This window comes from Chelonoidis abingdonii, chromosome 16 (genome assembly GCF_003597395.2).
Source record: "Chelonoidis abingdonii isolate Lonesome George chromosome 16, CheloAbing_2.0, whole genome shotgun sequence".
NCBI lineage: Eukaryota > Metazoa > Chordata > Testudines > Testudinidae > Chelonoidis > Chelonoidis abingdonii.
In genome coordinates this window covers 5,242,251-5,303,198 of record NC_133784.1, presented here as the reverse complement: position 1 = coordinate 5,303,198, position 60,948 = coordinate 5,242,251, and the positions used below count along the sequence as shown (strand labels likewise).

The window sequence follows — 60,948 nt, the reverse complement described above, 5'->3', positions numbered from 1 at the left end:
CTCTCCAATTTGTCCACATCCCGTCTGTAGTGGGGGGAACCAAAACTGGATGTAATACTCCAGGTGTGGCCTCAACAGTGCCAAATAGAGGGGAATAATCACTTCCCTCGATCTGCTGGCAGCGTTCCTACTAATGCAGCCCAATATGCCGCTGGCCCTGGCAACAAGGGCACACTGCTGACTCATATCCAGCTTCTCATCCACTGTGACCCCCAGGTCCTTTTCTGCAGTACTGCTTCCTAGCCATTTGGTCCCTAGTCTGTAGCAGTGAATGGGATTCTTCCTTCCTAAAGTGTAGGACTCTGCACTTGTCCTCGTTGAACCACATCAGATTTCATTTGCCCAATCCTCCAATTTGTCTAGGTCACTCTGGACCCTATCCCTACCCTCCAGCTTATCTACCTCTCCCCCTAGCTTAGTGTCATCCAGAAACCTGCTAAGAGTGCAATTCATCCCATCATCCAGATCATTAAGGAAGATGTTGAACAAAACCAGCCCCAGGACTGACCCCTGGGGCATTCTGCTTGATAGCGGCTGCCAACTAGACATCGAGCCGTTGATCACTACCCGTGGAGACCAACAATCTAGCCAGCTTTCTATCCACCTTGTAGTCCATTCTTCCAATCCATACTTTTTTAACTTGCTGGCAAGAATACTGTGGGAGACCCTATCAAAAGCTTTGCTAATGTTAAGATATATCACAGCCATCACTTTCCCCATCTCCACAGAGCCAGTTATCTCATCATAGAAGACAATCAGGTTGGTCAGGCATGACTTGCCCTTGGTGAATCCATGTTGACTGTTCCTGATCACCGTCCTCGCCTCCAAGTGCTTAAAAATTGATTTCTTGAGGACCTGCTCCATGATTTTTCCAGGGACTGAGGTGAGACTGACTGGTCTGTAGTTTCCCGGATTCTCCTTCTTCCCTTTTTTTAAAGATGGGCACTATCTTTGCCTTTTCCCAATAGTCCGGGACCTCTTCCGGTCGACACGAGTTTTCAAAGATATTGGCCAATGGCTCTGCAATCACATCCGCCAAATCCCCCAGCACCCTTGGATGCGTTAGAGCTGGATCCATGGACTTGTGCATGTCCAGCTTTTCTGAATAGTCCTTAACTGTTCTTTCACCAGTGAGGGCTGCTCAGCTGCTCCCCATGCTGTGCTGCCCAGTGCAGCAGTCTGGGAGCTGACCTTGTTTGTGAAGACAGAGGCAAAAATAGCATTGAGTACATTAACTTTTTCCACATCCTCTGTCACTAGATTGCCTTCCCCATTCAGTAGGGGGCCCACACTTTCCCTGACCACCTTCTTGTTGCTAACATACCTGTAGAAACCGTTCTTGTTACCCTTCACATCTCTTGCTAGCTGCAATTCCAAGTGTGATTTGGCCTTCCTGATTTCACTCTTGCATGCCTGAGCAATATTTTTATACTCCTCCCTGGTCATTTGTCCAGTCTTCCACTTCTTGTAAGATTCTTTTTTGTGTTTAAGATCAGCAAGGATTTCACTGTTAAGCCAAGCTGGTCGCCTCCCATAGTTACTGTTCTTTCTACACGTCGGGATGTTTTTTTCCTGCGTCCTCAATAAGGATTCTTTAAAATACAGCCAGCTCTCCTGGGCTCCTTTCCCTCTCATGTTATTCTCCCAGGGGATCTTGCCCATCAGCTCCCTGAGGGAGTCAAAGTCTGCTTTTCTGAAGACCAGGGTCCATACCACTAGACAGTCAGACTTGTGCTGAAGGGCTCGGCCTTCTGACGGCAAGAGTCCGCCTGTGCTGTTAGGAGTTGATGGCTCTGGCAAGGTGATTTTTCTGGAGACTTGTAGTGCGAGCTCAGGTTTGCTCTTTGAGCGCGGTAGCTCGGAGCTTACTGGGAGCTTGCTGCGTTTCCCAGAATGAACTTCATTTCCAAAGACTAAAGCGCCGTCGTTGGATTCCATCAATTAACTTGCTAGAGCTGAACATGGCCCTGAGCGTGTTCGCGCCCCGGGCAGAGGGGAGCCCTGCTGGCGTGTGATTGCCCCCCAAGTTACAGGCTAATAACGTGTCCCTCCCCAATGCCACTGAGTCGATAAGACAAGGCAAGGCTGCCCCAACCCCTGAGCCAATGCCTGGGGAGCTGCTTTGCCAAATCTAACCTACGGGAACGTCACCAACTGTACGACGTACAATCCATCCCCCAGGAAATTCAGAAATGATCCAAACTATGCTGTTTGCAGCACAACTTCAATACCTCGCACAGATACAATGTCGTCACCGGGATTGCTTAGTGTAAACCTACTTATCTGGTGCTTGAACAATACCGAGCCTAAACAATGCTGATAACGTTACTATAGAGTCTAGACTAACTATTGAACAGTGAATGGGGGAACACCCCTCCTGCCCCCAAGGCCCTGCCAATATATCCTAGGGAGAAGTGTCTCCCCAGCTCCCAATCTGTTGATTATGTTAACCCTGGGACGGAGGCAAGAACCATGTATCGTCTAATCCTTTTTTTTACTCTGATGCTTAAGTAGCTGCCCAGTTAAATCCTAGAGTTGGGAGCGAGTTCAGAGAAGAGCACGGAAAATGAGCTGTCGGCTGAAGGGTCTGATTTGTGGGGAGAGGTTAAAAGGGCTGTTTTGGGTGGCGATGGCCCAAACCTTGTCCTAGCCCAGCCATAAACCTGCCCCAGGTCATGCTTGGCTAAGGGGGGAACATAACTTGTACATATTGGAAGGAGGCAATTTCCCAGGCGGGGGAGGAATTGATTTAATCATTGTTTGGAGGGTACACAGGGGACAGAGCTTTCCTGTGTGTTGGTACAGCACCTGGCGCAACGAGAGCCAGTGACTCTTGGGAGCAGGATGGAATTGAGAAAACAAAGGCTGGGCTTCAGGAACACCGCCGGGCAGTTTCATAATAGTTGCATAATAGTCAATAGTCTCATAAGAACGGTCAAACTGAGTCAGCCCAAACGTCCGTCTAGCCTAGTATCCCATCCTCCAACAGTGGCCAATGGCAGGTGCCCCAGAGGGAATGAACAGAACAGGGAATCATCAAGTGATCCAACCCCTGTCGCCCATTCCCAGCTTCTGGCAAACAGAGGCTAGGGACACCATCCCTGCCCACCCTGGCTAATAGCCATTGATGGACCTAACCTCTAGGAACTGATCTAGTTCTTTTTTGAACCCTGTTATGGTCCCAAGGGAGTCTACTGGCCTGGGGTAAAGCCCTAAAGGATAGACTGGGGAGCAAGCCAGGGAATGAGCTACCTGGGGCTACTGCACCGCAGGGATGTGGGAGCAGAGCAGGGGGCAGGCTGGGATCTCATGGCCTGATGGGCCCATTGTGTGTGGCATACATGACTTACGCATCGCTAGTAACTAGCAGGAGGAGCCGTGCCCCCCAGCCCAGAGCCGCCCTGTGTGCTTTGCCCCGGGGCCAGCTGTGTGCTGTGGGTAGAGAATACAAGGTCATTCCCATGTATCACACCGGTGGGGGGGTGTTTGTGTGTGTGTTAAAGGCATCCCTTACCTGTGTGCGGAGGAGTGTTAATGAAAAGCAGCAGGAACGCCCGGGGCGCTCAGCTCTGCTCAGCCATGGACAAGCTGCCGTTGACGCTGAAACGCACCATTAACGCCGGGGTCCCTTTGTACAGGCTCGGCAGGCTGGAGCGGGAGGATGGAGAGCAGGAATCTCTCTTGACTGAGGGGCTTGTAGGCTTTGGATGGCGATGGCCCAAACCTTGCCCTAGCCCAGCCAGAAACCTGCCCCAGGCCCCGATTTCCCTGCCCTTCACTTGTCTTTCGGGAGGCATCCTCAGGAGCATGTGTGAAGTTGGGGGAAGTGGGTAGAGACTGTCACTTAACGTGACACTGGCCACCCACTGCTCCCTAGCATCCAGGCTGGGGGTGTGGTGTCCAGGTCTCCGTGCCTGAAGGCTCCTGTCCTGTGTGCAACTGCCCAGTTCTGGCATTCCCTTGGGGCAGTCGGAAAGCATCCCAGTGCCCTCGGGTCGGAAGAGCTGCCGTCTCCATCTCGCCAAGGCACAGCGATTCTCTCTGCGGGAAAGGCCATTGCACAAGGAGCCACACCACGGAATCGGAAGGACCTTGGAGCCCGGGAGCTTTCGTTGTCCTGAGGGTGAGTGGCGTTTTAGCTATCACCTGTTGCAAGGCACCACTGCCCTCTCCTGGTACCGTGTGAGGCACCACTGCCCTCTCCTGGTTAGCATGAGAGCTGCTCAACTCTGTGTCATAGGCCCTATGTTGGTAACTGCTAGTGGAGAGTCTTCTTTAGCTCAAGTGGCAAAAGGGGCCCATCTGTGCCCTGGGGATGACAATGCGTCTTTTATCTGTTTGGATTGTGAACCCTTCAGAGCAGAGACTCTCTCTGACTATGAGCGTGTACAGCACCTTCCGCACGGTTAGGGTCTCTAAGCAAGGAGATCTCAACCTTTTCCACACTGAGACGCCCTTCCCGTGTGCACAGCAGGTAGGGAACCCCTGCTTTAGGCACTGCGCTATGTGGGAAGAGGTGGGAAAGCTGGTCAGAAAACAGAATTTCTGTTCATTGGGAAATTCCAACATTTGGCTTTTGTTTTTGTTCCGAACGGGAATGAAAATGCTGAAATTTCTCTTGGCTTGGAGGTTCCAAAAAAATACAACCCTGAAACATTGACTCGTTTTGTTTCAATCAGGTAAAACCGTTTCATTGCAATAACGTCAAAGAACGATTTAAGCCCCAATAAACTATTAAAATTATGATTTTAATGTAGTACAAACTTCTAAATGAAATGAATCAAAGTTCTCAAGTCAAAATGAAACGTCTTTGCCTCATTGAAGCAAAAGGGGAAAGTTCAAATGATTCATTGCCACATTGTTTTTGGGAAAAATGTCGTTGAAATCAACATGTTCCTGCAGAATGTTTTGTTTGATAGATTCAAAGTGACTGTTGTGATCACCTAGTCTCACCAGCTACGGAACCTGCGCCATTGGACAGCCCTGAATTCATTCTTGCTTGAACCAGAGCAGAGTGTTTAGAAGAACATCCCATCTTGATATAAAAGCTGCCAGCGATGGAGAATCCACCACAACCCTTGGTAAGTTGTTCCAATTACTGTCACTTAAAAATGTTTGCCTTATTTCTGGTCTGAATTTGTCTAGCTTCAGCTTTCAGTGGATCGCGTTAGACCTGCGGTTCTCAAACTGTGGGACCCCCTTTGAATGGAGTCGCCAGGCTGGCTTAGACTTGCTGAGGCTCGGAACTGAAGCCCGAGCCCCACTCTCAGGGCCGACACCAAAGCCCAAGGGGTTCAGCTTTGGCCTCCCTGCCCAGAGCAGTGGGGCTCGGGCTTGCCTCCCTCCCTCCCCACGGCAGTGAGACTTGGGTGGGCTCAGGCTTTGGTCCCCCCATCCTGAGATCATGAAGTCATGTTTGTTGTCAGAAGGGGCTTGCGGTGCAATGAGATCCCTCTGCTAGCAGAAATTTCCTCTCCATGCAGGGACTTGAGTTGGTCACAGTGTCCACCTCTAAACCTTCTCTTGGATACATCAAATACATTGAGCTTCTTGGGTCTCTCACTATGAGGCAGTTTTCTCAGTTCTCAGAATGTTCCTGTAGCTCTTTTCTGAACCTTCTCCAGGTTGTCAACGTCTTTTCTTGACGTGTGGCCATCAGAGCAGGACACGGTGTCCAGTAATGGGTTCACTAATGCCGGATACGAGGGTAATGCCGCCTCTCTGTCGCTGCTTGATATTTTTCTGCTTTCCACATCCCAGGATCGCATTGTTTTCTTAGCTACAGGGTCACACTGGGAGCTCATGTTCAGCTGGTTTCTACCATGACCCCTAAGTCATTTTCACTGTCCTTGCATTCCAGGATGCAGTCCCCATCCTGTAACTGTGGCCTACAGTCTTTGTTCCTAGATGTCTGACCTTGCATTTGGCTGTGTTAAAACTCATGTTCAGATGAGACCATCTTACCCAGAGGTCCCGGCTGGTCTGTATAACAGTCTCGTCATTCTTTACCATTCCGCCAATTTTTGTGTCATCTTCAAATTTTACCGTTTTCTTCCAGGTGATTGATAAAGATAGTGAGTAACATTGGGAATAAGAACAGATCCCCACTAGGGTCCCCCTAACCCCTCCCCCCTATTGGATAATGATGCCGACTTACAATTTGGTTTTGAGAGCTATCAGTTACCCAGTTTTTAATCTGTTTAATGTGGGCTGCAAAGACTTTGCATAGTGCTAATGTCCTGCCACACTAAGAAAAATGCCTCCCTGGCGTCTGTGTCAACACCGTATTAGAACATATGTTGTTCAAATGAGGCCACCTCATCTGAGGCCCATGGCCTTTCTGTAACTCCTCCAGTCGTTCCATCCTCCTGAAACATTGAGATCTCCCCATTTACCTAAAAGGTGGCTTACAAAGTGGGGGCAGAGAGCTTTCTGCTCAGGTTGGCTGTCTGAATTTAGGGTGTGAGATGGTCCAGGTCAAAGGCACCTGCTGGGCATGCTGAATGGACCGGGCAGGCTGCACCAGCTGAGGGTACCTCTCCACTCCTCCTCATGGTGATCAGTGGAGCAGTCACAGTAGAACCCTGCAGTGTGGCAGGATCCACCCGCGGATGGCCAGACACGAGTGTGGACTCCCCCTCTGTGTGTGCTACCTGGGCGTTGCTGCCGCTGAGACACTCGGCTCTGTCAGAAGCTGATCGAAGAGGTGAGCTGATAGCAGGAGTCACGCTGAGCTGATTTTGGCTGGGAATTGGTAGGAACATGGGTGGTTTGGATGGCAGTCGCCTGGGCCCTGCTGGGAATCGCCTCTCAGTGGCTGAGCTGGTAGGAGCGGCACTGGGCTGCTCTCGGCTGGAAGGAGCTTTGGGGGGCTGCTCTCCATGGGGTGCCTCCTTGGCTGAGCCTGTAGGGAGCGTGCTAGGCTGGTCCCGGCTGCGAGTGACTCTAGTCAGCACTCCCCCTCCTGCGGATCTTGCCAGGTGATTTGCTGTAGGATCCTTCCTGAGCAGCAATCTCTGCCCAAGTGTTTCCGGTTTCCACTTGTGGCCCTTCACGCAGGCCCTGCCAGCGCTCTCTGGCCTGGAAGCATTTCTGCGTAGGCTGCTAGCGCCTTTCCTCTGCCGCTCTGTCCTGTGGTTCCCCTTTGCAGGGAAACGCTGCAGCTCTCAACCTGGCCCCAGCTTTCCCTCTTGTCCTGGCACTGAGGCGTGAGGGGCACATGGCTGAGGTGCAGAGGGGCTGCAGGGCAGGACTGAGGGGCATGCAAAAGAGCTGGGAGGGAGCCTAGGGCTGGAATAGTGGGCCAGGAGGCTGCAGGCTGGGACTGAGGGGGGATCAACTCAGCTGTTTGCTTGCAGAGCACCTACTTGTGCTCGGCCGGATCCTGCTCCCAGATACTGCCTGCGGCTCCCTTGGACTCTGTTGCATCTGGGGAAAGAATTGACCCCATTGCTGATGCTTTCAGCTCCTCACTTCCACGAGGATCAGATTCCCTGGCTGCTGGAAGCGCATAGCGCCTGCACGGCTAATGGCCTGCACTCCCCCAAGGAAGGTGCCTGCCACAGGACTGCTAGGAGGAGGAATCGGTGCCTGGCATTTGATGCAGCGCACAGCAGCTCCCGGATCCTGCTGGGGCTGAGTCAGGAGCACTGGGAAGGGAAACGATCCCCATCTTGGGACCCCCACCCCACACCTGCACGTCCTTGGGACAAACAGCTAGCTACAGAGCTCTCTTGTGGGATTCTGCTCCATGCCTACCTAATATTACTGATGCCACCGTGTGGAGACAGGCAGAACTGGCTGGGGAAAATCATCTACCTCTTTGCCAAGAGGTTGCTTTTAGCATTTACTTTGAAGATGCTTTTTCCAGAAGGTCACCCTAATATTAAGGGGCGGTAAAGTGGAACTTCTTGATGATGTTTTGCCTGAAGGGGAAAAGTCCCTGACCTAGGATCTTCACTTGGGGAGTTTCTTTGGGTGTTTCATGAACCCCTTAGAACACAATTTAAAATTGTGTGTGTGTCTGTCTGTCATTCACTCGGAGCCCAAATCGCTTGTACCATCTTCAAAGTGCTGTACAGACATTACTATACGTGCAGGGGAGTTTTCTTGCACGCATAAGCTCAGATCGCCATGTGTGTGCACCCACATGGGAGATTCCGCACATGGAGGAGACTGTTATAAACCTGTACGTGTCTACACTGCTGTGCGTACATGGGCGATTCCCTGTTTCTATGCATAGATGGTGTTTCTGATGATAGTCTCAGGTTGTGGAAGGCCTGGCTTCACACACACACAGGTCACACACCTCTGCATGGCAGCTGCCCGCTGAGCAGAGCAGGGAATCCCTTTTGGGATCTAAATCTTGGCCTGCCACATCACTACCTCAGCAATTGCTGCTTGGTACGGCAAACACCTGGGGAGGGTGGAATTGGCACTGGCAGGAGATGAACTAAGAGTCTAACAGAGAAACAGTGGCTCCACGGGACACCAGACTAACGCCTCTGGCTGCTGGACAGCAGCTGTGGGGTCTTGGACACACAATGATGGTTGTGAGGGCTCACGATGACCCAGGAACCCTGAGCGTGACACTGGAGATGCTGCAGTCTCCTAGCTTGTCCAATATAGGCTGGGCTGCCGTCTTTGTGGGGCAGTGGCTCCTCGCTCCACTGGCACGTGTGTCTAGGTGGCTCGCGGCAGGCGGATACATTACACGCTTTGTGAAGCGGTTGGAGCTGGGGTGTTTCACTCTTGCCACGGGGGCCAGAAGAGTCAGGCCCAGAGACGCCAGAACCCAAGGGTGGGTCGAAGTCGGTGAGACCCACACTGGTCTGCAGATGCCCGTAGAAAAGAGAAGCCAAGGGCACAAGGGACTCCTGGGCTCAAAGGCTCCAGGAGCCCTTGGCCTGCAGATTCCAGGAGCTGAGGGCAGAAGGAGGCACCAACCCAAGGGCACTGGGACCTGAGGGTTCTCAGGTGTCTCCTGCTCTGGGGTACAGCCCCTGGCATGGCTAGGCTCTCAGCACTACTGCAACACTAGTGTGAATATGACAGCATGTGCCCGGGGTTGGCCGTGCCAGGGGGATCACAATGGGGGGGTCTATTGGCACAGGAGTGTGTCGACACCCTGTGTCTGGGTGTGTGCGTGCCCGCTCAGCAGATGAGTGCCAGCTGTGCGCGCCTGTCAGGGCCAGGAGGCCTGAGGTTAGCCAGCCCGGTTGGATTAGCCTTGCTGTGTGTAGGTCTTAAAAAGGGAGGAAGCTCAGCAGGTAGGAGCTGGCTAGGGAGGAGAGCAGACTCGCTGGGTTGTGGCTGGTGAGCAGAGCTATGAGGAGTAGAGCTAACTCTTGGGGTGGGCCCTGGAACAATGGGGCAGGCACTGGGCCAGGGCTGGGGCTGGGGCAGTCGTTCCGGGGGCCAGGTGCTAGTCCGTTCTGGGACCGGTGGGGAAGTCAGTCCTGGGGCCAGGCACCGGGGGGAAGTCGGTCCTGGGGCCAGGTGCCAGTCGGTTCTGGGACTGGTGGGGCGGTGGGGAAAGTTGGTCCTGGGGCCAGGTGCCAGTCAGTTCTGGGACCGGTGGGGAAGGTCAGTCCTGGGGCCAGGCACCGGGGGGAAGTCGGTCCTGGGGCCAGGTGCCGGTCGGTTCTGGGACCGATGGGGCGGAGGGAAGTAGGTCCTGGGACCAGGTGCTGGTCGGTTCTGGGACTGGTGGGGTGGTGGGGGGAGTTGGTCCTGGGACCAGATGCCAGTTGGTTCTGGGACCGATGGGGCAGGGGGGAAAGTTGGTCCTGGCGCCAGGTGCCGGTCGGTTCTGGGACTGGTGGGGCGGGGGGAAAGTCAGTCCTGGGGCCAGGTGCCAGTCGGTTCTGGGACTGGTGGGGTGGGGGGGGAAGTCGGTCCTGGGGCCAGATGCTGGTCAGTTCTGGGGCCAGGAGGGAAGATGGTCCTGGGGCCAGGTGCTGGTTGGTTCTGGGGTCGGGGGGAAGTTGGTCCTGGGGCCAGGCACTGGGGGGAAGGGCAGTCCTGGGGCACTGTTCCACAAGAGGAACGGGGAGTGGGCGCAGCTGGGAGTCCCTTGGCAAAGGCTGCCATAGTCCGCTCGGTGGGTAGGCAGTGGAAGCTGCTGGGGAAAAGGGCCTCCCGGAGGAAGCAGTAGGAGGCCGTGCTCAGTGAGTGGAGTGGGGCAGAGCCCTGCAGAAGGCCCTGAAGCAGGAAGATGTGAGACAGGGAGAACCCCTGGGGAGCCCGGCCCAGCCGGGGCCAGTGGGACTGGTTTGTGGCTCTGCCTTTTTGGAAAACAAAACTCCCTGGAGATTCTAGGTGCGGCCCTGGGGCCTTCGTGGACTGGGGACCAACCAGGGCCATGCACCCAGCCCGGGAATCTGCCAGGCATCTTGACCCAGCGGCCTCGCCTGCTGGCCCTTCCTCTCTCAGGGGACAGTGCTGTGAGCTCTGGGCTTTGTGCTGCCCTTTCCCTGTCCCCGGGATGGGGCAGGACTGGTTCATCCCTCCCTGCAGCGTGAATGCAGCACACAGAGCCATACCTGCTCGCTGTAATGAGCTACCACGGATGCCAGGAGCCGTGAATGTGTGGCAGCCCCGGAAGTCAGTGCAGGCTGAATGCACCCGCCCAGCTCCCTGGGTGTTCACTTGGGTCGCTAGCCAGACTGACATCCGTGCTGCTGCCATGGTCTCATTGCTAGGTCAAAGCCAGCTCAGGTGTCTCTACCCGTGCTACAGTCACACCTCCTACTGCAGTGTAGACATCCCCCAAAAGGGGGTACTATGGCTTGGGATGGGGGAATCCTTGATCCCCAGTTGTGCCCATCCAGCCCACAGCAGTTTTGGCACATGGGGCGGCTTTGATCTCTGCATCCCTGCCCATGAGGAAAGGCCCCCTGAGCCACGAGATCAGGAACCAGTCGGACAGCAAGAGGTGACCCGATTCTGGACTCGAAGTACCTACATGGGGAGGAGAATGCTGATTGCCCAGGGCTCTTTAACCTGGCAGAGGCAGAACAGGATCCAGGGGGTGGAAGATGAAAGGCCAGACTAGAAATAAGGCCCATGTTTTTCACAGGGGTGGGGAATTAACCCTGGAACAGCCCATTCCTAGGGAATCGCTGGGTTGAGCTCTGATCTGTGCTACGCAGAAGGTCGGACTAGTGGCCGCAATGGTCTATCCTGGTCTTAATATCTATAAAACTGAAGTTCCCAGCGGGTGCAATGAGGTCTTGGAGAGCGGAATTTTGCCCTTAGGCTGCGGGGGCATCAGCCCCTCGACCTCCGTGACGCCCCTTTTATACCAGCTGAGAAGCCATGAAACGAGCTGCGCTCCAGAGGCTGAGTGTTTTGACTCTCCTGGTTCGCTATCGGCGGCCTGCAGAGGAGCAGCAATAACTGGACTCGGACCTTTGCGGGTTTTTTTCAGGCGGACAAAGAAATCCCCAGTGGGTTGGTTTCTTGCTTTAGAAAAAGGCCAAGTTGTGCGTCTCCTGATTCCAAGGGGTGCCTGCAGGGATTGTTAATTGTGTTACTGCAGCAACTAGGAGACCCAGACCCAGATCAGGGCCCCAGCGCACTAGGTGCTGCACAAACACAGGACAAAAAGAGCTCACAAATGTGAGATGAGGTATGACAGATGGATACAGACGGGGTTGGGGGGGAGTCCAAAGAAACAATGAGACAATAAACCGACCAGTTCTCCAGCCACCCATAGAGCCTTTCAGGGGAGATGAGACCAAACTTCCTAATGTATGCAGGGGGAAGCCCTTTAAGAAACAATCAAACCTCTCAAGCTTCCATAGATCTCCAAATGAGCATAAGTATTAGTCCCATTTCACAGATGGGGAAACTGAGGCACAGAGGGGGAAAGTGACTTGCCCTGGTCACCCAGCAGGGTTAGGAAAAGAACCCAGGTGTCCTGGTACCTATTTGTACCCCCTAAACCACACTGCTCTCATCTTCTCAGTGATAAACGGCAGGCAAGAAGTGGTGGCAGTTTTCTGTGCCTATTAGTGACAGTGGAAGCTGGACCCTCCATGCGGGATAAATGCAGCTCCTGCGTCATGCTGAGTGGTTGGGAGAGTGTGACTGCCTCTGGCTTATTCCCCACTGAAACTATTTTACAGCTGTGAGTGGCACTTCAACCTGCATGTCAAGAGTGGGGGCACCCAGAGCTGGCTGACTCCTGCTATCCTAGCCTGTTAGCTCGCTGCTGACCCTGACCCCGCACCGCCTGTCATAAATCTCCCCTGGTCAGTGCAGCCTGCTCTCATTTCTCCGCTGCTGGCTGCGTGTCTGCCCTGGGATCTGATCTATGCATGGGGGGGGTTGGGTTCCAATGCTGCTGCGCTGGCTGTGCGCTGGGGAGTCTGCCAAGACGCAATGAAGGGGTGGGCAGAGTTTCCCATTCTCTTATAGCAGGATCTGAACACGGGGCCTGATTCGGCTTCTGTTCAAGGCAAAGGAAGTTTGGCCATTGACTTCAACGAGGGCAGGCTTGGGAGAAGGGAGATGGGGTTTGTACCTCTTGGTTGATTTTGGTTTTTGGAGGAGGGAGGGGCTTATTTTACTTCAGAAAGCAGGGAAATCTAATCTTGTCTTCCCTGGCTTTGCTGGAGGTCTCCTAGGGTGACCCAGAGAGATGGTCTGGGGAGCTTTCTTGGCCCGTAACCAAAGAATCAGCCCTGCTGACTCTGAACAGAGAAAGCTTTTCTCCCAAGTGTGTCTCCTAACTTTGAGTGATAGGTTTTAGCACAAGCAAAGCTTTTGCTAAGAGTGTGGGTAAAAATCGCTTCCCCACTCAGCAGATCAGATTTCACTGTCAGTCCTGACAGTTCTTCAGTTGTCCATAGAATCTTCTGGATAACAGAGGATTAGACAAGACCTGGATTCCTAATGTGACAAGCAAGCGGCGTTGGGGAGGACCCACTTTAAAAATAACTTCACTGATGTAACCACGTGTTTGCTCTCTCTAGCCCGCCTGCGCCGCTCCAGCGATGGGAGAGGGAGCTGGAGTCCATTCTGCCCGGCTACAGCCTCGTGAGCACCGCACTGCTGGGCTGTGACAGGGAAAAAGAACTTGTCCAGATTAGACCAGGTGGAGATTTGCAGATCCAGCCATTGGAAATGGCCTTTACCGACTGGTAAACTGAGCAAATACTGTACGACCTGGGCTGGTGGCCAGCTGCTGTGTCAGTTTCACAGCAAAGTGACCGGGGGCATGTGCACTTTGTGAGGAAGTTAACCAAGGATCCTTTAACCCTTCACATTCCTGCTCCCAGAGCTTTTTAGGGCAGCCTCTTCCGAGAGGTCACTTTGGCTGGGAAGATGGTTTCGGGGAAGCGTTGGCCTAGGAGCTAAATTCCACATGATTTCTAGTCCTGTTTTAGCAGGAGATTCCCCACAGGAAAAGAGTCAAGCAGAGAGACATTGTGGTATGAGAAGAAGGAGGGATATGCATTTGTGTTAGGGCAGGGAGAGGTGTGTGATGAATGTAGGTGTGTGTACGTAGAGGGGAGGGTGTGTGGGAGAGAGACTGGTGGAATTGTTGTGGGGCGTGTGGGGGTGGCCGATGTGTTGGGGTTGTGTTGTGTGTGGCAGAGAGAATGTGTGGTCTGGCGGGGTGGGGGTGTGTGGAGAAGCTCCTTCACTCTGTCACTCAGGCTTCAGGCTGACAGGAGCTGGCTTTCCAGTGCTGCCCGATAGCACTGATTGCTGATTTGAAGAAACAAAATAGCAATTGTAATTATGGGCTTTGATAAGATAAAGGAGGCAGAGGAGGAGACAGAGTAGGCGAGAAGGTGGGAGGGAGCGGGGCAGCCAGTTAATTAGCAGCTGTCACTCACTGCAGGGCAGGCGGGGAAGGAGCAGGCAGCAAGGGGATAAACATTTTTGTCCAGGTAATTTCTCTGCCTCATCATGCAGACCAGCAGCATTTGGGGCAGCGCGTCATTATCTGAGTCACAGTTCTCTCTCCCTCTCATGCCCTTTGTCCCTTACCCGACAAATGTGAAGAGCCCAGTGACCTCATCTGTGACGGGCAAAAGGACACACACCCAGTGAAGACAGCAGCGTGGCCTCACCTGTCTCTTCCTCCCCATCCTCTCCCTGCTCGGATGCGCTCACGACAGGTGAGCGGCCTTGAGTTTTTCAGTGTAACACAAAGGATCGATTTTGCCACCTGGGGTTTTCTTTAAACGCCCATTACATGGGTTCCCCGCACCGAACATGCCTCCTTTCCTGCAGCCTTCTCCTCCTGCTGGGTGGAATGCTCTCTGCTGCCTCCGATTATCTAGGGGATCTCGATGCTGGGGCAGTACCTGACGCTCACACAGACATAGGGTGACCAGATGTCCTGATTTTATAGGCACAGTCCTGATTTTTGGGTCTTTCTTATATATGCTTCTATTACCCTCCACCCCCTGTCCCAATTTTTCACACTTGCTATCTGGTCACCTTACACGGAGAGCTGCTCAGCTGGGACCCAAGTGTCCTAGAAAAGGCTCCCTGGGTATTACTCAAGGTTACCATGGAGCAGTGGTTCTCAACCCGCAGCCCGTGGGCCACTTGCAGCCCAATCAGCACACAGCTGCTGCCCATGTGACATCCTCTGGGCCTTACAGGTACTATTGAATGTGGCCCACAATGGTAAATACGTTGAGAACCACTGACCTGGGGCCTTGTCTACAGCCAAAGAGAATGATAGCGATTTGGGTCAGGGACATTATGATCTAGAGAAATAGGTTTGTCCCCCTGTCACTGGAGAAACATTTCTGTGTAATGAGTGACTCTGGGAAGCTGGGATTCTGGGATCAGGGCACATACAGCAGTACAGATTCAGAGGGGGCAAAGCCTGTTAGATTTACCGGAGAGAATCTATCCAATCCGTGCGAGGCGTGGGTTGGCCAAATCAGGCCACTCACTGTGTGTTGAGCTAACACCCTTTCCCCTCTTCAAATGGGATTCCCGTCTCTGCCTACACTGTCATTCCACAGCATGTCTGTTCCCTTCCCCACCCTTCTCTGGCTCTGTCCTGGTCTCCGGCTCCTAAGGGTGGCAGACTGGGTGTGTCATGCTGGGGTCTCTTTACTAGGAAACACACATGCCCTGGCGGGTTGGCCGAGTGGTGGTGGTGGTAGTTGTTAGGTGCTTGTTTTCGGTGGCTGGAGGGCAGGTTGGTTGGGTCTAGGATCCCAGGGGATGTCATTTGTAGGGACCCAATGCAGCTGTTATACAACCTTCCTCGGGTGCTACAGAGGGTTTGAGGACGCAGATTTCCTGATGGCTTTTCCATCTGACCTGCAACGTCGCAGCTCACCTGGCCTCTCCAACACACGAACACATCCTCGAACTGCCTGCTTTCAGGACTTCTTCCTTTGTTTTATTCTGGGTTTTTTCAGTGATTCTATTTTGCTTCATCCATGCACAGCCAGGCACATGGGCCCGCCTGCAGGATCAGGTAGGGAGAATCGTCTTCATGTGATGTGTGTGTGTTTGTGTATCTAAACAAGCATGCTGGGAGCTCAAGGGAGGAGAGGTAAAGTTTAAACAGTCCCACCTCCTTTTGCAATAGACAAGGAAAAGTTCTTCTTTAAAAAGATCACTGGCATCCTCCTCGGCTGGCTTTTAAACATGCACTGTAGCAGGTTGACTCAGCATGTTCAAATGGTAGAAACTGTAATTAACCTTGTAGGCTTCCTGGCTGAAAGCAAATGTTTTAGTTTGACTGCTCTTGGCTGGTTCAACACGAACTCCAGCATCCTCTGGCCAGTGACGAGCATTTGCAGTAGATTAGTTGGAAGTAATACAACATAAAGCAGTTAGAAGCAGCGTATCAGTGCAGGCTGGACTGTCCGATTAATCCACCCATCTCTCCAATCTTTTCATGTGATGTTACTGTTCCAGTGCCTTGCTGCTTCCACAGGTCTGTTCTATCCCACCGCTAGCGCCACTGTATCCGAGCGCCTACCTGTCGTGCATGAGGCACCCTGACTGACATCTGTCTCACGTGAGTCATTCTTGCCCCAGGGGGCGAGCTGTGTGTGGTGGAGTGTTTTGGTTTGGGTGACTTGAGATTTTTTTTTTTTTTGAAATGCCAATCCTGCTCTGCGTTTGGTTGGGTTTAACCTATCCCTCGTCTACTGGAAACTGAAAGGTAGGCAGGTCAGAGGTCATTATAAGAAAAAGTGCCCAGCGCTGCACTTTGCCAGTCAGCACCAGGTGGTATTTGAAGGTGAGTCATCACACACGTGCACACACACACACACGCACACTCTCTCTCTCTCTCTCTGCATGCTCTGGCAGTTTGTGGCGCTGCTGCACTGGCCTTATCAGTAGGCAGCAGGGATAGAATTACCCCAGAGCACAAGGTGTGCCGGTCTCTGAATTCTCCCAGTGCTGGGATCCCTTTCGACCCCCCTCTCTGTTTGTTGTGTTTGGGCTTGAGATAGCAGCAGAGGGTAAATAACATGTTGGGGAGGTGGCCAGGGGTCTCCAGGGACTTCATTTGCTGCTGCTGGCCCCAATCCCAAGACTGGCACCGCTTGTCGGGGGTTCGGGGTTGTTGGGCATCAGTGCTGCGTGTGTGTATTTGTGTGTGTTGGGGGATCATGACAAAGAATGTTCCATTAGGTGTGAAGGCCACTGCAGCTTATTTATTTGTTGACAGTTTTCTGCTCCCAAAACTCTTGTTCTCCACTGTAATCCTTTTAATGTCTCACACTTCGACCGGCAGCCTCCCACCGTCTGCCCCAATCCACAAAGACACAGCACACCCAGCTCTGGCGGCTCTATCTGCAGGCTGGACCCTTCTAACAATTGCTAGGGGAATGGACCAAACACTGTAGCTGGCACAGGCATGTTGCAGGTGCTGGGCTGCTGCTGCAGAACAGCATAACTACAAGCCCTGCAGGCCGCAGGTTGATGGGGATGATACAGATCTGTGTGTCTGTGCGAGCATTCGGAGACACGCTCAGTGTATGTATCTCTGGCCAAGCTGATAGGCCATCCCTGAGGAAACCAGCCCTCTTCAGGAAAGCACTTAAGCAGGTACTTAACTTTAAGCAGGTACTTTAAGTGCTTTGCTGGACAAGAGCCTTGGTTGGTAGCACTGCTGAATGGGGAAGGCGTTTGCAGCCAGGCTAGGATATGAGGGTAAGGGGTGAGGACAGGGCCGGGGTTACCTCTAGACTTTCAGCCCCTGGTCCCCAAAAGGCTTTCTTGGGTTTCGAAGAGGAAAGTTTCTGCTTCAGGAAGCTCAAAGCACAAAGAGAACCTGGCCCCCATCCCATGGACGAGAAGGGGGTGAGGCTGTGAGGAGCCTCATGTGATGGGCACAGGGGCATGTCTGGGCACGTCAGTAATGCCCTGGGTGTCTGGCCCTTTCTCTCTGTGTTAGAAATGAATGTTTTCTTCCTTCTGCAACATTTTGCTCTTCCAGGCTGTGGGGGTTGTTGCATTGCTTTCCTTCTCTTTGCCCCCGCTTCTTCACCCCCTCCCATCACCTCAGTCCTGACACATGGACCTGGGTCAGAGCCAAACTCAGCCCGGCTCTCCTTGGGCAGCGCCACTGCGGCCACGGGGGGTCCACAGGTGGCACCATGTGCAGCATATATTCAGCCCTTAGCCTTCCTTGATAACAGCAGCCCCCAGCTGGCTGCTCCTTTTGTTTCTGTCCAGGATTTCTCCCCATTTAGCTTGGAGTTCATTGTTTCAAAGGCCTTTTTTTTTAAACGGATCTTGGCATTTCTCTGCTGCAGTGTGTAGGTCGGTACTGTACCCGCTGCTGGAGTGTGTGGGTCTGTGCTTTCCCCTGTAGGGTTCTGTACCCGCTGCTGGAGTGTGTGGGTCTGTGCTTTGCCCTGTAGGGTTCTGTACCCCCCGCTGGAGTGTGTGGGTCTGTGCTTTCCCCTGTAGGGTTCTGTACCCCACTGGAGTGTGTGGCTCTGTGCTTTCCCCTGTAGGGTTCTCTACCCCCCACTGGAGTGTGTGGCTCTGTGCTTTCCCCTGTAGGGTTCTGTACCCCCACAATGGAGTGTTGCTCTTGCTTCCCCTGTGGGTTCTCACCCCCACCCGGAGTGTTGGGCTCTGTGCTTCCCCTGTTATGGGGGTTTCTGTACCCCCACTGGGAGTGGATGGCTCTGTGCTTCCCCTGTAGGGTTCTCTACCCCCACTGGAGTGTGTGGTCTGTGCTTTCCCCTGTAGGGTTCGTGTACCCCATGAGTGTGTGGGTCTTGGCTTTCCCCCTGAGGGTTCTGTACCCCCCACTGAGTTGTGGGGCTTCTGTGCTTTCCCTGTAGGTTCTCTACCCCCGGAGACACGATATGTGGGGTTTCTGTGCTTCCCTGTAGGGTCTGTAAACCCCCCAATGCGAGTGTGTGGCTCGTTGCGTTCCCTCTGCTAGGTCTCTTACCCACACTGGAGTTGTGTGGGTCCTGTGCTTTCCCCGTAGGTTTCCGACCCCCACTGGAGTGTTGTGGTCTGTGCTTCCCCTGTAGGGTTCTCTAGCCCCCACTGGAGTGTGTGTGCGTCTGTGCTTTCCCTGTAGGTCTGTACCCCACTGGAAGTGTGTGGCTTGTGCTTTCCCTGTAGGCGTTCTGTCCCCCCACTGAGTGTGTGGGTCCTTGGCTTTCGCCCTGAGGTTTCTCGTACCCCCCACCGAGTGTGTGGATCTGTGCTTCCCTGTAGGGTTCTCGTAACCCACTTGAGTGGTGTGGCTCTGTGCTTCCCCTGGTAGGGTTCTGTACGCCCACTGGAGTGTGTGGTCTGTGCTTCCCCTGTAGGGTTCTGTACCCCCCCACTGGAGTTGTGTGGCTCTGTGCTTTCCCTGTAGGGTTCTTACCCCCACCGGAGATGTGTGGTCTGTGCTTTCCCCTGTAGGGTTCTGTACCCCACTGGAGTGTGTGGCTCTGTGCTTTCCCCGTAGGGTTCTCTACCCCCACTGGAGTGTGTGCGTCTTGCTTCTCCCGTAGGGTTCTTTCTACCCCACTGCGAGGTGTGGTGGTCTCTGTGCTTCCCCTGTAGGGGTTCTGTACCCCCCATGGAGTGTGTGGCTCTGTGCTTTCCCTGTAGGCTCTTGTACCCCCCACTGGAGTGTGTGTCTGTGCTTCTCCCCTGTAGGTTCGTGCTACCCCCCACTGGAGTGTTGTGCTCTGTGCTTCCCCTGTAGGTTTCTACCCCACTGGAAGTGGTGTCTGTGCTTTCCCTGTAGGGTTCTGTACCCCCACTGGAGTGTGTGGCTCGTGCTTTCCCCTGTAGGTTCTCTACCCCCCACGGAGTGTGTGGCTTGTGCTTTCCCTGTGGTCTGTACCCCACTGGAGAGTGTGTGGGTTTGTGCTTTTCCTGTAGGGTTCTGTACCCCCACTGGAGTGTGTGGCTCTGTGCTTTCCCTGTAGGTTCTGTACCCCCACGGTAGTGTGTGCTCTGTGCTTTCCCTGTAGGGTTCTGTACCCCCCACTGGAGTGTGTGGCTCTGTGCTTTCCCCTGTAGGGTTCTCTGTACCCCCACTGGGTGTGTGGCTCTGTGCTTTCCCTGTAGGTTCTGTACCCCACTGGAGTGTGTGGGTCGTGGCTTTTCCCCTGTAGGGGTTCTGTACCCCACTGAGTGTGTGGGTCTGTGCTTTCCCTGTGTAGGGTTCTGTACCCCCACTGGTAGTGGTTTCGTACGCCCGAGGGCTTGTACTGCACCACTGATGACTTTGTTGGCTTCAGCACAAACACCCCACTCCGTCCCTCTCCCAGGCACACGCTCTGCTCCTTGACACACACTGTTGCATTGCTCACACCCTGACACTCCCCCCCCCCCGCTTGCTGTGGCTTAACATCTACAAGCCATTTTACCAGCACCCTCTTATCCTCCAAACCCCCCTCCCTCCCACGTCCCCCCTCCCTTTAACCTGGCAGCCGGCAGGTTTCCCTCCCAGCCCCTCGGCGGCAGAGCGGGGTGCCCTGCGCTGCACGGGCCGGGAGGCGAGGGGCTGGTTCTCAGGCCACAGGGGAAGGGGGTCTGACATTGGAGAGCTGCAGCCGAGAGGAGGGACCAGCTTCACTCCCACACTTTGCGCCGGGAGAGGAGCGAGCCACACGCCACCGTCCGTCCCCACACGGGGCCATCGCCCGGGGAGCCTCCGCCACCAGCCAGCCCCGCACGCCGCCCCCCGAGCCCGCAGGACTCCCCCAGCCCATGCGGAGGAGAGCGGGACGCGCAGCGCCCAGCGCAGCCTGAGCCGCCCACCCGTCTCCGGGCGCCTTCCCCTGCGCTCCTGGGGCCCGTGCGCTCGGACCCCGCCGGTGGCTTCCCTCTGCCAGCCATGCCCCGGGGCCCCTGCGCCCCTCGCCAGCCTGCGCCCCTCGCCTGGCCTTTTTAAAGCCGGGTCTCGCTTCGCCTCCCCCCAGCCCGGCTGGCTGCCCCCCACCCAAAGCCGCCTCTGTCGCGGGTGGCAGCAGAGCGGAGCCCCGAGGAAAGGCCGGGGAGCCTCCCACCAGCCGACGGAGAGGGGGTCCGCCTGGGCGCACGGACAGGGCACTCCCCGGGACCAGCCCCGCAGCAGCGCCCGTCGCTTTCAAGGATTTCTCAGGATCCAGCCATAAGAAGTGGGGAGCTCCCTGGATTCACCCTCCACCTGCACCCCAACGTCCCCGCTCCTCGCTGGGGCGCACCGCGGGCTCCCCATTCGTTGCTCAGATCCTGCGATCCCGGAGCTGCCCCCGGGGGCACTGGAAGATTTCGCCCCACCCCCACCTTTCTAGTCCCCCCTGCGATCGGACCTGCAGGGGAATGGACGGGCGAGCCAGCCGAGGACCCCCGCACTGATTAGCTGCCTCTGCCTTCTCTGCTTGCAGCCAGCTGGTTTTGGGGGACGCGCCCCTCGGCCCCTCTGAATCTTTAATATATTTTTTTGCAACAACATCAAGGAAAGGACCGTGCTGGAAAAGCCCTTTAAGCCTCCCTTTCTCCCCCCCAGCACCAGCCGCCCACCTCTGACAAAGTTACAGCTCTGTCTAACGGCTCAGTCCCAGGATGGAGCCCTCCTCCTCAGTATTTAGCTATTTGTAAGTAATCTCGGCTGAATTTGTCTGCTTTCCCTCCCCCAGCCCTGGTGCAACCCCCCCTCCCTTTATTTTCCACATTTATTTCGGCTCCATTTCAAAGCAATCACTTCACACCTCTTTTTTTTCCCCTTCCCTTTTCTCCCCCCCCCCCCATCATTCTAGGTTATTGCACTTGTTTGTTCTCTCCTTACAAGCTCAGGTAAGTATCTTCTGTTATTCTTCCTTTGTCTGAAGCCAGCCAGTAAAAACTATCTTGTCCTTTAATTGTTCCAGAGCCAAATCTGCTTTTGAACAAAAATATAATGATAATCGAAGGGGAGTTTTCGGAAGAAGGGGGAAACCGGTAGTAACTCTTGACCCATCAGGCATGAGGCAGAAAGGAGAGTTATTTTACACCAGGATCCAGGGAAAATAATCCATCTGTAGTAGGTTCAAGGAGAAGAGGTTATTGCAGGCTGCAGATTTAAGAACCGAAACCAGAAGAGCCAAAATACAAAGCAGGAAATATAGGCTGATTGCTTGAAATGAGAAAGCAAGACTTGTAAGTGGCGCTGTTCTTTTAATTGCAAGTAGCATTGTGGGTTTTTCACTATTGGGTCTTTTTTTATACACACGCCTTCACTTTAAAAAAATAAATAAATCTGATTTGGCCCAGCCCATAATGTCAGTCTTTAGCATCACTCTTTCTGATTGCTAAAGCTTCGAATCGTGTTGTGAATATGTTCAACAGCCCATCCTCAGCACAGCCAGATGCTGTGCAAAACCCACCTCGGGGAATTGCGGTCCCTTGGATTTCAAACCCTGGGTGGGAACAATCAAGAGATTACAGGTGGGAGGTTTTGTTTAAAAAGGACGTTGATCTACAATTTTGGAAGCTTGGAAAAATAACGATTCCGGCATGAAGGGGGTGGAAAGCAAAGGGAAAGGAGCCAACCCAGCAAGAAGGAGTTGTGTTAAAACATAGTTGCAATATTTTGGAGTATCAGATGGAGCCCAAATAGCCGTATGGCAGGCAATCCTCTTCTCCACATGGTACCCTCATCAGAGTTGGCAAGAGAACCCACAGATATTATCCAAAAAACATCCATAGGAAATACACAGACAAAGAGAGAGAGAGAGAGATTAAATTGTCAGGGGGAGATATCTATATAAACTCAGCTTTGGGGAAGCAGTGGCTGTTCTGATAGCAGGGAGGAATCCTTCATGTTTGACATGGAGGTGGGGCGGGGGGCTCGGGTGATGCTGAAAAGAGCCATCTCCTCAACATTTGCTCAGAATACGTCTTTATAAATGTCAGGGGCAAGCGAAACCTTCCAGACTTAAAAGAGGGATTTGAGCCCAGGGCCAGGGAATTCTGAGCAGACTTGACTGGCAGAGGAAAAGCAGATTTGGTGCTCCCCAGACCGTTCACTGGGAACAAAAGCCCACGAGTGGCACAGTTGGTTCTGTAGAGAACTGGGTCAGTGAATGATCTGGTGCTAACGGGTTTCTGTTTAATCGGAATCTTTGGAAGGGAGGGTGGCTGCTGGTGGGAAACCCCTCGCTGGGCTTGGTGTAAATGGAGCTGTTCATAAATATGGGAGGGAAAAACAATTGCAAACTGCCATGGCTGCTACATAGGGCTGAGTCCAGTTGGGGGTTCATTTGTGGCTGTGTTTGCCTTCTGTGCCATCGGTTATTTTGGTCTCAGGCACGGTTCCCTTGGAGCAGTTCAGGACTCTGCCTTGATCAATGGATTTTCATTGAACAAGGACTCAAAAATCAGAAGGGTGTTGTTTGAAAGAGCAGACAAATGAAGAGCAAAGAGCCAGAGAGAAAAGCAGTTGTTAAAAATGAATGGGAATGATATTGCCCATCTATACAGGCACACGGTGAGGTGACACCTTAGGACCGTGGTTACATAATGCGAGAACCAGTCTCTTCCCATGGAAATGTATGGACAATGTATAATGTAGTGGTACAGATCCTGCTGTCACTTTGGAGGTAAATCCGGAGTAACTCCCTTATAGTCAGTGGCTCGCTGGCAGGCAGTGTAAATGAGAAAGGAGTTGGCTCCTCAGTATGCAACAGCCTGGAGTCTGATCTGGCTTGTACACTTATAAATCCAAAGTAACTCCTCTGAAGTCTATGGAATGACACTGGTTCTAAACCAGGGATAACTAAGCTCAGAATCTGCCTTGGGTGTAATCACCTGCGCAGCCCTGGAGTCAGCGATTTCCTTCTCACCCCGACTGATGTTTGTGCAGGACTTTACACTTGGGAAGCACTGTATGAGTGTTACAACCCGTAGCGATCCTGGCTTGGCACCGTATAAACTAGCTGCCTCGTAAACCCCCGCTGGAGGCCAGCGACCGTCACAGCCCATTAGCCCCTCGGAGGAGCAGAGATTATAATGGTGTGTTGTGTATTTTTTAATTTCCTAAAGGTAACTGTTCAGTCCCCACCTAATTTTACACAGCATGTGAGGGATCAGAGCCTGGTGACGGATCAGCTCAGCCGACGGCTCGTCCGCACCTACCAGCTGTACAGCCGGACCAGCGGGAAGCATGTGCAAGTCCTGGACAACAAGAAAATCAATGCCATGGCTGAGGACGGGGATGCGCATGGTAAGGGCACATGACGGGGCGCACACAGGGGTGGGGGAGCAGACGGTGATGGGGGAGTGTTACCAGTGCAGCACAGTAATTGATGGTTCCCGTCCTGTTCGTTCGCCAGGAATCATTGAAATTGTTTGGGTTGTGGGGTCCTGCAAAGGGAGAACATGGGGATCAATGCTTATAAGACGACTTAGCTCTGACATGATCCAATTGTCAGGGTGTGTTCCAAGCGGCATAGTATCTAAGGAGGGAATAGGAGCTTTGGGGAGGGGTTTACACCTGATCCTGGATGCATTGAGAGTCTGCCGTCTGACAGCTGCTGCAGCCAGTGGCAGGCTGGGCTCCAGGATGGAGATGGCTGCAAATATTCCCTTCAAAGAAACATAAATGAGTTACTGATTTGTTGGAAGGGGGGCCAAATTAGACCTAACCCCAAAATGGGAGTGATATTTCCCTTAAATATACTCTGTGCCCCAGACTTCCACACCCCCCGGGGCTAGCCCGGAGCTAAGGTGCAGGGAGGGAGGGAGGGAGGGAGGGGGAAGGAGGTGAAGAGGACTGAAGTGTAGCTCCAGCGACAAAAGTGAGGAGACTGGAATTGGAGATCAGTCTAGGGACAGATTCCCTTGGCCACTTGCATGGGTGTTCCAGATGGGGCCTTTAATAGGGCACCCATGGAAAGACACCAGTCCCTGCAGCTTTCACTCTCAAAGGGAAAAGAGCATGACAGAGCAGCTCCAAGACGTGTGAAAGTTTAAATACTTTGATCATGTGTGTTAATTACACAATCAAATGGTCAAACACATACAGGAGGTCAAGGGTCTTAGCAAAGCTGTAGATGCTCTAAATTGTTGCGGGCCTTTGGCAGTCTCTGCATCCATGTGCAACGCAACTATGAGGGTACAGGCTGGCTCCCACTCCTGGCGAATTCAGTGGCAGGAGACGCTCACGTCTGTTGTATGTGTATGTATTTATATGTGCTACGTATTCAAATCATTACTGTTTTTCTTTGGTATGAGCTGCAATTTCCCTTTCTTGCTCAGAGAGATTAGCGGAAAATATATATTTTTTGGTTTGGCTGAAAATTTTATGATAAAGTTTAATAGTTAGAGCTAAGTGTGGATTCCACATCTTGCTCTATATTAACCTTTCAGATGAAATATCCCTGGCATAAAGCAGCTCCAGGTTGAAAGGGTATTAGATTATTTCCCAGGAAATGAAAAAATCTCTTCTTGTTTTATATGTCTATATCTATATGTATTTTAAAAAAGAAGAGCAGCTATTGCAAATTTAAATAATGACAAAGTTAAACAAAGCCAGCAAAAGGGAGGGCTAGTGGCAGCATGAAAAACTCTATTAAAAAGTAATAAAAAAGGTTAAGCATTTGAAGAGCTAAGAAAAAAAATGAAGAATGATCTAAAACAGAAAAAGTACAAGCAGTTTTTCAGATGTAAAGTTTTAAAAGAGTTGCAAGTCTGTAAATGTTAAAATAGAGGTTCAGGATTGTTCTATATGAATCTCTAGAGAGACCCCCATGTCTGGAAGAGCTATTAAAACTCTTCTGACTTTCACCTTTTTTAACATTTCCTGAATACTTTCTCCTCTTCGCAGTCCAGTTAGGGGATCAAGTGTGTCTCGCTGCATTTTTTCAGCATTTACGTAGCCACTTTCCCTTCAAAGTTTTAGCATGAAACATAATTTTACTGGGATAAATCTGTCACTTAAGTGAAAGAATAGAGTTGAATATGTTAAGCTTTTTTTAAAAAAAAAATCAACCCCAACAACTGTTATTTAAAAATCCCCTTTAACAAAAATTACAAAATAAAAGCATTTGGATTATATTTTTCGGATGGGAATAAAAGGGTTGATTTATTTCCACAACTGACCGCTTTCCCCACTGTGACGTTTTTACTGCCAACTTAATATCATGCACTGTTCTCGGTTATTTGTCTTAATTGTCAATATTTGACCGACTTTTTAATTATGGGCAAAGTGGGCTGGATGATAAAGCCCTTCTCATCCTTCCTGAGTTGTGACTTTGACAAAAAACACCCCTGAGTGGCTTTAATCCAGATTACAATGTCCGCAGGCCAAGTGACTCAGAAATGGTGCTGGATCCCCCAGAAATGATCCCAAAGTGCTCTGATTTCTGTATGATTTAAGCCAAGATGCCCCTTTTGGGGCTGGGGGATTTGGTTCTGAAAGGGCGCGGGTTGCCCGAATCCAGCGTATAGCCCTGGGATCTGTGTGTCCCTGGGATTTGTCTTTTCTTCTGCGCCACCATTGTTTCTATTGAGCTGCTCTCTGGAGCCGAGTCCTTCCAGGACCCTCGGCGTGAGCAGCTGCTCCGCATCGGAGCAGCTCCCTGGCCAGGCTGGTGCGGGGAAGCAAAAGCGACCAACAGGGCTATAAATCAGGACAGGAGGTGGAGAGGAAGGAGATGTGCATCTTTAAAGCTGTGAGTTTGTGCCACTCTTCCTCAGGCTTTCCTCCCCCCCACCCCAATCCGTCAATCGATCAGTGAAGGGAAAGAAAATCAATGCTCTTTAAACCTTTTACTGCCTCTCCGATCAATTCCACTCCCCTGGCCCCCTCCAGAGGCAGCTCACTAAGGGGTCCCTGTCGCAGGGACTCTGTTCGGCTCAAGTTGTGCTTTTGGAGATGTTTGGATGGCGCCGATGTGTTCTGGGAGGTGCCGGGCCCAGGAGAGGAGGTGGAGGGGTTGTGACGGGGGTGAGGGGCAGGGGATAGGCATGTCCTTCTTTCCAGCTCATCAGTTCAAAGTTCAGCCTGCCCATGGGGGAGAGACCCAGTCCAAGTGGGCTTGGTACCAGTAGGCTTTAAATGCCAGATCCACAGCAGGGCGTCAGGCTCAGTCCGGACCGTTTGGGGATGGGAGGCTGTGCTGGCATCATGAGGCTGGGGGTCTTGGACAAGCATTTCTGCTCGTTCAATGGACCTTGCTTCGCTGAAGCCTTCCCATCTGTCCAGCTGACCTGCAGGAACGGAGAAGTTGGCCCCCTGGCTGAGGCTTCCCTGCATGTCGAACACATCTTTTACAGGAGGTTTGGCTCCTGGGGATGATTTTCAAAGGGCTTTCTTAACTGCAGCTTCAGGGTGAGCTGGCGTGCCGGGCCGCGGGGTGAGCTGGCGTGCCAGGCCGCGGGGTGAGCTGGTGTGCCAGTCTGGCGGCTCTGACTCTGACTTGTCCTGTTGTGACTCAATAGTGTACGATTCTGAGGGCAGGGCCTTTGCTTCAGTGATGTCGGGGCAGTGGTGGCATTCTGCTAGTGCCAGGGACTCCAATCATGCCATGTGCAAGGTGCTGTACAGATTAATCACAAGAAAGGCACTCCCTGTCCTAGATTGGTCCCATTCTGGCTGCTCTTTGAGCTATTCTTCCCTTTGGTTTTCAAAGGTAGTTTCGTATTCTCTCTAAAAAGCCCCAGCCCCTCGCATCAATCCAGCGCCCGCATCCCCAAGGATCCCAAAGCACTACCAGAACCGTTCCAAACCATAGATCTGATCGCTTTGTTCGCCCCTGAAGTGCAGCTGCCTCTAGGGCAGAATGCAGGAGCTCTTAGACTGCAAGCAACACAAGGCCAAAACAAAAGGGAGAGCAGTTCTTGCCATGGGAGGTGTCTGCAAAAGGGCAGAGTCCTGTGGACTGGGAGAGAAGATCTCCCAGTGGTTGGAGCCAGGGCGTTCCTGGATGCACCAATGACTTGGGCACATCATTACTTCCCTCTGTGCGTTGTAAGATGGGGTCGATTGTTGCTGATTCAACTAATTGATTTAGCTCAGTGAAGCAATGTTTGCAAGGTGCGTTGAGAGCCTTGGTTTGAATGTATGGCGGGAAATCCATTGTGCTGAGCTGACGATGACAGATCCCGGTGACTGCTTCACATGTGCCGTGCAATCCACGCCTGCCTGTTTGCTTGTCGTGGGCATGCATAGATCACCCGATACCTGGCTCTCGCTCGGTGATCCCAGAGGCCCTTGTGGGCACTCCAGTCCCCAAGGCCATGAAGTGCAAGTGGTCCTGTTTCATGTCAGTTGCATCAGGTAGTTACAGGGCTTAACTCCTCCCATTCACCCCAGGGCAGCGTCATTGACCGTGAGAGACTTATTCCCCATTTGCAGGAGGGTGAGATCTGATCAGGCCAGTGGATATTTAAGAGCAGGTCCCTGCTGGGCTTTCCCATAGCTCTCTCTGCAAGAGGCTTTCTCTGCTGGCAGCATCAACACGACTAAAGTACTGGGGGGAGCTCCCTGCTGCGGGCGGCTGGGCTCCAGCCCTCGTGCTCCCAGGGAGGAGGCAGGGACGAGATGGTGACAGGTCTCTTTATAGGCATGCCATCGATCGGCGATTTGCATTGCTCCTTTGGCCACCGATCGATGGCTCCATTAAAACACGGAGTCTGAATAAACATGCCCCCTCAACAGCCACAAAGTCACCGCAGAGAGAGGCCCCCCTCTGCCTGGTTGGGCCTGGGACGTTGAGCGACAGAGCGAGGGCCTGAACTGCAGGGGGGAGGAGATGCAAGGAGGGTTAAGCAGCTCCCCCTTTCCTTCCCCTTGGCTTGGATTCAGTTCCCAGATCCGCCTCCCTGCCTGTCCCTTCAGTGCTGAGTTAGCGGCAGGGTGACTTTGCTCTCTCTCCATCTGTGTGGATTGCAGCTCACAACTAAAGTGTAGATTCCTGGGGTACTGACGTGGCCCCTGTGCTCTTAGGATCCCAGCATCATGGTCTTATTGATTTTCCCAGCCTCCCTGTGAGGCAGGGAAGTGCTGTCATCCCCTTCTCACAGAGGGGAAACCAAGGCATAGAGCCACTAAGTGATTGGCCAATGGTCACTAGGGAATCTGTGGTTTCCTTAGTCCCTGGCAGTGCCCTTCCTGTGAGATTGACAGTGGGGCACCTCTCTGCCCAATACGTGCCCTTCACCATAGCCTGGCCCAGCAAGAGGTGTGTTCTGGGGCTTGTGCAGCCTCCTCCGCAGCATCTAGTGGTGGCCAGAGGCGGGATGCCCGGCTAGCTGGGCTGTCGCTCTGTGCTGGTTCCGGTGCGGCTGGATTGCGGATCTAGCCCGGGCGTAACAGGAAGCCGACTGTGGTCCTGGTGTGCTCAGTCAGGTGCGGGTACCGGTGGGGTAGGGGGGCGTTCTCTCCAGGTGGAGAGCAGAGTGGGAGTGCCTGCTGGAGCCCGTCGCTATGACCTGGCCTCTCTCCTTCCTGCCAGCCAAGCTCATCGTGGAGACAGACACTTTTGGGAGCCGCGTGCGCATCAAAGGGGCTGAGACCGGGTTCTACATCTGCATGAACAAGAAGGGAAAGCTGATTGGCAAGGTAAGGGAAGGGGGCAGGACCCAGCACCCCCCAGGGAAGAGGAGGACAGACAGAGGGAGGTGTCGAGGCAGGGGAAGGGGGGAATGTGGCTGCGGGGATCAAGGAGGCGATGGGGCTGGCAAACTGGGCAGCACGGGGCAAATTCCACGACTCTCTCCTCACACACAGCCAGGCTGCTCTGCGGTTCTGGGACCAGCACCCGCAGCGTTCAGCTGCTCCGTGGGGCTGGCCCTTCCTGTACGCGCCCCCTGAACTCCCAACGGGGCGGCGGGAGGGTAAACTCTGCTTTCGGGCCAGGATCGGCTGGAAGATTTTGTTACTCTTTCCCTGGTGCTTGTCTGGGGGAGGCCAAGGGGGATCAGGCAGTGCACAGACCTGTGCTTCCTGCACTCTCGCCCCCAGGCCCCTCCATTGCCAGCTCAACCAGCCCCCCCGTTCTGCTGCCGCCCGCCCTTGCATGTACATAGATTGGCAGTTCTTTGGCTCTCATCCACGTGGGCCCTTTATCTCCTCTTCCCTCTCTCCATAGCTCCATGCACATTTATTTCACTGCTCTTCAGGCAGGCCCTGTTTTAAGAGCCTAGCTTAGACACAAAAAACCCGGCGGCTGGTGCTAATTGGTGGCATGCCGTTGCAATCCGTAGGCTCTGATTTGCACCAGCCAGGGATCTGGCTTGTGAGGAATTCCTACGCCGGCTCCTGCTTGCAGTGCTCTGGGACGCGCAGGCTCTGTCACCGGGGCAGCAGAGTTCGTTGTGCGCACACAGGAATCCCAGTGCTGGCGAAACGGGGCCCGGCAGGAAGAAGTTCTTGTGGGAGGAGGTCCCGCTGGGCCAAGAGCTGTTGGGGCAGTTCCTCCTCTCAGACGGGAGGGGGTGGTGTCCTGTCATGCATTCCAGTTGCTGGCATCCGCTAGCCAGGGAGCGTGGCAGTTCCGCAGATCTCTGCGTGTGCCTGGCTTAGCTCAGCAGGTGTGCACCATGTGTCTCGCTCGCTCGCTCGCTGACTCTGCCAGGGGCTTGGCTGGCCACAGGCTCCTCAGCTGCCTGCGTGAATGGAGCGCACACGTCAAACTGCACCTCCTGGCTCACGTCCCCAGCCCTGTCCATCCTTCCCCAGATCTTGGTCTGGAGAGGAGAAGGTTTAGTGCAACCTGCTTAGTTAGTCCACCTTGCAGTGATGCTGCCCTGTCCCCTTTCCCCTCCTCCCTGCTCTGAGCTCACCTGGCTCTGCTGCTGGACATTAACTGCCTGCCTTGCCCACCTGCTTCTCTTCCCCGCCTCCCCCGGCCAGTTCTTTCCGGATGTTGCATGTGTGATCTGGCTGTGAGGGATTATGAGCTCCCTGCGCTATCTGGACCCTGCCATCTGCTTGGGTGCCTGATCTCACTGCTCACATGCAGCCGCCTTAGGTGTCACAGCGCATGGGCTCGGATTGGGGTGCAGGGCCCCAGCAAGGAGCCAAACCTCATCTAACACGGATAGTGCTCCGGGTGCTCAAACAGTGCCCAGCCCCCCAGGGAGCCCAGGGGACTGGCGTCAGATGGAGCAGCCCGATGAGACTAGTGGTCCCAGCATGGATGATCTGAGAGGCTTGGCTGCAATGCATGCTGGGACCTGTGGTCTCTGCATACTGTGTGCACCCATATTAAGGATCTGGGGGCCCCTGGACACTGGTAAGGTCCTTGCAATCTGTGGGCTGGTGAGAACCCAAGGTGGAGGCTGAGGGTTGGAAAGGGGGGCTCCACCTTGGGTTTGAGGACTTTCCCCGTTTCTGGCACATGGCGTCATGTGCATATGTGATGCTGCTTGCCCCTTGCTACAAAGGCTCGGACTGGCCAACAGCTTGCTCAGGCCGTTCCTGCTCGCTGGAGATCCCAGGGCATTCGTCTCATGAGCCAGACTCTTAACGCTGGTGTCCAGTGTGGGAAATGACACTCTGCACCCTCCGAGAGCTCCTGTGCTGCCCATCCCCGCACTCTGTGCTTCCTGTCCCAATTTGTTATGCAGCATTGCTGTGCGCGGCTAACCAGGCTCCGTGCTTCACCTCAGAGCCAGTTTCCCTTCTGCAGTCGATGAAGTGACCCCCATGTGTCCTCACGCACTGTCCATGAGCATTAGTGGCTGCTCCAGAAACACCAGGTGCTGCTGTTGTCAGGCCAGATGCTGACTCCTTACTCCCCCTTTACTTGGGCCGTACTCCAGCAGGAAGGATTCAGCCAATTACAGTAAAATGTGTGGGTGAACCCCTCCCCCACTTTGGGGGCAAAACTCCCCCAGACTTCACTTAGGCCAAGATTTCACCTTCTTTCTCCCACCTTTTTTGCTGCTTTCCAGCCTCAGATTTCCAGCCCTTTTAATCGGGGCTTCAGCATCAGAGCAGCTCCAGCGCGGGAGGTCTGGACTGGTCACTGGTTTACGACAGGGCTGCCCCAGATCACATTCAGTTTTGTATCTCAGGAGCCCGTTTCATCCCAGCCAGGAGGGCTAGAGATGCCAGCTCATCTCGAGTGCTGGTGGGTTGAGGTTTTACACATCTATCAGTCCCAGTCTCTTTCTCTCCCCCTGCCTGCCCAGCTGCCCTGCAGTCACTAAGGCTCTGTCCACACTACACAGCTTTCAGTGACAGCCGTGTCGCTAAAAGGCAGGCAGTGTAGCTGCTTTTTGTTGGCAAATGCTTGCACCCCCAACAAGTGGTGTTCACACTGCCACTTACTGCAGCAACACTTTTGTCTTTCAGGGTCAGGGGGGCGGTTAGCACCTCTGAACAACAAACGTTTTGTCGCTCAGTTGCCAGTGTAGACATACCTAATGCTCACGCCAGGAGGGATATGGAAAATACCACGGTCCCTTGTGATTGAGTATGACGGTTGCACCAGCGCCTACAGAGCCCTGTCCAGGATCAGGACCCCACTGTGCTAGGGGCTGTACAGACAAGTGAGGGGCTGTTTGTGTGGGTATAACTGAGCATGCGTGTACACATTTCTACTATCAGGGCAGTTGGATCTAGGTCTGGATTGGTAGCCAAACTCCCCTCGAGGTTTGAGGGGTTCATGTCCAGAGCCGGATCCCAACCCCTAGGACCCCACTGCAAGTCGGGGATTGGGATGCAGTGTTCAGAGCTCTTTGGGTTCAGTCCTGTCTCCTTCCATGCTCCAGGAGATGCACACGATGGAGCTGGAGGGTGCCTACCGGGACGTGTGTATATGGGTGTGTCACACAGGCATGAGCTTTCCCAGGCGCTGAGCACCCAGCCTACAGCCGCAATCAGGGGAAGCCACAGGTGCTCAGCCCCTGGGAGCTGCCGAGAGTTGATTTCAGATGAGAGAGACTATTCCCTGCTCACAGGAAATGTGCTACCGTGCCGTGTCCTGCGACCTCAGGCACTAGGCGTTCCAGCAGGGGCAGTGGAACCGCCCTAGCTTGGGGCCAGGGTTGTCCCATCTGCAGCGCAGCGTCCTGTCCTGTCCAGCACATTCCTCCTGAGTGTGTGTTAAACAGCAGAAGTGAGACCTTCCTCCTAACCTTGACTGCGGCCAACTAGGCCTGGGAAGTGCGCCACACGCCCACCCTTCTCGGCTGCAAATTAAGCAGTCATGTGATGCCATTTGAGCCAATCAAAGGAGAGGATAGAGGACTAACACTCCAGTTAGAGCAGAGGTAGCCAAATACGGACCAGACCGTGAGCCAAATCCGGACCGGACCGCGAGCTGAATCTAGACCACCAGCTTTTGAACAGACCCCAAAATCTTTTACTTGTTATCATTATTTTATTATTATTTTCTCTGGAGTCTGGACCTTGACTATAACTTGACTAAGAAATTTGGATCTTGACTAGGGTGACCAGACAGCAAATATGAAAAATTTGGGAGAGGGGGTAGGGAGTAATAGGAGCCTATATAAGAAAAAGATCCAAAAATCAGGACTGTCCCTATAAAATCGGGACATCTGGTCACCTTAATCTTGACAAAAACCAATTGACTGCCCCTGAGTTAGAGCATTAAAATAGAGACCTGAGCGATTGGGGGGGGGGGGTCTCCAAAGGACCCGAGAAGAGAGCAGAGCGCAGGTGTGGTGCTTGGCCAACACTGAACGGACCCTAAAGTGCTTGGAAATCTCCCGTGAGCAAGTTTCCTGCTGAGATTTCTGGGGTTTCCTGGCAGGACTAACCAGAGCGCAGATTCTGTCCTACTGTTTCCTCGGGGCAAGAGTGCTGTCTGGCAGGAGACAAGGAGACGGGACTCTCGGGTTCTAACTCCATCTCTGCCACGGGTGGTGTGGACAAGTCAGCTCACCTCTTTGTGCCTCAGGTTCTCACTTGGTGAGATGGGTAGAAAAATGCTTCTTTGCAACACCAATTCCAAGGACATCACTTCAGATTTGTGAAGTGCGTCGGGAACCTGAAATAAAGACGCCAGGACAGCATTCCCTGCTATTGTTCATTCTGCGTCCCAGAGTAGAGAGATGTAGGAACCAGTGAGGGAGGGAAAATGGTGACGGTGGCAGAACTAGGACCCAGCCCCCAGTGTCCTGGGATATGTCTGGCCTAGCTAGGAGCAGGAAATACCGGCCAGCTCCTGCAAAGAGCGGATGGCCACGTCCTTTGGTTCTGCGGCAGCACAAACTGCAGCACTGCCAAATCGTGGCTTAAAGCCACCTCCTGGGGACGGGGGATCACGGGAGACTCCAGCTTTCATTTATAGTCTCTCCCTGGTGGTTGTGGAGATGAGACAAGTGTGAACATGACCCCTCCAGGCTCAGGAGGAGACTCCCGCATTTATTATTTTTAAAGCTCTCTTTTCTGAAGCCAGTCTCATGATTCTGGGGGCCTAGTTCCTGCTGTGGGAGTCGCTGGAAGTCCAACCATTGCTGACTGTATCTTTGTGTCCCTCCCACAGAGCAACGGCAAAGGCAAAGACTGCGTCTTCACGGAGATCGTCCTGGAGAACAACTACACGGCGCTGCAGAACGCCAAGTACGAGGGCTGGTACATGGGCTTCACCCGCAAGGGCCGGCCCCGCAAGGGCTCCAAGACGCGGCAGCACCAGCGCGAGGTGCACTTCATGAAGAGGCTTCCCAAGGGCCACCAGACCACCGAGCCCCACAAGCGCTTTGAGTTCCTCAATTACCCGTTCAACCGGAGAAGTAAAAGGACTCGAAACTCCAGCCCTTGGCAGGGCCCGTGACTGGCCCCGCCCCCTGCCTCCCAAGCCCCGCCCCCTTCTCTTCTGCGTAGACATGTGCTGGACTGTGACTAGAGACTTTTTTTTATACGGTTATTAAAAAAGGGGAAAAAAGGAGGGAAAAAATGACCTGATCTAGTTGTTTATAATTTTGTTTTGGTTTGTTTTTTACAAAAAGAAAAGAAAGAAAGGAAAGAGGCTCTATTTTTGTACTCCAACTCTAAAAAGCAATGAAACGTTCAAAGACTCGGGAATGGGGAAGGCCCTTCACTTAGACTCGTTCTAGTCGGGTTGGGCTTGTGTTTTAGTTCTGTAGCTTTTGGGGAAAGGGGGCAAAAAATGGTTTTCAAACAAACAACAACAAAACCCCACCCCAGTCTGGGACCAAAGTGCTACTTAAACTAAAGCAACAGCTGCTTATTGAAAAGAAAAAAGAGATGGGAAATAAAAGAGGTGGGGGAGGGATTTGAAGACTCGGAACCAGGACTCCTGGGTTCTTTCCCAGCTTTACTCTGATGCCTGTTGGGTTTCTGGTGGTAATTGGGTTGCCTACGGCTTTCCACTATCAATGTATCTATTTCTTTAGCTGGACAAGGGGTGGTTTGACACTGTTCTGATCCCACAACACTGCTTCTTTCCCAGCTCTCCAGCTCTCCACAGGAGGCTGGAGTGGATGCGGGGATAGAGATGCCCCCAGGCAAAATCCTGAATGGAGATGGCCCCTCTGTTAACCAAAGGAACCTGGGAATTTTCTCAAGCTGTGATGGCAGGGCAGGGGGCAGTGACTGAACTAGAGAGGGTTGGATAACAGGGGTTTTGTCCCCATGAAGTATTGGGACTCTTCATTGAAAACTGAAAAAAAAAAATTGGCTAAAATAAAAATTCCAAAACCCAAAAAATTTTCAGCAGTTTTTGGCTGAATTTTTAAAAAAATGTTCCATTCTCAGGCCAAAATTTTCAGGTTCCAGTCCTCCAGCACGAAGATGGAATTGGTTTGAGGAAAGCTGCCATTTTTAATGACAAATTTCATTTTGTCAAATGCCCAGTTTTCCTGTGGGGGGAAAATATTGATGGAAAAATTTCCAGCCACCATGGCTCTGAACCAAGCTGTAGGAGGAGGACTCTGCAAAGATTGTGAATGGGGAGAAATAACAGAGACACTCTATCAAAGCCAGAACCCGGGTGGCTTCTCAGCCAATCTTTTTGATTGTTTGTTTTTATTTCCTTGAGGGTTTTTTTTGTTGTGTACAAATTTAATATGAAATGATTTGAAATATTTATTTAATATGTGCATTAAAATTTGTGTTAGTACGAACGGGCTTGTCTGCTGTCCAGGCTCAAGGGTGGGGAAGGGGGAGGACATTTTTTAGAGAGGGACAGAGTGAGGCCTGGAAACGAGGAACCTGGTTGGAACAGGTAGGACCAGGAGGTTTTAGTGATTTGCAGCTGAGTTCAGCCTTTTAGGGTGGGAGTCCCAAGGGCTCAGCATACACGATCGGGAGCAGATTTTCCGAAGAGTTCAGCTCCCACTGAAGTCATAGGTTTTAAGGCCAGAAGGAACCAGCTGATCATAATCTGACCTCCCGTATAGCACAGGCGTAGAATTTCATCCTGGCTAAAGCGTCTTCCAGAGAGGCAGCCAGTCTTGATTAGAAGGTTCAAGACTCATAGACTCATAGACTTTAAGGTCAGAAGGGACCATTATGATCATCTAGTCTGACCTCCTGCACAATGCAGGCCACAGAATCTCACCCACCCGCTCCTGTAACAACCAAACTCCCAACTCCGATAGAACAGGAGGAGTTGACCCAGACTGTGGGCGAAGATCCACTGCGGCGAGCAAATCTGCCATAAGCTACAGGATCCACCAAGGTAGGAGAGGGACTGTTGTCACACAGGCCGTAATTACCAGGATGTGCTTTTCTCATTCTTAAACCAGGAACTATGTTAGCAATTCTCCAGTTGTTACGGTACAACCCTGGAGTTTATGATTCACTTAGAAAATTCTGTAATGGGCTTTGCAGTTTCATGTGTCCAGTTCTCAATATTCCTTGGATGAAATGATCTGTCCCATTAAGCTATTCTGTTGGCTTTCTACCCTCGGACTTTGGTAATATCTACCTCCATTATTCCTCATTCTACTTTGTCTCTCCTTACCATTATCCCCAAGATTCCTCATTATAGCCTTCATTAAGACTGAGGCCAACAGTATTTGGTTTTGATATTGGGGCCATGCCTAGGTTATCCTTATCTCTCATCCATCCTCAGGTGTTTAGCTGTCCACTTCTTCTTGTTTTTTTTTTATTTATTGGTTATAGACTTTATTCTACTGCGTTTTAGTTCTCCTTTGCAGGTCCCAGCTCTTACATGGCTTTTGGCCTTTCTCACTTTCATCCCTACATGTTTCTGATCTACACTTACAGTATGCTTTCCCTTGCTATCATTCCCTGTTTCCACTCCTGTAGGCTTCTGCTTTTTACTTAATTCACCTCTTGAGATCTATGCTCATCCGGCTCGGTCTACACCTCCTGCCAATGATTTTTCCCTTCTCTGGAATGCAGCGCTTCTTGATCTAGTTCTGCAACTTTGACTTGAAGTAATTCCGGCCTCCTCCACTTTTAGTCCCCAAGTTTTCAGTCCAATTCCACTTCCCTACACTCATTCCTTAATTCTTTAGTTAGCCCTTTGATGAAACTCAAAACCTAATCCCATATCTCAGATCTATTTTTGTTTATCCTTCCATCTAGTTTGAACTGAATTAGCTCATGATCACTCGAACCAAGGCTGTCCCCTACAACCATTTCTTCTATGAGGTCCTCACTACTCACCAAAACCAAATCTAAAATGGCATCGCCTCTTGTTGGTTCAGCAATTACTTGGTGAAGGAATCCATCAGCTATCACATCCAGAAAATCTGAGCCCTGTTATTGTTACTAGTCCTTGTCCTCCAGTCTATCTGGGAAGTTAAAGTCTCCCATACTCACACTATTCTCATTAGTGTTTACTTAATAAAAAACATTAAAGAGGTCTCTATCCATACCCAGATCAGATCCCGGCGGTCTGTAGCACACCCCAAGCACTATCTCATGGGAGGCTCTAGTAGCTTTCTTTCCTAATGTGAGTTTTGCCCAGACAGACTCTGTCTAATCCATTCCATCACTTCTTATTTCTTTACAGTTAACCTCATCACTGATATACAATGCTACTCCACCACCTTTGCCTTTATTTCTGTCTTTCCTAGAGAGGGAGAACCCACTGCTTCCCTTTGCAGGTTGTTTCAGTGGTTAATCGCTCTCCCTGTTCAGGATCTGTGCCTCGATTCTAATGGCGTTAGCTTCCAGCCACTGATCCTTGTTGTGCTTGGCTCTGCTGGGTTAAAGAGCCCTTTAGCACCTGGTCTTTTCTCCCCATGAAGATACTTTTCCACTGTGATCAAGTCACCTAAGTAAGGGAGCCCCGTATTGAGGTCAGCAAGGACTTGAGAGCTTGTGGGGAGACAAGGGGCTTTTTCGCTTTCGGAGCAGGCTGAGTCTAGGCCGATATCAGAGTTGGTCTGAGGCAGAGGAGGAGATCTGGTCTGATGGGAGGTGGTGTTGGCTCCCTGGCTATGGAGACCAACGAATTCAGGTATATTCAGAATAGCTGCCAGCTTCCCACCCCCACCTGGCTTCAGGGGTTTGTGTGTGACTGCCTTTATGAGGGGGAGGGGGGTTCAGACTCAGTGGCCCACTTGATCTATGGTGTGTTTGCTGGGGGGGGGGGCAGAATGGGGGCTAGCTAAGGCAGTGAGGGCTTGTTGGCCAGGACCTGGGACGAGGCCCCCCGCTCACGGAGGTTCTGGGCCAGGCTCTCTGCGGTAGAACCCGCTGGTTCCAATGGTGGTTTGGTGGGTGAAATCCGTTCCTGCGGGGCAGGCCCCAGGCATCTCGCAGGGGGCAGGCCTGGCTGCTGGGCTGCTGGGCCTCAGGATGCACAAAGACCCCGAGTCACTAGACAAGGCGGCACTTTGCTCTCCAGACTCCCGCCCGGCGAGTTTCTTCCCACCTTCTTAGTTTGACAGAGAGTTTAGAGGCGGGGCCAGTTCCCTGTGCGGGGTCGTGGGGTGAGAGCAGTCTGGCTGGACGACCCTGGAGGCCTCCTCGTGGGGTCCCCTCAGCGGGGTGCCACACGGGCACTTCAGGGTGAGGTTCATCCCTGCGGCTACTAATGATCCTCAGCCCCTGCCTGGGAAGGGCTCCGCAGGGCTGGATCAGTAGCTGGCGTTCCCTGGCTTGTTCCTCTGCTGCAGTGGCCGAGGAGGGGGCCAACAAGAGCCAGGGTGGAGGGTGTTAGGGGGGTGCTGCTGGGTTTGGAGCCATAGACTCCTAGACGCAAAGGCCAGATGGGAGCGACATGCATGGCTGGTCTGAGCGGCCACAGAGCCTCGCCCACCTGCTCCTGTGATCCGCCCAGCACCTCCACTGCACTGCTGACATCCGAGTCACCCTGTAGCCTCACCTGTTAGCTGCCCCCTGACTCCTGCCCAGAGCAAATACCCGCTGGGAAATGGGGAGCTGACGAAGACTGGGATACTTGGTTGTTTCTCTGGCTCCAATCTGGGAATCGCCGCCTGCTCTCCGGTAGCAGAGCCTGCCCCAGGCCAGGCCTTGCTTCGTAGTACTCAGCACTTGGCATCTGCTGCACGCGGGCTAGCCCCTGGGTCGCCTCTGAGCCCAGCAAGGACCTTTCGGATCATCACAGCTGACCTCCTGCAGAGCACAGACCTCTCCTGCAGCCTGATTGTAACATCTGGTGGAGCTAGACTGGCTGGGTTAAAAGACACCCGAGCCTGACGCCAGGCGATGGAGAACCCACCACAGCTCTAGGTAAGGTGTTCCCTTGGTTAATGAGCCCAGCACCCCTCCCCCAGCTTCTGCACTTACTTCCTGAGTAGTTTGAATGGATCTAGCTTCCACTTCCAGCCGCTGAATGTTGTTCTGCCTTCCTCGGGTAAAGGAAGGAGCCCTCTACTACTGCCTGCCTGAATAAATTAACGAATGAATCCCTGTCCCTCCCCCACCTGTTGAGCCCATTTTGCAGATGGGGAAGCTGAGGCACAGAGCAGGGCATCACTAGCCATGAAAACCCAGGCCCAGATTGAAAAAGCCCAACTTACACTGAATAATAAGCAGCTCAGGGCCCTTCCTCATGCAATCTTCATTCACTGACTCCGGGGGCGTTAGCTGGGTGAGCCAGGCTCCTGAGACGGAGGCGCCGAAGGCTCACCTCTTCGGTGGACCCTGCAGGCCAGCTTGGGCCCAAGCTGCCGTTGCCTTGTGGAGTCATTTGCACCGGTGCAAAGTGCGGGTGAGCTGGTAGCATTTTGTGCACGAGTGTGAAGCGCAGCACGGGGGAGACACCGGCTCCTGGTTACTACCCACTGGTCTCTACGTCCTCCGGTTTCAAAGGGAGGGATCGGGGGAAAATCCTCCTGGCTGATCAAAGCAGAGCTGCACTGGCAAAGGAAACAAATGAGATTTACCACTTCTGGTCTCAAGGATACAGCACTGAAGTGTCTCAAATATACTCACAGATAATAATTAACCAAAGGCCATGAAGCCCCTGAGACAGCGGAGGGCTGAGACATTGGGGTCTGGGTGTTGGAAAGCAGTTGGCCCTTTGAAGGTTGGTTCATGCAGGAGCCGTTCCAGCTTTGAGCACTGAAGATCCCGGGCTCACGCAGCGCTGGGGGCTGGTGGGCGCTCTTTGACGCACCCTGGTTTTGAATCAGAGGGGTAACCGTGTTAGTCTGAATCTGTAAAAGCAGCAGAGAATCCTGTGGCACCTTATAGACTAACAGACGTTTTGGAGCATGAGCTTTCGTGGGTGAATACGCACTTCGTCATCTGTTAGTCTATAAGGTGCCACAGGATTCTCTCCTGGTTTTGAGTGGGTTTTTCTAAGGTGCATTTAACTGGGAATTTCTTCTAGGGCCACCTGGCTTCCCAGCGCTCTGAAGTGGGCAACCCTCACGCTGATGTTGCAGCACACGAGGGGATGCCATTGCTGGGAGGACTCAGTGCAACGGCAGTGCCTGGCCCGAGAGACACCGGCCCTGGGTGCTGAGCCGGAGGGGTGAGTGCTACCTCTCCCCCCACCAGGGAGAAGACTCCTGGGGTTTGTGTCCCCGAGAGAATAGTGCGCTCAGCCGTTTAAGCGAGGACTCAGCGTGAGCCCCCTCTGCGCCTTGCTAGGGCTTGCTAATCACAGCATTTGCAACCGTTAATGAAGCCTGGGGGGATTATCGTTCCCTTCCAGATGCGGAAACTGAGGCACGGGGGGAGTGATTTTAAGCACTACAAAGAGGCAGTGGCCGAACTGGGACTAGAATGCTATGTGTGACAGCATAACCAGAGGGTGTGTCTACACCAGTGCAATGTTCACTTTCATTACAGTTGTGCCCTAATAGTCCAAGCTCCAGGCTATGAGACAGGTGCTTCTGAGAGCTAAACCCTGCTCTGACACTGCCTCACTGGGTGACCTTGGGCAAATCTCTTCCCCTCCCTGTGCCTCGGTTTCCCCATCTGTGAAATGGGGATGGTCCCAGGGAGGCATGTGAGGTGAGGTGCAGATGAGTGACGTGCCGCCTGTGATGATTAAGCAGCAGGCAGCGAGAGAGCGAAGGGGAGGGCACTGCTGATGGGCTGGAGGAGATGAGTGGCCCCTCCCTGTGATCGGGTTAGTACATTCTGAAGCAGCCTGGTGGGAAATTGCCATCCTACAGCAGCCACTGTGCACCTCCCTTTCCGCTGACAAAACCTCTGAGAACGCTAGGGGCTGGGCCGGGCCAAGAGGCAGCTGCAGACCCGTCCCCTGGCACCCCTGGGAGGTTGTCGTGCTGCCACTTAGTGTGTGCACTACGGGCCGGAGGTGGCACGTGGCCAGGAGTCATCACTGAATTCGGTGCCCTGGTTGGATCATTCGCTTCTCCGGCCCAGGCTGGGTGCTGCTGGGGAACGTGCCTTGCCTGCTGAGCCGTGCCCCCCACTGCAGCGAGTGAGCAGGTGTCTCCTGCTCAGGGTGGGCCGCTCCACAGGAGAAATTTGTCACTGGATTGGTCATTGGTGCTCCAGGGCCACATCGGACCCGAGCTCGGCAGAATGAGCTGGGTGCGTGCTGTCATTTCACTGAGCCAGCCAATCAGACTTCACCAGACAAATTCACCCCTGGGTTAAGCAGATGAAACATCCGGTGGCTTCGCTGGTGTCCCACCTGTGGACACTTCAGCAATGTGTGTACTCAGGAGCTCTTAGCCGCTGAGCAAAGGGAGCCTTCCCTGGGCAAGCCGCACCCAGTGGGTCCTGGCTTTGACAGCGCTGGCTGGATGTGGAGACCACCCTGAGAACTCCTTCTGCTTGGCTCCATGCCACATGGAGATGTTGTTTGTGAGGCCTAATTAATGGCCATTTGCAAGGTGCTCCATGTGCGCAGGGCTGTCATTATTCACCCATAGGGTATTCTACGCCTGAAAACTTGGCTGTAAAGCTCCCATGTGACAAAGGCCTGCTTGGGGTCCCACGATGTCCCAGGAGAGCTTGTAGCTTTCTCCCTAATGGCTCTTCTCCTCAGCTGGCACTGGCATCAGTGGCTCCCGCGCCCTGTATCTTCAGTGGGCCGTTGCGCCTGTTTTCTCCAGGGTTTCATCCGCCAGGGCAGAGGCTCCCTTCTGAACTCGGGACCCAGACCTGGTGGCTGGCCCCGATCTCTGGGGGAAGTTGGGCCCCAGCTCCCAGCCCTGCAGCTTGAGGCCCATCTTGGATTGTTACCCAGCTTCTCGCTGGTCTCTGCTAACTCGGAAAAGGCTCGTGCCTCGGCCCAGGCCCCCGGAGGGCGGGGCTGGCTCCATGGCCCCACAGCCCGAAGATGGGGGCCTGGTTGAGCCATTTTGGCTCAGGAAGGAGAGGCCGGAGCGTTCTGTTTATTGCATCGGGCTCAGCTTTCAAGCATCTCTCTTGCCATTCCCCCTCCCCCTCCTTTAATGAATTCAGGTTAAGAGCTCCTGGCTGTATTGTGCCAAGCCGTGGAGGGCTCCCTGTGGGAAAAGTCACACCTTCTGAACAGCTTCTGATGCCATGCAAATGAAGGACGAGTCCAGGAAACGCTTTCATCTAAGACCTGTCCAGCCCCCAGCTCATTAATTACACACATTTCGTTTGTTGGAGAGCAATTCCTCTCCGGGGCTTGCTGATCGCACCCGCTGCACTTTCTACCCCCACTCCTTTGAAAGGGGGTTTATAGCCAGAAAAGGGGATCTTGAAATGCCTCAGCAGGGGTGTCCCAGATTGATTTGCTCTCTGTTATTCTAGATCAAATTGGCTTGGTTTGCAAGGCAGCAGGATCAAGCTCCCAAACTCAACCTGTTGGGGCAACACGTTCCTCCCGGGTGCTGGTTCTGAAACCCCAGCGGGCTGCTTTGTGCCTCTGACACCCCTGCAGGTCCTGAAGATCCTGCAGTGTGAGCCAACTGACAAGCATGCCGATGGGTGACCTGTGTGTCCGAAGACAATCCAGCTCACCCTACCAGGGTGGTTTCCACTCTGACGAGGCTAACGGGAGTAAATCCAGAGAGGGGTCTGTGAGTTAGGGAACCTCGTGAAGCTATTTTCAGGAGGGGCTCAAAAATGAGTCTGAGTTTGTGAAACGTTTCTTGTTCCCTGTAATTAAGAACATAAGAATGGCCAGAATGGGTCAGACCAAAGGTCCATCTAGCCCAGTGTCCTGTCTGCCGACTGGCCAATGCCAGGTGCCTCAGAGGGAATGAACAGAACAGGGAATCATCAAGTGATCCAGCCCCTGTCACCCATTCCCAGCTTCTGGCAAACAGAGGCTTAGTCAGGGATACCCAGAGCGTGGGGTTGTGGCCCTGACCAGCTTGGCTAAGAGTCATTGATGGACCTGTCCTCCAGGAACTTCTTTAGTTCTTTTTTGGACCCAGTTATACGTTTGGCCTTCACAACATCCCCTGGCAACGAGTTCCAGGGCTGACTGCACAGAAGTACTTTCTTGTGTTTGTTTTAAACCTGCTGCCTATTAATGTCATTGGGTGACCCCTGGTTCTCGTGTTATGTGTCACTTCCTCCACACCACTCATGATTTTATAGACCTCTGTCATATCCCCCCTTAGTCGTCTCTTTTCCAAGCAGAACAGTCCCAGTCTTTCCAATCTCCCCTCACAGGGCAGCCGTTCCAGACCCCTCAGCATTTTAGTTGCCCTTCTCGGTAGCTTTTCCAATTCCAGTGTATCTGTTTTGAGATGGGGTGACCAGAACTACACTCAGTATTTAAGGTGGGGACATACTGTGGATTTCTATAGTGCCATGGGTGGCTGGTAACGAAGGTAGGGGAAGGCTGAGCCTCCCCAACAGCCTTGCATGGCCCTGCCCATGCTCTGCCCCAGGCCCCTTCTTGCTTCCTGGTGCTATGCTGTGGGGGGCTCTTCCCCCCAGGCTGGGATTAATGGGGGCTGGCCTGTGCTCCAGGGCTGGGGGAGGGAGACGGAAGGCCGCAAGGGAGGTGCTCTGGGCTTTGGCAGGACGGGCAGGGCCTCGAGCAGAAGGGACGGGACGGGGACCAGCCTCCCCGAGCCCAGGTTCACCAGCCCATGTACAAGTGGTATCACGATATCGTCTCTCTGATTAGCTAACTTTTTGCTAATGGTTTCTGGTCAGGTTTTTGACGGCTGCTGCATATTGAGTGGAAGTTTTCAGAGAACTCTCCACGCTGGCTGGGAACAGCTCGTTTGGACCCCTGCACTTGTACGTAGCGTTGGGATTACATTCTCCAGCTTGTGGAACTCCTTACCTGAGAAGGTTGTGAAGGCTGGGACTATAACAATGTTTAAAAGGGAACTGGATAAATTCATGGTGGCTAAGTCCATAAATGGCTATTAGCCAGGAAGGGTAAGGAATGGTGTCCCTAGCCTCTGTTCATCAGAGGATGGAGATTGATGGAAGGAGAGAGATCACTTGATCGTTGCCTGTTAACTTCACTCCCTCTGGGGCACCTTGCACTGGCCACTATCGGTAGACAGGATACTGGGCTAGATGGACATTTGGTCTGACCCAGTATGGCTGTTCTTTTGTTCTTATGTTCTTATGATACTCTGTGCGTATCATCTATTGCTACCCTAGAGCGTCTCCAGGGCGGCACTATAACCTCTCCAGTGTGCCTGGCTGGAGGAGAGCTCTCCTGTGGGTGGAACAGCCCCAGAGTGGCAGTAGCTCTGTCGGCGGGACGGCGCTGAGCTCGGTGTGATTCACATCGCTCAGGAGGGGGCTTTTTCACACCCCTGTGCGACATCAGTTACGTGGCAGGAAGTGCCAGTGTAGACACAGTCTAGATCTTTGCCAGCTGCTTTGGATTTAACTGGCTAAGGTCATGTAGTATCGTCAGCAAACTTGGGATTTTTTTCGTGAGTGATTCGTGTGTGTGTGAGAGACCCACAGTGTTTAAGTGGGGAAGGGGAAGGCAGCCTGTTCCCTGGTTCCAGGTTAACTGACACCCCCCCACACACCCCCGTTACCAGTTCTTGGAGTGCTGGGCCCTGCACACTCTGTATCTAATTCTCCACTGGACCCTTTCTCTCCCTTATGGGTTTGTTCATCTCTTGGCTTCATTTTTTCTCTTTCCTCCATCACATTTCTTTTCTCCCCTGCCCCCACCGTCCTTTATTCACAGCCCCCTACCCCTCAGTCCAATCTGCCCCATGTGATATTCCAGCCGGAAGTGAATTTCCGAACTGGCAGGGTTTGCGCTGCAGCTGCCGAGGTTTGCCCAGTTCTGGTGACCTGTCGCTGGGGCAAGTGGAAGGAAGGCAAGGGGTGAGGGATGTGGAATAAGCTGGCATGTTCACAGCCACTTTCCTGGCCATAATAATAACACTTAGCACTTCTGTAGCACTTTGCATATTCAAAACACCTGCAGGGCAGCTAATTAATGACCCTGCATCTCACTTACAATATCCATCTTGCACCTCTCCCAGATACACAGCTGGCACTCCCCCTGGGGGGCAAAGGGGGAGAGCAATAGATCACCAGATCTAAGGGGTGATCCCTCCCCCAAATACACTTAAACTGGGCAGGGAAGGGCCTGGTCAGGGAAACACGCTTGCAGCTGCCCCCATCTCCAAGGCACCAGGGTAACCCATGGAGATGCCAGCTCTACCCTGAGCCTGGTCGTGTCACATGCTGGAACCCAGAGGCCGCAGGGATGTCGTCCCAGTGGAGTTAACTCCAGTGGTCAGCACCCAGGTCTAAGCCCCAGATTAGCCTCCCGGAATGCGAGCAGCCCATGGCCCAGCCCTGCCCGAGCTACTGCATCATCACTGGTGCTGCGCTTGCGGGCGTGTCCCTGGCACTCCTGGGGGCACAGCCCAGGGTCCTGGTGCTGCAGCGAGCTGAGCCGCTCTGTGATTCTTCCCCAGTGAATTGCGGGAGCACCTGTCTGTCCTGGGCACAGGGGGAAGGTGGGAAGGCCTTGGAGGACTAGCAGCACTTGTATGGTTTTTGCCTGTGTCTGCACTGCAAAGCAGGAGGGTTACCAGCCCCAGGGAAAGTGGAATCCAGACTCTAAGCCATCCCCAGCCAGGCCAGCTAGCCCAGCGTGAAAGCACCAAATTCAGGTGAGAGGGTTTGTGTGGGATGGGGATGCCGAAAAATGGTCTCTGTCCCCTGCCCTCACTGCCTGACCCTTCTCAGGTGCCACCCCTGCCCTCCGAGCCCCCAGACTCACCCCTCCCAGGAGGCCCCTGCCTCAACCACCCTGGGCCCCTCCCTGCTGGCGGGTCTCGGATCCACTCATCCCATGTCTTGTAGAGGAGAAGGAGTCTGAGCTGCCATGGTCTTGGCACTTTGAGGGCCCGGTCTGCAGAGCGGGACCCAAGCACCATGCCAGTGGTGCTCCCAGCCTTGAGACCTGCACCCGGGACTTACAAGATTGCGGGACGGCAGCTTGTCAGGGGAAGAAACCCTACCACATTTTCATTGGCAACTGACAATGGGCAAGACAGTAGAAAAACTGGCCAGGTGGCAACCCTGGCAACCCCTGAGTAAGAGTCTGAGCTAACACTGCAGCGCAGACAGACACACCCTCGGCACTGTGCTGGGGATCGGTCCTAGATTATAAAGCCAGAAGGGATGATGAGTCTTGCTTACAATTACATTTGAAAACCTGTCAGTTAGCCAGTTTTCAGTCCATTTAATATGTGCCATGTTGTATCTGTATAATCCTAGTTTCTTATCAAAGTGTCGCATGGTACCTCGGTGAATGCCTGACAAAAGTCTAAGTATGTTACATCAACCCAATTTCCTTTATCAAACTTGTAATCACATCAGAACTATATATGTATTTTAATTTGATGAGCTCTATTTTCAATAAATCCATGTTTATGAAATTATATTACCCTAATTTAATTATTTATTAATCAAGTTCTACATCAGCTGTTCCATTATTTTGCCTAGGATCAAAGTCAGGCTGACAGGTCAATAATTACCCAGGTCATTCTGTTTACTCTTCTTAAATGTTGGCACAACATTTGGTTTCTTCCAGTCCTCTGGAACTTCCTCAGTGTTCCAAGACTTAATGAAAAATCAAAATTATTGGTCCAGAGAGCTCCTTGGCCAGCTCTTTTAAAACTCTTGGATGCAAATTTTCTGGACTTGCTGATTTAAAAAGTCTGACCTTAGTAGCTGATGTTTCACATCCTCCTGAGTTACTGTTGAAATTAGAAGTATTTCACCGTCATCATAAACCACGCCTGTGTCATCAAACTTTTTGCCAAGCATAGAACAGAAATATTTATTGAACACCTCTGACTTTTCTGCATTATTTTTGACAATTCTACCATTTCCATCTAGTAATGGAATAATACCATTGCTATGATTTTTGCCCCACTCTCCCAGAAGAGCTTGCTTTGTAAACGAACAAGTGGCTGATAGGTTGTGGTAGCACAGACTAGCTGGATGTACATTTCATAGCCATTCAGTAGCAGTACTCACAATGATCATAACTCAGGATCCAGGTGGGACAGTTAGGAAACACACATATTTTTCCTGTAAAACTTGTTTGAGCCGAAAGACCTCGAGAGACGGCAAACCGGGATGTCATCCTGCCATTTCTACATCCGCTTTTCAGGGTGCAGCCTAAATCATTGTAATGAAAAGGCTCTTCTCTAATTAAAACCTATAAACAATTCAGTTGGGAGCCCCCATGTCAACACGCACGGCTGAGCTGACGTAACTGAAGGGTGCTTTTAAATCGATTTAGTTAAAATGGTACAACAGGCTGTGCGGGAGGACTGCTTTCCATTCCAGCCAGGCAGCGTTGCTTTCACTCAAGCTGGTTAGGAAGCAGTTGAAGAAGGCCTGGTCCTACCCACACAGGTTGCACTGGTTTAATTTAGAACTAGGCTTGGCCACGTTTAATTTTATTTTAAAATAATTTTGGCAGATAATATTGAGCCTTATTTTCGAACATTTTAAAACCATGGCTCTGTCTGTAACTTTCCACTGTGGCAGGACATGAGGGGGAGGGTGCCAGGCAGTGGGAAGGGGGGGCCCGACGATAATTAATGACAGTAGCCACTGAGATCTAAAAAGTGAAAGCTTCATAACCCTTAAACCACAAATTGTCAACATTACGTGGCAAAATGACAAGCCTTAAATCAAACTCCAGTGCCTCGCGAAGCAGCATGTTTCTTACTGCGCCTACCTGGCCATTTGGATGATGAGCATTGGAAATATTTTTGGTCGGTGGGTGAGAGAGTGAAATCAACATTTAACAACATTCATGCATAAAAACAGAATCTTTCCAAGCCTCTTTAAAAGCTGATCTAGTTAAACTGTTGCACCCCTGGCTTTACACATGCCTGGCGACTCAGACTGGATCAGCTTGTGGCAGGTGGAGAGGGAAGGCTGGTCCAGTGGTTAGGGTGTTATCATGGGACTCAGCACAACACCACTGTGTGACCTGGGCAAATCGCTTAGTCTCTTTGTGCCTTAGTTCCCCTTCTGTAACATGGGAGTAGCTTGAGTTGCTCAGATATTATGGGGACGGCAGCTATTGCCATGTGCTAGGGGCACGGCGCTAACCTGATACCTGCCAGGTTTCCAGGAACTGATGCGTGTCCACTTTAAAATCACCCTGTTAGTTAAAGTGGGGCAGGTCTGTGTGCAGAGCAGGCTGACGCTGCTCTTCAGCTGAAAGCAGCGTGTGCCCAGAAAGGTTTGCTGCAGGTTAAGAGAACCAGTGCAGAGCTGTGTGTAGACAGCTCCTTAGAAACCAAACTCAAAGGCTTTAGAGCAATGGACTTGTCCCTGTCCCTGGGAAGGGGGAGGGTTGTTTTGTGTGCGCCTTCGTCGTGTGCTGGACTGACCAGGAGTGATACCCACCAGGGCCAAGAGATCTGTGGTGACCACAGATCACTGCAACTCTGAGGCCAAGCTGGAGTTCTGCAAAGAGCCAGGTCTGCCAAGGAGCAGCTCAGCACAGATTCTCCAGCTTGGTGAGGGGAAGGACCCTCTTTTGCTCCTCTGGCAGAACCTCTGCCTATCGGACCCTTGAATCTTGGCTGTGGTGACTTGCAGGATGTGTTCACACAGTGGGCCACATTCATCCCTTTTGAGCTCTGTGGAATTACACAAGGAGATATTTGGCCAAAGGAGTCTGGCTGTTGGATGGGAGACCCAGTTAGCTGGATAAGACTATCTCTACTGCCTGCTCGTTGATAGTTCTGTGCAATACATAAGATGTGATCCAGAGATCCAGATTTATTGGTGTGCTATGTGGCCCAACAAGCTGGCTGCAGTCCAAATTCTGCAGAATGAGAAATTGATGTCCAGCCGGGAGAGAGAGCCCTTTGCTAATGGCTTGTGAACTTCTCTTGATTTTCCTTATTGCCTGCTAATATCAACTCAAAGTAAATTGCTGAGCGTGTTGGTCGCAGGGAAACAACCCCTTGAAATCAGTTGTTATCACAATTAACAACCAGTTTAGCTTCAGTTCAGGCTGTTAACCATCTAACAGTTAAGTGCTGGTAATGATTGATTCCCCAGCAACTGTGGCTGGGCTGGAGGAGCCAACCTGTGCTGTAAAATCCCATCAGCCAGGGCTTTTTGAAGGCATCTAGCTCAAAAATAAACACTGTAGCTTGGATCTCATGCACTAACATAGCAGTAGGACCCTAAGAGGTCAAGAAGATCACCCCCACCCGCCCATGTAAAGCACAAATCATCTGGGTGCTAGGGTAGGTTTCTACTCTTCCATTAAATCATTAGCCACTGTTTGGGCCCTGTCACTGTATTGGGTATCAGACATTGCAGGAGGACTATGCATTCTGCACCCGCCAGTATGGTCCTTTCTTTGTACCAGTGGGACATCACTGCATTCCAGTGAGGTTGATGGAGATAGCTCCAACCTGGGGCTTTCACTCACGGCAGGAGAACCTACAAGGTTTAGTTTGTCCAATTCGAGGGAGCATCCAGAAGTTCAGCTGCTTCTCCAAAAATATCTGCCCCATTTGGATCTGCAAGGCTGGCTGGGAACTCCTATGAGAAGAGGTTCTCTCGTGAGATTCCATTACTCCCCACAGGCCTGGAAACACAGCGACAACAGGTTTGATGCTGGTATCGTGGTATTTCCACTTCGGGTCTTGTCTGGAACAAGGCAGTGCAGAAGCATCAGCAGAAATGAAAACAAAGAATTATTTAAGCCTAATGAAATGTTGGTCAAATCTCAGACAAGGTTCAGGGTTTGGGGATCAGGCAGAGTTTAGTTTGAGGCTTATGGTCAGTTCTTAATTTTGTTCAAACTTGTTAGCCCCCCCCCCCCCCCCCCAGTGGCTGCAGTGTCTGAGCCTGCATTGTGCACTGCAGACAGGCTGGTTGGGGCTAACACAGTGTTGCTGCTACTTCAAGGGCTTTGCGTGGATGTTTTTCTTACGATCAAAGTGGCTGATTCAAGCTGTAACATGTCCAGGGAGGAGGAAGACAGCCACCTGCTTGGAAAGGCTTTGTAAATACAGAGGACACATGGTCTAGAGGCAGAAATGTCTTGACCTTGTGAAATACATGCCCAGGGATGCTCAGTGACCACCCACATGGGGGCATAGCCGTGGGTAAGGGTCTAGTGGAAAACCTTCAAAATGCCCAAGTGACTAAGGGTACGTCTACACTACAGGATTATTCTGATTTTACATAAACCGGTTTTGTAAAACAGATTATATAAAGTTGAGTGCACGCGGTCACACAAAGCACAATAATTCAGCGGTGTGTGTCCAAGTACCGAGGCTAGCGTCGATTTCTGGAGCGTTGCACTGTGGGTAGCTATTCCGTAGCTATCCCATAGTTCCCACAGTCTCCCCCGCCCATTGAAATTCTGGTTGAGATCCCAATGCATGATGGTGCAAAAACAGTGTCGCGCGTGATTCTGGGTAAGCAACGGCAGGCAATCTTTTTGCGCCCTTTTTCCCTGGATTGCCCTGGCAGACGCCATAGCATGGCAACCATGGAGCCCGTTTTGCCTTTTGTCACTGTCACTGTATGTGTACTGGATGCCGATGACAGAGGCGGTACTGCAGTGCTACACAGCAGCATTCATTTGCCATTGCAAGGTAGCAGAGACGGTTAACAGTTGTTCTGTACTGTCTGCTGTGCCATTGTAAATTGGTGATGAGATGATGATGATCAGTTGTTCTGTACCATCTGCTGCTGTCATGGGTGCTCCTGGCTGGCCTTCGCTGCGGTCAGCCGGGAGCGCAAAGACAAAAATGGGAATGACTCCACGAGTCAATTCCTCCTTTATGGTTTATCTAAAAATAGAGTCAGTCCTGCCTAGTATATGGGACAAGTGTACTAGAGAACCAGTGTATCAGAGAACCAGAGAGCACAGCCCGCTCCGTGTCAGATCCCACAGAAATGATTGAGCTGCATGCCATTCTAGGGGGGTGCCCCTGCAACAACCCCACCCATTTGCTTCCCTGCTCCCCCAACTTTCTGGGCTACCATGGCAGTGTCCCCATTTGTGTGATGAAGTAATAAAGAATGCAGGAATAAGAAACACTGACTTTTTAGTGAGATAAAATGAGGGGGAGGGCAGCCTCCAGCTGCTATGATAGTCCAGGCAGGACATTAAACGGTGGGGAGGAGAGGAGCCCAGCATCCCGCTGCTATGATAGTCCAGGCAGTACAGAATCTTTCTTTAGACATGAAAGGGGGGGGCTGATGGAACTCAGCCCCCAGTTGCTATGATGAGGACGGTTACCAGCCGTTCTGTACCATCTACCAGGGAATGACCGGGAGTCATTCCTATTTTTACCCAGGCGCCCGGCCGACCTCACCTGAGGCCAGCCAGGAGCACTCACGGGCTGATGATGACGAAGGATACCAGTCATATTGTACGTACCATCTGCCACCGGGCGAGGGGAGGGAGGGGAGAGGATGCTGCTATTCATTGCCGCAGCACCGCGTCTACCAGCAGCATGCAGTAGACATAGGGTGACATATAAAAAAGTCAAGAAACGATTTTTTTCCCTTTTCTTTCACGGGGGGGGGGGGGAGTAAATTTGACATATACCCTGAACCACCCCTGGGACAATGTGTTTGACCCTACAGGCATTGGGAGCTCAGCCAAGAATGCAAATGCTTTTCGGAGACTGCGGGGACTGTGGGATAGCTGGAGTCCTCAGTACCCCCTCCCTCCCTCCCATGAGCGTCCATTTGATTCTTTGGCTTTCCGTTACGCTTGTCACACAGCACTGTGCTGTGGACTCTGTATCATAGCCTGGAGATTTTTTCAAATGCTTTTTCATTTCGTCTTCTGTAACGGAGCTCTGATAGAACAGATTTGTCTCCCCATACAGCGATCAGATCCAGTATCTCCCGTACTGGGTCCATGCTGGAGCTCTTTTTGGATTTGGGACTGCATCGCCACCCGTGCTGATCAGAGCTCCACGCTGGGCAAACAGGAAATGAAATTCAAAAGTTCGCGGGGCTTTTTCCTGTCTACCTGGCCAGTGCATCCGAGTTCGGATTGCTGTCCAGAGCAGTCACAATGGTGCACTGTGGGATACCGCCCTGGAGGCCAATACCATCGATTTGCGGCCACACTAACCCTAATCCGATATGGTAATACCGATTTCAGCGCTACTCCTCTCGTGGGGAGGAGTACAGAAACCGGTTTAAAGAGCCCTTTATATCGATATAAAGGGCCTCGTTGTGTGGATTGGTGCAGCGTTAAATCGGTTTAACGCTGCTAAAATCGGTTTAAACGCGTAGTATAGACCAGGCCTTAGGCCCAGGTCACTTCGAGAACTAACTCTAACTCAGTGCTCTTGTTTGAACACCCTCTTGGGGGTGATGTGGTCCGCTCAGACTCAGGCAGTAACAGCCTTGTAGCAGTCCAGCCCGCACACCACCTCTGCATATAATTAGGCAGATTAGACATTCCCTGCATGCAGTATAAATAAGTAAGGGGTGTTTATTATATGTATCTAATGAAAATAACACTGTCCTCTTCATCTAAGGATCTCCAAACATTAAGCTTCCCCATCCCCATGTGCTGGCGTTAGGTAGGTCAGTATTATTCACCCATGTTATAGACTGGGAACTGAAGCACACCGAGGGGAAGTGACTTAGTCAAGATCAGCAGATGAGCCAAGGATTAGAACCCAGCTGTATGGACTCCCAGGCCTAGGAGCAAATCTGCTGTATACCCCGCTCAGTAATTTAGCTACTTGCATTAAATACCCAAGATGTGATCATGTCCAGTACATTTTCAGTGTTGCTCTTTCTTTTTCCGGCTGTCAGCCAAACGCACCCATGCAGGAGGTGGTGAGTGGTGCTTTTCTGCCTCCTGCAGTTGGCTCCTCGCTGGATGGTATTGACCTGCTCAGTAACAAGGTTCCCAGCTTCTAAGGTGGCCTCAACTTGGCTCTGGATCCTTTGCCTCGGGAAGAATGGAAAAGGTCAGTTATAAACAGACCAGGTTGATTTTGCTGTTGGTTTGAGGGCTGGGTTTTTTTTTAAGACATTTTAAACGTTCCCTCATCAGGCGCCTGGCTTTCAGCAGCCGTGACAACAGAACAAAAACCTTAGCAGGGAGTTCAGCAGGGGAAACATACAAACTTTCCAGAGTATTTCCCTGGATCCTTTGCATGATTACTAGTACTTATTGTCTGTATTACAGTGATAACCAGGACTCTGCTGTGCACGGAGCTCGCAGCCTAAATGGACATATGCAGAAAAAGAAAGTAGAATTACTCCCCATTTTCCATATGGGGAAACCGAGGCACAGAATGATTACTTGACTTGCCCTAGGTCACCCAGGGAGTCTTGGAAGGGCTGGGAATGTGAACCAGATCTTTTGAGTCCCATTCCAGTGTCCTTACCACAATGCCATCCTTATTTTTGCATCATCCAAGCCCATGTGTGGTGCCAACTCAGGACTGCTGGACATGGCTTCTCCGGACGGAGTGCTTCGAATTCTGTGGGCTGGCCAGGGAGGGCATTTGAAAGCCATTTGAGATGCTCTTCTCTGTTCCCCCCCGTCACTATCTTTGTGCCGCTTGTCAGTTGTCCACTGCTCTTAGGTGTGACACAGTCAAGGAGTGGTGGGGAATGACAGGGCCTGCCCACCCGGGACAATTCTATCAGGATAAGGGAAGATGTGAATTTAAACTGCTGTAGTTATGCCTCTGTAACTCCCCATGTGAATACTCTTCTTCTGGCAGGTTAAGCTAAGCTGAAAAAAGGCCCTTTTATACCTAAGTGTCCCCACAGAAAGTTGTAGCAGTATAACGATAGCAGTCTAACTATATTGGTATAAAGAACAGGAGTCCTTGTGGCACCTTAGAGACTAACACATTTATTTGGGCATAAGCTTTCGTGGGCTAAAACCCACTTCATCAGATGCATGGAGTGGGAAATACAGTAGGAAGATATATATATACAGAGAACATGAAAAAATGCATGTTGCCATACAACTGTAACAAGACTAATCAATCAGGGTGGGCTATTATCAGCAGGAATAAAAAAATGTTGTTAGTCTCTAAGATGCCAGAAAGACTCCTCGTTCTTTTTGCTGATATAGACTAACACGGCTCCCACTCTGAAACCTACACTGGTACAATCATACTGGTCCAACTCCAGACAGTAAGCTGCGGAGACAAGCCCCTGGAGGCATAAAGGGGGCTGGAGCAGGGTGTGAGCAGGTGGGGCTGCAAACATGAGTTTTATTTGGTGTCAAAATTAAAACAAACAACAAAAAAATTGCTTGGAGACAGTTAAAAATATTGGCCGGTATTGAAGTGATATCATATAATTTAAAAACCAGGTGGCCTCAACGGTGAGATGGGCCTTTCTGATGGGCTAAGCAAAAAATGTCCTCGGAGCAAAGAGCAGAACTTTAAATCTGACCCCTTCGGATGTTGAAGGAAACCTTAGAACTGAACCCATCCTTCTAGTTTTGATTCTGGCTGAGACCCTAAACCAAAAGGAACCTTTTTTCATAGACTCTTGGATGTTAAGGTCAGATAAAGATAAGGATAAGGATAAGGATAAGGATAAGGATAAATTGGGGGTGAGGGGTAGCTCAGTGGTTTGAGCATTAGCCTGCTAAACACAGGGTTGTGAGTTCAATCCTTCAAGGGGCCACTTAAGGATCTGGGGCAAAAATCAGTACTTGGTCTTGCTAGTGAAGGCAGGGGGGTGGACTCCATGACCGCAAGGTCCCTTCCAATTCTAGGAGACTGGTAGAGCTCCTATTATTATATTATCACAGGGCAGCCACGTTAGTCTGTATCCACAAATAAAATGAGGAGTCCAGTGGCCCCTTAAAGACTAACAGATTCATTTGGGCATAAGCTTAGGTCAGATAAGATCAGGATTGTCTAGTCTGATCTTCAGCAAAACACAGGCCAAACAATCTCACCCAATAATTTCTGCATTGAGCCCATAACTTCTGTTTGAGCTACAGCATCTTTGTTAGCAAGACACCTAGCCTGGATTTAATGGTTAATTACCCTCATTGTTAAAAATCTGCATCTCTTTTTGGTCTGAATTTGTCTAGCATCAGATTCCAGCTATTGGATCTTGTTATGCTTTTCCTGCTAGATTAAAGAATCATCTAAATAGATAGAGCTTCCATGTCTCTCACTCTACAGCAGGGTTTCCAGACCTCCAGTTGTTCTCGTAGCTCTTTTCTAAACCGTTTGTAATTTGTCAACATTGTTTTTGAAGTGAGGACACCAGAACTGGACACAGCACCTGGTACTGGAACCTGGGACAGGTTCAGGGAGCGGGTTAGGGTTAGGGTTAGAGTGAGCCCACAGGATCTGTATCTGAGACAGAGCTGCCTCCTACTCCTTTGCCTGTTGAGAATATTACCTGCAAAATCTGAAACATGACTGTAAAACAAAGGGAAATTATCAGTCCAATGGCATTGGACCTCATTGTGAAACACACCGGAGTCTAGATTCTAGACGGAGCTGAGATCTGGCCATTAAAATATTTGGTTTATAACGACTGGGGCCAGGTTTTGCTCTCAGTTTCACTGGTGTAAATCCATGGAAACTCCTTTGGCTTCAATGGAATTGGTCTGAATTTACACCAGTTTAAATGAGAGCAGAATGTGGCTTAAACTGAGGTGCAAGCAATATTTGCAAGATTCCCCCATCCAAAATAACCACGGTCAGAGCAGGACTCATCTATGCTGTAGAGTCAAAGGATTCAGCAGCATCGGCCCTCTGTAGAGCTGAACTCTTACCTTCCAACTACCTCCCCGGTAGCTGAGCTAGCAGAGACGGGGAGTGCCATGAAGAGGGCGAGGAGAGAGGGGAAGCTTTCTGAGACAGTGCCTATTATTTATTATAGGTTTGTACAGCACCTGGCACAATATGAACCGACCTGATTCCAGCCTTTTGCTGCCACCAGGATAGAAATGTTAAATAACAATAGAATCCCTTTCATGGTAACCCCCATGATGCGGAGGAACACTGAGTAGGCCCAAAGTGGGCAGCCCCTGGAGGAAGCTGGTAGCGGACACCAGGGCCGGCTTTAGGAAGTGTGGGGCCTGATTCGAACAGTTTCGATGGGGCCCCGGCAGGGATGACTTAAAAAAAACAAACGTAAAAAGACGTGGGGCTTGTAGTCAACGGGCGGCGCTCTGAGTCTTCGGCGGCAGGTCCTTCACTTGCTCCGGGTCTTCAGTGACATTAAAGAACCCACTGCCAAAGAGCCACTGAAGACTCGGAGCGGGTGAAGTACCCGCCGCCGAAATGCCACCGAAGACCTGGAGCGCCGCCGGGTGAGTAAAAATTAAAAAGGCGCCTCTAGCCAGGGAAGGGATTCTTGGCCACTAGCCCCCCACTCTGGGCAGCCATGCCACTGGGCACGGGGCCCTCTTAGGTGCGGGGCCCGATTTGGGGGACTTGGTGGAATTGGCCTAAAGCCAGCCCTGGCTGACACACCATGAGGTCTCGTGTCATGGAGCACAGAGATGTGTCCTCACTTCACTCCCACTCAGACAGATCATTACTGGGCGCTGACAAATTCACCACCTCTCTCCCCCAACAGAGTCACGATTTCACCTTGCACTTGACACCAGCCCAGAGGGATTACTGGTGCTTGAGGACTGTATCCAGAAAAGCGGCTCTTGTGTTCCAGCCAAGTTCCTCTCAGCCAACGGTAAGAGAAGAGAGTTTTACCATCCGAAGCCTGAAGGCCAACCAGTGTAGATGGCTCCTTCATGGTCATGGTAGGAACAGGGGATGCTTTGGGTTCTCGAACACCAGCAGCAGGTATAGTGGAATTAATATACCATTTACAGTACTGCCGACCCTAGCATTCAAAAGTCATGAGTCAGCCTCCCTCTCCTCCAACCTCCCAAATCACAAGTTGGCTCAAAAATCATGAGATATTAGAAATAATTAATCCTGGGATTATCTGATTTGTTTTGTTTTTTAACTCTTCAGTTTTCACATTTATAAGCTTTTCTCAGCAATTATGAAGGTGAGAAACTTACTAAAAAAAAAAAAGCCACCTGGGATTTTCAGCTAATCACATGACTCCAGGAGCTGGAGTTTTCAGAAAAAAACACCAGCTATCATGAACTCGCAATGAAATTGCGATATTTGGCACCACTGCATTTCTTTTGCATGTGTCATGGTAACGGTTGATGTGAAAGCATCCCAGAAGTCTCCCATTCTGATGACAGGGGAGCAAACACAGGCAATCAGGGAAGGTGACAGAGCTAGCGATAGTCAAACCTCGAATTTCACTGAGTTCTCATTGGAATCAGATAAGCTGCCGAAAGATTCCTTACCTGCTGTCACAGCTTACTAGGGCTGGGAGGGGAAAAGGTTGACCATAAGGGTCTTTAGTAGAGCACATTGCACTTAGAATGAGCAGTCCTGGGGAGAGAGAGAAAACCTAGCACTAAAAATTCACAGGGAATCACATGGGGGATTTACAATCTCCTGACACCTCAGGTTTCCAGAGGTGACAAACTTCCAGCCTTTGCTGTTATCTCTTCAGAGGAGTCTTACTCAGGCAAATGACGCCTTGACATGGGCAAGCTATTCCAGGGTTATTCTGTTGGGTGGTGCTGGCTGCCTGCTCTTAACTGCCAATCCATTCCATCTCAGAGATGGTGAGTGAGGGGATCTCTGAATAGATCCAAATTCAGCTCTTCTGGTATAAATACAGAGTTACTTTGCTGACCAGAGAGGAGTTACACTGGTGTGACTGGTTTCAGAGGGGTCGCCGTGTTAGTCTGTATCAGCAAAAAGAACGAGGAGTCCTTGTCTCTAAGGTGCCACCAGGACTCCTCGTTCTTTTTACTGGTGTGATTGAGATCAGAATCTGTCCCATAGTCTGTAAGGAGCTCTGGGGCCCTTCAAGCTGGGAGATGCTAAATAACCCTAAGGCGTTATCATTACTTGTCTTTTACTGTGAAAATCTCTGCTTGCGCTAGTTTATTCTGGAGAAGTCATGGTCACACTGCAACAGTAAAACCAGTTAACAAAGAACTGAGAGCCCAGCCCACTGAAGTCAATGGTAACTTGTGTGGATCCTAACTGAACACGCTATTCAAAAGGACTAGCTAGAGCGGGACTCTTTAACAGAGCTCAGCCTTAGTCTACAAGACGAGCTGGCAGGGAAGAAGCTTGGAAAAGAGATGACTAAGGGGGGATAAGATAGAGGTCTGTAAAATCGTGACTGGTGTGGAGAAAGTAAATAAGGAAGTGTTATTTACTCCTTATAACACAAAAATTAGGGGCCATCAAATGAAATTGATAGGCAGCAGGTTTAAAACAAACAAAAGGAAGTATTTCTTCACCCAACGCACAGTCAACCTGTGGATCTCTTAGCCAGAGGATGTTGTGAAGGCAAAGACTATAACAGGGTTCAAAAAAGAACTAGATAAATTCATGGAGGGCAGGTCCGTCAATGGCTATTAGCCCGTATGGGCAGGGATGGTGTCCCTAGCCTCTGTTTGCCAGAAGCTGGGAATGGGCAACAGGGGATGGCTCACTTGATGATTCCCTGTTCTGTTCACTCCCTCTGGGGCACCTGGCACTGGCCAGTCGGCAGACAGGATACTGGGCTAGATGGACCTTTGGTCTGACCCAGTCTGGCCATTCTTATGTTCTTAATGGGCTGATATTACAGGATCAGAATGCTGGGCTCTGCTGGAATCCAGAATTAGAAGTGAACCACATTCCCATCACAGAAGGGAAGAAGTCTCCTTCCTGAGCTACTTGAGCGCAGGTCCGAATTCCAAACGCTGCTGAGAAAGAATATGACCTTGCCAGAACCAGCTCCCCCTGTTTAAAGCCCCGATTTCTCACTGCTGCAAGAAACACTGAAATGACCAATAACAACAGTAAATCTGCTGAGGAAATGCTTTGAATTTACTCTTCCCCGTGGTCTCTGGTTTGAGAAACCATTGGTGCAATAACAATCTCCAGATGCAGGGATTAAAGGTCAGGAAGAAGTTGCAGCATGATAAAAATCACAGAAATTAGACACAGAAAGTCCCTGGTCAGCACGTGATTATTCCCTGTATCTTCTGCTGGGCTTTGTCCGGTCTACTCAAGCATTAGCTCTTGCAGCTCTTCTCTAGTAGACTGCGCTATTGTCACAAACTGTTCCCTCTCATTTAGCCTACATTTTCCTTTGCTCAGTTTCATCTGATCATTTTTGGTTATATACACCCTTATACACCCTCACCAATTCTCCTCCTTTCTTGGGGCATATACATCTGACATGCACATTGACAATTATACTTCCTCTCTCCTCATCAGAACCAGCACTTGCCAGCATTCATGTTTGGGTCTTTCCATCTTTCCTCGTAAGTCAGTTGATCTTAGGCTAGTATGATCTTTGGGTGGCAGAATCTTCTCTGAGTGCTGGGAGAGATTGTGAAGAAATAGGGATGTGGCAACTCACTTTCAACCCAAGCAGCCTTCTTTGAGATCTCTTATTTGTGCACCCGGGTGACTCTCATTGAGGATTACATGCCTGAATGAAGAGAAAAATAGACTTCTTCATAATAGGTATATCTCCATATATTATTTATCTCATAGAGCTGGAAGGGACCCTGAAAGGTCATAGAGTCCATCCCCCTGCCTTCACTAGCAGGACCAAGTACTGATTTTGCCCTAGATCCCTGGGTGGCCCTCTCAAGGATTGAGCTCACAACCCTGGGTTTAGCAGGCCAATGCTCAAGCCACTGAGCTATCCCCTCAATTCTTTGAGAATTTGTATTCCTGAGCTATCCCTCCCCCTGAGCTATCCCTCCCTCTGAATTCTTTGAGGATTTATATCCCTCATTCACAAAGAAACCTGGGAGGGAAAACTAGCATTTTAAAGGGACATTGCTACACAGCTTAGGCTCAACTTTGAATTTAAACCTTAAAATGGTGAGGACCTATGGGAGTGGTGTATTCTAGGGAATCAGAGCAGAGGATTTGGGAATAATTCTCTGGCTCTGGCATTGGCTCACAGCGTGACCATGGGCAAATCCACTACAATGTCTGTGCCTCCGATTTCCCATCTGTAAGATTAGGATAATGATGCTGAACCCACTTCACAGGGAGGTATTATGAGGCTTAATTAATATACATTTCCAAGGACCTTTGAAAACTTCAGATGAAAAGGTGATATCAAACAAAGTATTAATATTATTCGTATTTATCAACTGGTAGAGAACAGCCTTGGGGTTATAAATATTTTTAAAAATATTCCACCAATGCCTCTGAGAAAACGAGAAAACCAAAAAAGGAAATAGCCGTAGTTTGCTGACGGTCTCACCAGTATTTTGTGCTCTGCACCAGCAGAGGGAGCACAAGCTCATTAGCAATCCTTAACCCCAGAGATGTGCTGATACCAAGCTGGTGACAAGCCAGGAAACAAAGGATCCAGAGCCAAGTTGAGGCCACCTTAGAAGCTGGGAACCTTGTTACTGAGCCACCCACTCACAAGTGATGGGGCAAACACAATTGTGATATTGAAACTACGACTGTATGGCAAACCAGAAGGCACGCAGGAATGAAATCTGATACATCACTAGGAGGTCCTACATGTAACTGAAATGACCAGCTGCCTAGAGACTCTGAGAAGCCATGACATCTGAAGAGCAATGGCTGGAGAGAGTGGAGATCTATCAGAGGATGTATTTATCTCTTAGTGAACAGGTTCTGCTTTGAAAAATGTAGCAAAGTCATGACACGCTG

At 51.6% G+C, this 60,948-nt stretch overlaps 1 protein-coding gene and 2 long non-coding RNA genes across 5 annotated transcripts in view; 2 read left to right on the top strand and 1 right to left on the bottom strand.

Moving 5' to 3' along the window:
- Nucleotides 1-3,920: 3,920 nt before the first annotated feature.
- Nucleotides 3,921-13,139, top strand: LOC116833932 (uncharacterized). Its single transcript, XR_004375824.2, has 3 exons — nucleotides 3,921-4,123; nucleotides 4,920-5,081; nucleotides 12,981-13,139. It is a non-coding gene; the product is annotated as an uncharacterized LOC116833932 (long non-coding RNA).
- Nucleotides 13,140-13,891: 752 nt separating this feature from the next.
- On the top strand, nucleotides 13,892-35,464 carry FGF8 (fibroblast growth factor 8). Of its 3 annotated transcripts, XM_032795755.2 has the most exons (8): nucleotides 13,892-14,135; nucleotides 15,929-16,012; nucleotides 16,739-17,052; nucleotides 20,916-21,053; nucleotides 21,216-21,252; nucleotides 23,479-23,659; nucleotides 28,893-28,999; nucleotides 33,897-35,464. In XM_032795755.2, exons 4-8 carry the CDS (start codon nucleotides 21,022-21,024, stop codon nucleotides 34,182-34,184), a joined length of 645 nt encoding a protein of 214 aa, XP_032651646.1. In that variant the 5' UTR covers nucleotides 13,892-14,135; nucleotides 15,929-16,012; nucleotides 16,739-17,052; nucleotides 20,916-21,021; the 3' UTR covers nucleotides 34,185-35,464. The 3 variants fall into 3 exon arrangements, with proteins under 3 accessions (XP_032651646.1, XP_074929022.1, XP_032651645.1); XM_075072921.1 differs by lacking the exon at nucleotides 13,892-14,135 and having other exon boundaries at nucleotides 15,482-16,012; XM_032795754.2 differs by lacking the exons at nucleotides 13,892-14,135; nucleotides 15,929-16,012 and having other exon boundaries at nucleotides 16,538-17,052; nucleotides 20,966-21,053.
- Nucleotides 35,465-46,611: 11,147 nt separating this feature from the next.
- The window catches only part of LOC116833947 (uncharacterized), a 21,327-nt gene continuing 6,990 nt past the window's right edge, over nucleotides 46,612-60,948 (bottom strand). Inside the window, exons 2-4 of the long non-coding RNA XR_004375827.2 lie at nucleotides 59,663-59,734; nucleotides 52,948-53,159; nucleotides 46,612-46,932 (exon numbers count right to left, since the gene is read on the bottom strand). This is a non-coding gene — a long non-coding RNA (uncharacterized LOC116833947). The remainder of the gene's footprint in view (nucleotides 46,933-52,947; nucleotides 53,160-59,662; nucleotides 59,735-60,948) is intronic.

Excerpts from the sequence above, each read along its gene's own strand:
- FGF8 (XM_032795755.2), top strand. The coding sequence starts at position 21,022 with ATGGAGCCCTCCTCCTCAGTATTTAGCTATTT. Across the intron at positions 23,660-28,892 it reads TGAGGACGGGGATGCGCATG|CCAAGCTCATCGTGGAGACA; the intron begins GTAAGGGCACAT and ends CCTTCCTGCCAG. Across the intron at positions 29,000-33,896 it reads AGGGAAAGCTGATTGGCAAG|AGCAACGGCAAAGGCAAAGA; the intron begins GTAAGGGAAGGG and ends TCCCTCCCACAG.